General features: G+C 47.6%; 4 protein-coding genes across 4 annotated transcripts; 2 read left to right on the top strand and 2 right to left on the bottom strand.

Moving 5' to 3' along the window:
* Positions 1-12,805: 12,805 nt before the first annotated feature.
* On the top strand, positions 12,806-18,259 carry LOC142216838 (uncharacterized; the record flags this gene model as incomplete). Its single annotated transcript, XM_075284875.1, has 3 exons — positions 12,806-13,446; positions 16,902-16,970; positions 18,070-18,259. Coding segments are annotated over 3 exons (900 nt in total), but the record flags the coding sequence as incomplete, so codon positions are not given.
* A 1,275-nt stretch (positions 18,260-19,534) lies between these two features.
* Positions 19,535-27,240, bottom strand: ZP2 (zona pellucida glycoprotein 2). The gene is made up of 18 exons (XM_075284874.1): positions 27,179-27,240; positions 25,579-25,640; positions 24,842-24,928; positions 24,523-24,608; positions 23,401-23,538; positions 23,266-23,304; positions 22,972-23,142; positions 22,801-22,897; positions 22,444-22,625; positions 22,250-22,370; positions 21,990-22,168; positions 21,690-21,781; positions 20,962-21,089; positions 20,691-20,880; positions 20,050-20,185; positions 19,884-19,977; positions 19,722-19,811; positions 19,535-19,650 (listed from the first exon to the last, which is right to left on the bottom strand). Exons 1-18 carry the CDS (start codon positions 27,238-27,240, stop codon positions 19,535-19,537), a joined length of 2,070 nt encoding a protein of 689 aa, XP_075140975.1.
* Positions 27,241-27,753: 513 nt separating this feature from the next.
* Positions 27,754-39,832, top strand: ANKS4B (ankyrin repeat and sterile alpha motif domain containing 4B). The gene is made up of 2 exons (XM_075284841.1): positions 27,754-27,917; positions 38,779-39,832. The coding sequence occupies exons 1-2, from the start codon at positions 27,754-27,756 to the stop codon at positions 39,830-39,832; spliced, it is 1,218 nt and encodes a 405-aa protein (XP_075140942.1).
* An 8,415-nt stretch (positions 39,833-48,247) lies between these two features.
* On the bottom strand, positions 48,248-69,769 carry CRYM (crystallin mu). The gene is made up of 8 exons (XM_075285016.1): positions 69,543-69,769; positions 64,874-65,024; positions 61,859-61,921; positions 59,700-59,801; positions 54,814-54,997; positions 53,682-53,803; positions 51,874-51,958; positions 48,248-48,583 (listed from the first exon to the last, which is right to left on the bottom strand). Exons 1-8 carry the CDS (start codon positions 69,707-69,709, stop codon positions 48,510-48,512), a joined length of 948 nt encoding a protein of 315 aa, XP_075141117.1. The 5' UTR covers positions 69,710-69,769; the 3' UTR covers positions 48,248-48,509.
* Between the last annotated feature and the right edge of the window lie 2,149 nt (positions 69,770-71,918).

The following is a 71,918-nucleotide window of genomic DNA, read 5'->3' as shown; positions in this document are numbered from 1 at the left end:
GGAGGAGGAGAAAGCGGAGGAGAAGAAGGAAGAGAAGGAGGAAGAGAAGAAGAAGGAAGAGGAAGAGAAGGAGGGGGAGAAAGAGGAAGAGAAGGCGGAGGAGAAGGAGGGGGAGAAAGAGGAGAAGGAGGAGGAGAAGGAGGAAGAGAAGGCGGAGGAGAAGGAGAGGGGCCAGGTGAGGGAGAGCTGGAGGGCCGTGGGAGGGAAAGGGGAGCCGGTGCGCCGTGGGAGAGGGTGCAGGGAGAAGGGGGTTCCACAGGGGGTGCCCTGGGGGGGGGGGCAGGGGCGTCAGATAAAGAGGGGGGCCGGGAACAGGGAAGGCGTATGATCGTGAGGGAAGAAAGGAGAGGGGGGGGGGAGCCAGGGCGAGGCGGTAGGTGGAGAGGCTGCGGGGACAGGCGAAGGGTAAACAAGGTCAGGGCGCACAGGGGTGAACGTGGGGCCACACGGTGATTCCTAACCAAACATGAATGCTTAAATTTAAGCGGCACAGCGCCAACGCCAACCCGCAGACGAAGTCGCAGGCACATGCTAGTTCATTTATAAAGTGGAGGGACAAGAAACAAAGTGACAGCAGATATACAGTATATATATACACAGTACATGTCTCCGGATCCAGCCGTGGCATCTAAGATGTAAATACCTCTAAAACAAGAAAGGGTTAAGTCTACAATATTTTCAGCCCACGATTACCAGATTTATGAAATAGAAAGTTTGGATTTTGTATTATATTAAGCTGATTTTCCACCAGTAGTCCAGCAGACTGACACAAGCGCTCTATGAGGTCGGGACGTCTGCGGCAGTGGACGGTGGATTTCTGGACTTCACCTTCTGAAAACTTTACAAAGGAGACAATTCTATAAATGTTCCACTTTCCTTGCAGAGTCTCCGCACTGGTCGGTGGTGACTTGTCTGTAATTACCAAAGAGCCTGAATTATTAGCGGTGATGGCGGATTATTGTGGGGTCGGGATGAGATAACGTTTTCTTCTGAGCCATTAACTAGAGCTTTGCTTCTTATCAGGATGAAACACTTCCCGCATCTGTATCTTGTGGACCGGTGCGGGCGCCTCCTGCTCCTCTAATATACTGATCACTAGAAAATAGATCAAAGCAGTACAAGAAATCCAAGGAGCTGAAGGAATAACAGGAGTCGTCTTCATAGGTTCCTCTACAATGTCTCCAGATCAATAGAAGCAGCAGCAGCTTTACAATAAGACAGAATGGAATCGCTTTACATGACAATAACTTGAGACGATTTCTTTGCTCTTTTGTCTTTTGGAATGTAAAGGACAAGGTGAAATCTAGTGAGAGACGTTCACATGATAGCGAGATAATACGTAGCAAGGAGATAATGGGTTTACTAAGTGCAGAAGAATCCAAAGTGATTCATAGAGGAAAACATTGGCCAAACTTGTCATGTGTCTAATGTCGGCTGCCAGTGAGCACAGCGATGCAGAGATGCTAGAAATGGGGATAATCGAGTCGCTTTTCTTCTACAATTTCCAAGGTTACGTTCACACTCACATTTTTTCATCCTATAACCGGTTGGTGGAGAATCGATTGATATAAAGGACTGAATGATCTTGGGTTCTGTTCACATCTGCAGTAAAGGCTTCATTGCAAATGTTATTGGAGAGCAGATCCTTCTCCTCGTGAATGGAAGTCACAAATGTGGCTATTACCTTGGGCATGGAGGTGGCCCAATGCCAACCATACACATTAGGTCTCTGGTGTCCCCTGACATTCAGAACATATCCATAGCCTGTAATGGACATCATTATATTGAAACGTAAAATAAACTACCGCATGTTTACTTAATGGAAAAGGTCTTTCAAAAAAACTAAACAAAAATGTGTCATACACATAGTAAATAATTCTATAATGGAATTCAATAAGCCACATACAGGCGCCGCCTTCCCGACCTTTCCTTGGCTCAAAATATCTGAAGATGTGTTGGACGAGATGAGCAGCTTTTCTAAACAACATGACTACAGCACAACACTCCTATATATAATAGTCCTATACGTGGGGTCCACCCAGTGGTTGAGTTGGGAATTGCAGCCTGTCCAGGGTTTTGCTAGCATGATATAATATTCGGGCAAAGGAAAGTTCCAGCAGCAGATAAAAAGATTCCAACCTTATTCAATCGTACAAAATCCAGATAAAACATCACCAGAAACACTTGACACAGCAAGTCACCAAGTTGCATTGAATTCGTTTCACGAGAAATTTCAGTCCTCAACCAAATCTAAGCTAAGGGTGGACACAACAGTATATAAGGTTACTGGACGAGATACAGATACAGCCATCTAGGCTACACAACAGCAGGACATACACTCAGATCACTGTCGACCAAATGCTCCATTCCCCCATACACATGCACACTCGGCCTGGATAAGCGGGTAATACAGAACAGGAATGGAGAGACTTCTGTAGTGGACGCCCCATTGACATCTGCCCTGGACAGTCAGTTCTTGTGATCCATTGGAGAGCCTGCAGTATGGAAAAACTTCATCTGGTGACGGACACAAATGGATTACAAGGGACACCATTGACTGTAGCTGAAATGGTCTTAGGAATAAAGTCGGGCTTCCGTGACTTATGTGTTTCTGATGGATCTGAGCGGGCACAGAGGTTAATGTCGCTCGGTCCTTTATCTCCCAGATTGCGGCCTTCTCTTGTGATCCTCTCATACGCACTATATGGCAGGCAGCAATCCTTGACTTCCACCCTATATAGTGTCACTAGCCCGCCCTGGCATACAGTTAGGGCCAGAAATATTTGGACAGTGACACAAGTTTTGTTATTTTAGCTGTTTACTAAAACATGTTCAGAAATACAATGATATATATAATATGGGCTGAAAGTGCACACTCCCAGCTGCAATATGAGAGTTTCCACATCCAAATCGGAGAAAGGGTTTAGGAATCATAGCTCTGTAATGCATAGCCTCCTCTTTTTCAAGGGACCAAAAGTAATTGGACAATGGACTCTAAGGGCTGCAATTAACTCTGAAGACGTCTCCCTCGTAAACCTGTAATCAATGAAGTAGTTAAAAGGTCTGGGGTTGATTCCAGGTGTGTGGTTTTGCATTTGGAAGCTGTTGCTGTGACCAGACAACATGCGGTCAAAGGAACTCTCAATTGAGGTGAAGCAGAACATCCTGAGGCTGAAAAAAAAGAAAAAATCCATCAGAGAGATAGCAGACATGCTTGGAGTAGCAAAATCAACAGTCGGCTACATTCTAAGAAAAAAGGAATTGACTGGTAAGCTTGGGAACTCAAAAAGGCCTGGGCGTCCACGGATGACAACAGTGGTGGATGATCGCCACATACTTTCTTTGGTCAAGATGAACCCGTTCACAACATCAACTGAAGTCCAGAAGACTCTCAGTGAAGTAGGTGTATCTGTCTCTAAGTCAACAGTAAAGAGAAGACTCCATGAAAGTAAATACAAAGGGTTCACATCTAGACGCAAACCATTCATCAATTCCAAAAATAGACAGGCCAGAGTTACATTTGCTGAAAAACACCTCAAGAAGCCAGCTCAGTTCTGGAAAAGTATTCTATGGACAGATGAGACAAAGATCAACCTGTACCAGAATGATGGGAAGAAAAAAGTTTGGAGAAGAAAGGGAACAGCACATGATCCAAGGCACAGCACATCCTCTGTAAAACATGGTGGAGGCCACGTGATGGCATGGGCATGCATGGCTTTCAATGGCGGCACTGGCTCACTTGTGTTTATTGATGACATAACAGCAGACAAGAGTAGCCGGATGAATTCTGAAGTGTACCGGGATATACTTTCAGCCCAGATTCAGCCAAATGCTGCCAAGTTGATGGGACGGCGCTTCATAGTACAGATGGACAATGACCCCAAGCATACAGCCAAAGCTACCCAGGAGTTCATGAGTGCAAAAAAGTGGAACATTCTGCAATGGCCAAGTCACTCACCAGATCTTAACCCAATTGAGCATGCATTTCACTTGCTCAAATCCAGACTTAAGGCGGAAAGACCCACAAACAAGCAAGACCTGAAGGCTGCGGCTGTAAAGGCCTGGCAAAGCATTAAGAAGGAGGAAACCCAGCGTTTGGTGATGTCCATGGGTTCCAGACTTAAGGCAGTGATTGCCTCCAAAGGATTCGCAACAAAATATTGAAAATAAGAATATTTTGTTTGGGTTATGTTTATTTGTCCAATTACTTTTGAGCTCCTAAAATGTGGAGTGTTTGTAAAGAAATGTCTACAATTCCTACATTTTCTATCAGATATTTTTGTTCAACCCTTCAAATTAAACGTTACAATCTGCACTTGAATTCTGTTGTAGAGGTTTCATTTCAAAAGCAATGTGGTGGCATGCAGAGCCCAACTCGCCAAAATTGTGTCACTGTCCAAATATTTCTGGCCCTAACTGTATACTGTATGGAGCTGGTAAGATGTCAGCAGGTCCATAGTAGGACAAGTCCCGCTCATGTGATCATCCAATAACGGTGCGATACAGATACGGTGATGGATGGGATTGCGCTTCTTTCTACAAGCAGTATGTGTGTCGGCGCTTGTCGTAACCGTATTTCCTATCAGGCCGCCCTTGATGTCACTGTCGGCCTCATTTTTCTTTTGCCAATGCAGAACTATCCGAGCTCTTCATATTATGCTGACAAATTGACACGTTGCTTTGAGGACTAAGCCCCCGGACACACTGCGCTCACTCCGGCCTGCAGCAATTAGTCTGGTGACTACGCTGGAGAGAAGCGACCGCCGGAGACCGATCTGTGCACAAAGCTGCTAATGTCATTTCTCCTGGAAGGTTCCTCATTAATAGACTCGGGGATTCTGCGCCGCGCTGCTGACACTTTGTGTTCACGGCTTAGCAAACTATTGTACGTTAATGACATCGCCAAGCGTAAGTGACTCAGGGAGAGACGATAATGACTCTGTAAATGTCACCGAAACACAAGCTGGAACGTCCCCGGTAATAAAGCGCATGGAGACTGTACAGGAATATCTGATAGAAATAACACATCACATAATGGCTGCGCATTATCAGCTTTATCTTCTGTCACTATGGAGCGATGGAGGATTGTTTAGTGGTCACCTGACCAAAGGGCAGGACATAGAAAGCTCCGCCCCCCAAGCAAAACATGAATGAGTGGGAAATCCCAGTTATCAACTTACAAGTCACCATGCATTTATCAAGGCAGCCAGGTCATCTTAATTGGCCCTGCAGTGATTTCTAAGGCAGTGAAAGGGTCAATGATAACACTCCTGGTGGTCTAGGGCAGTGAAGGGGTCAATGATAACACCAATGGTGGTCAAGGGCAGTGAAGGGGTCAATGATAACACTCCTGGTGGTCTAGGGCAGTGAAGGGGTCAATGATAACATCTCTGGTGGTCTAGGGCAGTGAAGGGGTCAATGATAACATCTCTGGTGGTCTAGGGCAGTGAAAGGGTCAATGATAACACTCCTGGTGATCTAGGGCAGTGAAGGGGTCAATGATAACACTCCTGGTGGTCTAGGTCAGTGAAGGGGTCAATGATAACACCTCTGGTGGTCTAGGGCAGTGAAGGGGTCAATGATAACATCTCTGGTGGTCTAGGGCAGTGCAGGGGTCAATGATAACACCAATGGTGGTCTAGGTCAGTGAAGGGGACAATGATAACATCTCTGGTGGTCTAGGGCAGTGAAGGGGTCAATGATAACACCTCTGGTGGTCTAGGGCAGTGAAAGGGTCAATGATAACACTCCTGGTGATCTAGGGCAGTGAAGGGGTCAATGATAACACTCCTGGTGGTCTAGGTCAGTGAAGGGGTCAATGATAACACCTCTGGTGGTCTAGGGCAGTGAAGGGGTCAATGATAACATCTCTGGTGGTCTAGGGCAGTGCAGGGGTCAATGATAACACCAATGGTGGTCTAGGTCAGTGAAGGGGACAATGATAACATCTCTGGTGGTCTAGGGCAGTGAAGGGGTCAATGATAACACCTCTGATGGTCAAGAACAGTAAAAAGTTTAATGATAACATCACTTGTGGGATAGGGCAGTGGGGATGTTAAAGGGGTTGTCCAAGATAGAAGAGTAGCAGATACTAATGACTCCCTTTAACAAACATCCTTGGTGGTCTAGAGCAGTGAAGGGATTAATGAGGACAACCTTGGTGGACTTGAATAGTCTGAAGGCTGGAAGATTCCTGTTGCTAGATTTAATCTTCTGTTTGACTGTCCATATATACAAGTCCTACTCCACCAGTCATGGTCTGCAGGGTTAGCCACTGAGGTCTGTAGGGTTAGGCGGTGAGGTCTACAGGGTTAGGGGCTGAGGTCTACAGGGTTAGGCGGTGAGGTCTGCAGGGTTAGGCGGTGAGGTCTGCAGGGTTAGAGGGTGAGGTCTGCAGGGTTAGGCGGTGAGGTCTACAGGGTTAGGGGCTGAGGTCTACAGGGTTAGGCGGTGAGGTCTGCAGGGTTAGGCGGTGAGGTCTGTAGGGTTAGGCGGTGAGGTCTACAGGGTTAGGCGGTGAGGTCTGCAGGGTTAGGCGGTGAGGTCTGTAGGGTTAGGCGGTGAGGTCTGCAGGGTTAGGCGGTGAGGTCTGCAGGGTTAGGCGGTGAGGTCTGCAGGGTTAGGCGGTGAGGTCTGCAGGGTTAGGGGCTGAGGTCTGCAGGGTTAGCCGCTGAGGTCTGCAGGGTTAGGCGGTGAGGTCTGTAGGGTTAGGCAGTGAGGTCTGTAGGGTTAGGCGGTGAGGTCTGTAGGGTTAGGGGGTGAGGTCTGTAGGGTTAGGGGGTGAGGTCTGCAAGGTTAGGTAGTGAGGTCTGCAGGGTTAGGCGATGAGGTCTGCAGGGTTAGGGGCTGAGGTCTGCAGGGTTAGGCGCTGAGGTCTGCAGGGTTAGGCGGTGAGGTCTGTAGGGTTAGGCAGTGAGGTCTGTAGGGTTAGGCGGTGAGGTCTGTAGGGTTAGGGGGTGAGGTCTGCAGGGTTAGGCGGTGAGGTCTGCAGGGTTAGGCGATGAGGTCTGCAGGGTTAGGGGCTGAGGTCTGCAGGGTTAGGCGCTGAGGTCTGCAGGGTTAGGCGGTGAGGTCTGGAGGGTTAGGCAGTGAGGTCTGTAGGGTTAGGCGGTGAGGTCTGTAGGGTTAGGGGGTGAGGTCTGCAAGGTTAGGTAGTGAGGTCTGCAGGGTTAGGCGGTGAGGTCTGCAGGGTTAGGGGCTGAGGTCTGCAGGGTTAGGCGCTGAGGTCTGCAGGGTTAGGCGGTGAGGTCTGGAGGGTTAGCCACTGAGGTCTGCAGGGTTAGGCGCTGAGGTCTGCAGGGTTAGGTGGTTAGGTCTGCAGGGTTAGGCGGTGAGGTCTGCAGGGTTAGGCGGTATTTTTTATGTCTCTATATCCGTGTTTGATAATAGGGAGCTCTGGATAGTCAGTGTCTTGAAATAGTTTGATCTTCACCTGAGCTTATGGTAAGTGCGACAGCGACTTCTCCGTATTCTAAGAATATCAGATGAGGAGCCTCCGGGGGTTGACAGTAATGATACAAAATGAGGAGCCAATTCAGGCAGAGTCTGAACTAATTTGAATAATGATTAAATATTCAGGATTTGTTATTAGTTGCGGCCACTGCAATGTTGTGTTGCCCGAGAGCTGTGAAGAACATGACGGCGCGTCCAAGACTTCTCATGTCAAGGGCAAATCTTAAGTGAGAACCTGGCAACATACAGAATATATTACAAAAAGTGATCCCATATATGGTACTATATACGGAGAGTAGAATCCTAAAGAGCGGATACCGTCCCCCACTATTCACTACCAAGAGGTTTCTATAGGTGCCCTGTCCTGACATCAGTGGATTGAAGGGGCCGTGGTCTCTGCGTCTGATTGGTCACAGAACTTAGAATCACGCCCCCTTGTCAGATGTAACTCAAGACCATACACTTGACAGTACAGAAGCTTTATAGGACATCAAGTACCAAAACTAACTGCACTGATTGCTCAGGAAGGGAGACAGAAAACCCAACTGTGCTGGAATAAGTGATAAGCGGAGCAAAGTCCTGGCCGGAGAGATGGCGAGACGTTCTAACTGTAAACATAAGTCTTCTAGAACAATCCTTCTAAGTCTCCGTACAACACGCAGGTTTATTCGCCGCGTCACTGGATACGATTCTCCCCTTTCTGACGATTAATCCTTTAACATGTTCTGAATTTCTAACATCCAATTATATTTCTATAGAACGTTGCTGGAAGAAATCCTCGTGAATTAATTACTTAAAGCTTTAGAGTTTGTAATAAGAGGAAGTTCATTAGCGTTTGTTGTCGGCCAATCACATGGCGGATCTAAGGACGGTAATTGTCTGGAATAAGCGCATTGTAATTGTCGGTCACTTGCGATTCTTGCAGGGTGTTGTGTGACATGCCATGAATGTGTATAGACCACTTATGTAACGCACAACACTAATGGACTTATTAGGCGTGTTCTGCCTCGGAGGGTCCTCGAGGAGCCCCTGCCTCACATTCTGTATTCTTAAAGATGTCGCTATCCATCGGTCAGTGAGAGGCGACGTGAAGTGAGGTTATAATTGGAGTCACCTATAGATGTATGGTATACAGTATATACAATGTATCCATCAGGTAATCCTTCATATGTTGACAACTATTGTTTTGTTCTTTCCTTTAAGAAGAAAAGTTATTTGTCAGATAATATTGAATAATTTCGAGCGTTCCTGCCGCGGCGACGTTACAGACATGAAGCGCGCTCCTTCTTATACTCCATTTACTGGTGAGCGATCATCCCTAATATTCTGCGTCTTCTCATTAATCTCCAAGTCTCTCCAGATTATTACCAGTCTGTCGCCCACAGGGCGCTCATTGCACCGCGTGGCCGCGCTCACTTGTCTAATGGACCGGACAAAGCTTATTAGAAATTCTCAGCCAACATTTGCTGTGCTTGTGTACACAAGTCATGGGCTGAAGATCCCGGACGTTACTTTTACATTGTTCTTAAAGGAAGGGACAGGATTCACGGAGCTCAATACACACAAATGTATGAGGGATCCGTGATCCAGGGCGCCAATCGGTGCAAAGTCTACATTCATCACAGCTGTTTTGTACCTTGGTCTTGTGTCTTGGTTTGGGCTCTGTGCACACTGTGTATCTGTTCTGTTCCATGTCATTGCGTCCTATTGGCCTCTCTTGGGGTGTCCATTTGGGCTGCTTTACATTGACACGACCTTTCCTTTACTGTGCAGGAATCAGTGTCACATGTCAGAGCCGTCCTTATGTCTGTAATATATCCACAAATCCTCCGCCGATCCCCGGAATCCCAGAATTCAGGCTGCACCTAAATCACAGACAAAAAGCAACTTCTTACCGTTATTTTGGCGGAGGTAATTTATTTGCATTATAAAGAGAAACCTCCAGAGAGGCGGCAGAGTCCATTTATAACTCCTGCTTAAGATTCAGACGTGTTCCGAACACTAAGGGTTCACGTTGCAGATTGGGGAGAGAATGTCTTTGGCGTAGGCGGAAATATTTATACGGCCGGACGAGATTCATTTGTATTTAGAGTATATGTTTAGCAGGATTCAGCAGGCGCCATTGGTGTCCGCGTGTTGTCAGTCTTCTGCGGAGGAGCAATAATTCCCGGCTCCGGGTTCTGGACACATTGCGATTCCATCAGTCACATGAAATGAGATTTTTGGTTGGTAAATCAACTTAAAGGTAATCTGTAAATACATCAGGAATATTGGATGCAGTTCACAAACACCGGCAGATTATTAATGGAGTTTATTAGCATATTATACATATACACTAATACATGCAACGTATGTCCCCGGCCCAAGGCTGCGGCACCAGGAGGTGCAAACGTTACGTCTGCTTGTTGCAAATGTTACTCAAATGTTACTTTTAACCCAAAGCCAGGAGTGGATTTATCAGGATGCAGAAGTAGAAGAAGCTCGGGATAGGGTTAAAGAACATAGTTGAGTAAAATTTGCAGTAACAATCTAAGTTTGTACTTTGACCCAAGAAAGGAATGATCACTAATATCACTATCCGGCAAACAAATCTATGGTGTAAAATGGGCTTTGGTGGTGTTAGGGGGAGTTCACACGGAGTAACGTGCCGCGTGATGTGGCACATATACGGTGTGTGAGACTTTGAGCGCCGTAAACGCTCCCATTGATTTCAATGGGAGCCTGGATCGTATACGCCGCGTTATTTTGCGGCCGTGATTTTGCAGCCACAAAATAACGCGGCGTATACAATCCAGGCTCCTGATGAAATCAATGGGAGCGTATACGGCGCTCAAAGTCTCACACGCCGTATACGTGCCACATCACGCAGCACGTTACTCCGTGTGAACTCCCCCTTAGACTCCTTTTAAGACAAATTCTCACCAATGACCAATAGATGGGTTACTATCACCAGAACAAGCATATCACCCCAGCCCCACAGAGAGGTTACTGTCACCCCAGCCTTGCAGATAGATAGGTTAGCAATATTTTCAGGCTTTTAGGAGAATCAATCCCCTCTCTATACACTGAGTGATGAGTAAAAAGGACGGCCTACAGTCATTGAGATACACAAGATGGAATGTATCTAGGGACAGACTTCCTTAGTAACAAAGAGTGAGCAGTAAATTAACTAGAAAGGAGACAGCTGGAGGCAGAAACGTGTGAGGGGTATTTGGGTATTTTTAATAAAAGTTTATTACGTTTTGGTCCAGGATCACATGATCTATTAAATGAGGCAAATTGTCTGAAAAGTTAGTGACCATTTAAATATGCCAAGAAGTGCCAAAATTTATTCAGAAAATACAGTCAATTCCAATGAGATATAACCTTAGATTAGACAGTGTACAGACACACCTGATTTATCAGCCCGTATGATAACCCGAGAACATTTTCAGTGTCGGTCTAAATTTACATTCGACTTTTTCAGCTTAAATTTTTTTTCTGTTTCTGTCTCCCTGGTAACAGGCAACAAACACCCCGAGCGCCGTCTCATCCGGCGTGTATACTTCTGCACCTTCTTCACTTACTTTAGCAATCAGATCTATTTGGGGTATTTTCGGCTGCCTGTCTGAGTTTACGTTACCTATTAGTAAATCTGGGCCAAGTTTTCGCTCTCGTTCCATAGCCAAGTCAGTGATGCCGGAGGCCATTGTCTTCCTCCTCGTCTCCCTTCTCTTCTTCCTCCTCGTCTCCCTCCTCGTCTCCCTTCTCTTCTTCCTCATCGTCTCCCTCCTCGTCTCCCTCCTCGTCTCCCTCCTCGTCTCCCTCCTCGTCTCCCTCCTCGTCTCCCTCCTCGTCTCCCTCCTCGTCTCCCTTCTCTTCTTCCTCCTCGTCTCCCTTCTCTTCTTCCTCATCGTCTCCCTCCTCGTCTCCCTCCTCGTCTCCCTCCTCGTCTTCCTCCTCGTCTCCCTCCTCGTCTCCCTCCTCGTCTCCCTCCTCGTCTCCCTTCTCTTCTTCCTCCTCGTCTCCCTCCTCGTCTCCCTTCTCTTCTTCCTCATCGTCTCCCTCCTCATCTCCCTCCTCGTCTCCCTCCTCGTCTTCCTCCTCTTCTTCCTCCTCGTCTCCCTCCTCGTCTCCCTTCTCTTCTTCCTCCTCGTCTCCCTCCTCGTCTCCCTTCTCTTCTTCCTCCTCGTCTCTCTCCTCGTCTCCCTCCTCGTCTTCCTTCTCTTCTTCCTCCTCGTCTCCCTCCTCGTCTCCCTCCTCGTCTCCCTCCTCGTCTCCCTCCTCGTCTTCCTCCTCGTCTCCCTCCTCGTCTTCCTCCTCGCCTCCCTCCTCGTCTTCCTCCTCTTCTTCCTCCTCGTCTCCCTCCTCGTCTCCCTTCTCTTCTTCCTCCTCGTCTCCCTCCTCGTCTCCCTTCTCTTCTTCCTCCTCGTCTCTCTCCTCGTCTCCCTCCTCGTCTTCCTTCTCTTCTTCCTCCTCGTCTCCCTCCTCGTCTCCCTCATCGTCTCCCTCCTCGTCTTCCTCCTCGTCTTCCTCCTCTTCTTCCTCCTCGTCTCCCTCCTCGTCTTCCTCCTCGTCTCCCTCCTCGTCTTCCTCCTCGCCTCCCTCCTCGTCTTCCTCCTCTTCTTCCTCCTCGTCTCTCTCCTCGTCTCCCTCCTCGTCTTCCTTCTCTTCTTCCTCCTCGTCTCCCTCCTCGTCTCCCTCCTCGTCTCCCTCCTCGTCTCCCTCCTCGTCTTCCTCCGCGTCTCCCTCCTCGTCTCCCTCCTCGTCTCCCTCCTCGTCTCCCTCCTCGTCTTCCTCCTCGTCTCCCTCCTCGTCTCCCTCCTCGTCTCCCTCCTCGTCTTCCTCCTCGCCTCCCTCCTCGTCTCCCTCCTCGTCTCCCTCCTCGCCTCCCTCCTCGCCTCCCTCCTCGTCTCCCTCCTCGTCTTCCTCCTCGCCTCCCTCCTCGTCTCCCTCCTCGCCTCCCTCCTCGCCTCCCTCCTCGTCTTCCTTCTCTTCTTCCTCCTCGTCTCCCTCCTCGTCTCCCTCATCGTCTCCCTCCTCGTCTTCCTCCTCGTCTTCCTCCTCTTCTTCCTCCTCGTCTCCCTCCTCGTCTTCCTCCTCGTCTCCCTCCTCGTCTTCCTCCTCGCCTCCCTCCTCGTCTTCCTCCTCTTCTTCCTCCTCGTCTCTCTCCTCGTCTCCCTCCTCGTCTTCCTTCTCTTCTTCCTCCTCGTCTCCCTCCTCGTCTCCCTCCTCGTCTCCCTCCTCGTCTCCCTCCTCGTCTTCCTCCTCGCCTCCCTCCTCGTCTTCCTCCTCGTCTCCCTCCTCGTCTCCCTCCTCATCTCCCTCCTCGTCTCCCTTCTCTTCTTCCTCCTCGTCTCCCTCCTCGTCTCCCTCCTCGTCTCCCTCCTCGTCTCCCTCCTCGTCTTCCTCCTCGCCTCCCTCCTCGTCTTCCTCCTCGTCTCCCTCCTCGTCTCCCTCCTCGTCTCCCTCCTCGTCTCCCTCCTCGTCTTCCTCCTCGCCTCCCTCCTCGTCTCCCTCCTCGTCTCCCTCCTCGCCTCCCTCCTCGCCTCCCTCCTCGTCTCCCTCCTCGTCTCCCTCCTCGCCTCCCTCCTCGCCTCCCTCCTCGCCTTCCTCCTCGTCTCCCTCCTCGTCTCGCTCCTCGCCTCCCTCCTCGTCTCCCTCCTCGTCTCCCTCCTCGTCTCCCTCCTCGTCTCCCTCCTCGTCTCCCTCCTCGCCTCCCTCCTCGTCTCCCTCCTCGTCTCCCTCCTCGCCTCCCTCCTCGCCTCCCTCCTCGTCTTCCTCCTCGCCTCCCTCCTCGTCTCCCTCCTCGCCTCCCTCCTCGCCTCCCTCCTCGCCTCCCTCCTCGCCTTCCTCCTCGCCTCCCTCCTCGTCTCCCTCCTCGCCTCCCTCCTCGCCTCCCTCCTCGTCTCCCTCCTCGTCTCCCTCCTCGTCTCCCTCCTCGTCTTCCTCCTCGCCTCCCTCCTCGTCTCCCTCCTCGTCTCCCTCCTCGCCTCCCTCCTCGCCTCCCTCCTCGTCTCCCTCCTCGTCTCCCTCCTCGCCTCCCTCCTCGTCTCCCTCCTCGCCTCCCTCCTCGCCTCCCTCCTCGCCTTCCTCCTCGTCTCCCTCCTCGTCTCCCTCCTCGTCTCCCTCCTCGTCTCCCTCCTCGTCTTCCTCCTCTTCTTCCTCCTCGTCTCCCTCCTCGTCTCCCTTCTCTTCTTCCTCCTCGTCTCCCTCCTCGTCTCCCTCCTCGCCTCCCTCCTCGTCTTCCTCCTCGTCTCCCTCCTCGTCTCCCTCCTCGTCTCCCTCCTCGCCTCCCTCCTCGTCTTCCTCCTCGTCTCCCTTCTCTTCTTCCTCCTCGTCTCTCTCCTCGTCTCCCTCCTCGCCTCCCTCCTCGCCTCCCTCCTCGCCTTCCTCCTCGTCTCCCTCCTCGTCTCCCTCCTCGCCTCCCTCCTCGCCTCCCTCCTCGTCTCCCTCCTCGTCTCCCTCCTCGTCTCCCTCCTCGTCTCCCTCCTCGTCTCCCTCCTCGTCTTCCTCCTCGCCTCCCTCCTCGTCTCCCTCCTCGTCTCCCTCCTCGCCTCCCTCCTCGCCTCCCTCCTCGTCTCCCTCCTCGTCTTCCTCCTCGCCTCCCTCCTCGTCTCCCTCCTCGCCTCCCTCCTCGCCTCCCTCCTCGCCTTCCTCCTCGTCTCCCTCCTCGTCTCCCTCCTCGTCTCCCTCCTCGTCCTACTCCTCGTCTCCCTCCTCGTCTTCCTCCTCTTCTTCCTCCTCGTCTCCCTCCTCGTCTCCCTTCTCTTCTTCCTCCTCGTCTCCCTCCTCGTCTCCCTCCTCGCCTCCCTCCTCGTCTTCCTCCTCTTCTTCCTCCTCGTCTCCCTCCTCGTCTCCCTTCTCTTCTTCCTCCTCGTCTCCCTCCTCGTCTCCCTCCTCGCCTCCCTCCTCGTCTTCCTCCTCTTCTTCCTCCTCGTCTCCCTCCTCGTCTCCCTTCTCTTCTTCCTCCTCGTCTCCCTCCTCGTCTCCCTCCTCGTCTCCCTCCTCGCCTCCCTCCTCGTCTTCCTCCTCGTCTCCCTTCTCTTCTTCCTCCTCGTCTCTCTCCTCGTCTCCCTCCTCGCCTCCCTCCTCGCCTCCCTCCTCGTCTCCCTCCTCGCCTCCCTCCTCGTCTCCCTCCTCGTCTCCCTCCTCGTCTCCCTCCTCTTCTTCCTCCTCGCCTCCCTCCTCGTCTCCCTCCTCGTCTCTCTCCTCGTCTCTCTCCTCGTCTCCCTCCTCGTCTCCCTCCTCGCCTCCCTCCTCGTCTCCCTCCTCGTCTCTCTCCTCGTCTCCCTCCTCGTCTCCCTCCTCGTCTCCCTCCTCGCCTCCCTCCTCGTCTCCCTCCTCGTCTCTCTCCTCGTCTCCCTCCTCGTCTCCCTCCTCGTCTCCCTCCTCGTCTCCCTCCTCGTCTCCCTCCTCGTCTCCCTCCTCGTCTCCCTCCTCGTCTCCCTCCTCGTCTCCCTCCTCGTCTCCCTCCTCGTCTCTCTCCTCGTCTCCCTCCTCGTCTCCCTCCTCGTCTCCCTGCTCGTCTCCCTCCTCGTCTCCCTCCTCGTCTCCCTCCTCGTCTCCCTCCTCGTCTTCCTCCTCGTCTTCCTCCTCGTCTTCCTCCTCGTCTCCCTCCTCGTCTTCCTCCTCGTCTCCCTCCTCGTCTCCCTCCTCGTCTCCCTGCTCCGGCTGATGTGTTTACTGGGACGTCTAACAGAAGTACAATATGGAAGTTGGTAAGACTGAGGATTAAAGGCGATGTTCACCTGCCGGAGTTTACTCTTACAGTTTCAGTGTCTCTAAATAAAAAAAATCCTGTCTCCATGGTAACAGACTACAAATATCCCCGTGCAGTCTGATCCCGCAACGTCACTGAAATAGAAGCTACAAGTAGAGAAGATGTGGCCAGGACGGAACGGTCGCACAACATGGCCGAGCCACACACGGGAGGAGACGTTACTGACAAGACTATTTTATACTACAGTATCGCCTCATGTTTAGATATATTGGAGCAATAAGTAATGAATAGTCGTGTGTGTACAGGCCCTTATAGTAATAGTCGCCCTCCTATATTACCCGCTGTTGTATCAGACCAATTCCAGAACGTGAGCCATAATATCACCACCGACCGCTGATAGGAGGCGAGGAGCGATGTAATGCTGGTTATACAAGCAGACTGCGGCCCAGTGTCCACCATTATCACATCTGTATTATTATATAGCAAAGGTTTTTAGGGAGTAAAGCAAATAAGACTGGATTTTAGTATTCCTCTTTATTTCAGGGCTCTTGAATTTTACAATGGGTCAATGTGAGGGGTCAGTGCAAGGGGATTAGTGCCAGGGGTCAGTGCGAAGGATTAGTGCAAGGGATTAGTGCAAGGGATTAGTGCAAGGGGTTAGTGCGGTGGGACAGTGCGAGGGATTAGTGCGCGAGGTCAGTACAAGGGGTTAGTGCGATGGGACAGTGTGAGGGGTCAGTTAGAGTGGTCAGTACAAGGGGTTAGTGCGGTGGGACAGTGCGAGGGATTAGTGCGAGGGGTCAGTGTGATGGGACAGTGTGAGGGGTCAGTTAGAGTGGTCAGTACATGGGGTCAGTGCACGAGGTCAGTACAAGGGGTCAGTGTGAGGGGTCAGTAATTTATACAGGAGAGCATTTACTGAACAGCAAGCTATAAACAGTAATAAGAGAAATCTGCCGAGGAAGCCGAATGGACTTTTTGTACTCGCTGCATTTCCGAAACAGAATTTCCCAGTAGATTAAGTGAGTGAGGGGAAGATTGTTACCTCCTGGCTGTTCCCAGTCTGTAACCTTCTCTGTGAATCAGAACATTTCCCCACATAGAGGCGCCGTGCGTTTCGCGTCCTAATGTATCTGAAAGATGACAAAGGTCAATAACAGAATATAAAGCCGAGGCCATCATTCCCTCCGCGTCGGGATCTGCTTTAAATTTGGCCCCAAATTTTTGTCCAGAAAACATTTTCTCGTCTTTCCACAGCAGAATATTGTCAGATCTAAGATATCGCCATCACCCCGGCATATATAACCTATATACAATGCAGAACATCACCCTGTGCGGGCTCCAGTGCCGGGTCCTCGCAGGTCACCCCCTTATACATAGGATGCCTGGACATACATGGACTCTTGTTCTGGTCACAGCGATTCCGCATTGTGCAGGAACTTCTTTGGATCGATCCCTCATTATATTCAAGGATCAACAAAGAAGAGATTTGGGAACTTCCCCGGTGATACAGGAACAGTTAGAGGTCATTCTCCAAAGGCAAAGTGACTTTCACAGCCAGCTCTAACTTTCTGGGGTCAATCCAATTCAGCAATTGCGAGCAGCACGGTTTTCCCGCTCAGCATCTTGCCACAGGCTCCCCGCTATCCCAATGGCAGGCTTTCATAGATTTGCAATAGACCTGTCAATCAGACGCAGATTGGGATTGTGTTTTATCCTGATTTCTGATCTTCATGTTGTGGAGCAGAAAAAGAACGTTTGTGAAACTTCAGCAAAGTCTTGAAGGACGGCGCGAGGTTTGTGGGGACATTGTCAGGTCTGCTCTATCTATAGGATTCCCTTCAATTACCAAGTCTACAGATGTAATTGTGTGTAAAGGAGGAGCCTTGTAAGAAAGGACATGGAGGATCTGATAGTGCACAGAGGGAATGTTACCAATGTCAAGTGTCTCAAAAATATTACACACCTACTACTGTGCAAGCAAGACGTCCCGCAGCCTGTGAGAGCAAGACATGGACTGACCCTAAGGAGCGACATCGCTCAGCCTCCCGCCACGTGTTGGAGGATTTGTGGCTCCATCCTATTTGTGGCTATTCAGGCATATGTAGATCTAAAAACCAGAAAATCTAATGCTAGAGCCCCTTTAATACACACAGTCATCGCTGCAGCTCTTCCACATCACTTTACTATGCAGGGCTGGAGCGTCATCACCACGAGGCCTCCAGCTGGAAGAGGGAATTCATGAGCTCAGGGCGGGCGGGACGCCGGGTGCAAAACTTTACACAATCTGTTTGCCTTAGGGCAAATTATATTCGAGTCCCAGAGGTCGTCCTTGTAAAAGAACAGGCCGCGCTCTCCATTACCAGCCCATTATGTATTACAAACCTGTTTAGGCTTAGTCTTATTTTCCACTTTGTTACCCGACTTCATAGACTCTCATGTAATATGTATTATGGGAAGTCAGAAGCTCAGAATACCACAGTGATCTCCGGCTTCAGGCTGAAACTAGAAATCAGGTCACAGAATATTTCAGATTTGTTTTTTTACGCAAATCCACTGTATTCTCAGACCAAGTGAGAGCTAGACGGGACCCCCAGGCCGATTACAGGAGTCTACCAGGAATAACTGAGCAAAGCTGAAACCGGCACCAAATAGTCCAGCGACATCAGATAACCGGGCATGAACATTATAAGAACCTCTGACGTTCGGGAGCATGTGACGTGTATACGGATATGACCGCATGAGAGTGTATTGGTATAACCATATAACATGTAGATTGTATGAGGTTTGTCATATGAAAGCAGAGAATCTGATCGGTATAGATAAAGTCTGTTTTAGGTGACCTCAGGCTACAGACATGGTTGTAGTTCTGCACTCCATACAGCCCAACATACTTGTCTTACACATTTGGGCAGGAATAGATTCCATCTTCCCACATCAGAACACAACGGTCTGCGCCGTCTCTTCCAGTATAACTGGGGGCTCCATCTCCGCACATCCCTTAGCTTGGAGAACAAGCCAACCCCACCAGTTCCTCCACTAACGGAAGAGAAGAACCTGCTTATTCTTCCCAGGACTGGAAGGAAGACCCGAGTCCTCGCCTAGAATTCCCCAAACCAGGATTGTACCCGTGACCACTCGCCAATGGTTTATGGCGCAGAGACACAACATAAATGCTGGGGCTTCAATGACACCTGCAAACCTTCTGTAACAGAACAGATCACACTCCACAACTCTTCTGGAAGGACAAGGAGACTCAAGACCAACCAAGTATCCTGAGAGCCATCTTATGCTTCCTCAATCTGCCCATTCCCTATAGCCCAGGCAGCTCTGCAAAGCTGCTAGAACACCGGCAGCAATGCAGAGACTGGGGGGGGGGGGTGTCTGCAAATATCTAGACTGATTGTATTCTAGAGATACGGGCAGGGCTGGCTGGGACTTGAACAGACATTACTTTACCATCTTTAGACTGTTCCTATAACAGCAACGGTTAATACAGGCAGATACCCCGAGTCTTCATGCATATCGGGGCATTGACTGAATCTCTACAAGACAGCTGGGAACAAGGCTCCCCACCCCAAAGAATTGGACTCCTTTAAGGCAATACATCAGGACAAGGGACTCTCTGCGCACAGGTCCTTATACTGGGGGAAGTTGTCAAGGAACTGATCTGAGTCCATTAGTTCCTGCAGATTGCAGCCTGAGGAATAAGTCCTTTGTATTCCTATAGAATATAAAATTCTGGGAGAGGGTTTAATCCCTTCATTCTGTTTGCACCAGATTAGAGTATAGTCTACGGGTGACATCTGACGGTAAGGTCTGTAGACCAGCGAGTCCTCGGCACACTAGTACAGACTCCATACAGCATAGACGGTATCTGGACCCCAACCCCCTTACCAAGAGGAGACGCTACAGGGTCCAGGCCATAGAGTAGTGCACAGTCTATAGAGTAGGTGAGCAAACTGGTTCATAGCATTGGTAGGTCCCATATGGCTCCAGCCTGTAGGATGTCAACAAGGAGCCTGGAAGACAACCCCAAGGGATCCATTTCTGCCACAACTATGGGGTGCCTGCACTCACTATGGGGCGTCTCAGACTATAGTGTAACATGTGGTTGATGCTGACCAAGACAGGCTGATAGACCCACGATTAACCCTATGATGATGTTCAGCCATTTCTAACTAGAGATCTGACAATGGCGGCATCTGCTGTAACATTAAGGTGGAGTTGTCAGACACCTGAGCCGCTAGACCTTCTGCTTTACTGGAGGGAGAGGCTGGTTTGGATTTACATTGAGAATCCCAATAAAGAGGCAGAAGAGAAAATTGTCATTACAACATTTATTACAAAAAAAAAAAAAAAAAAAAAAGGGCTTTGACGTTAAGACTTTGATTTTTGCTTGAAACTTGTCAGTACAGCTATAAGGATGACGAGAGCCACCAGGGCGAAGGCCGGCAGGACGCCAAGAGTCACTTGCTTTATAACATCTTGCTCATCTAGAAAGAACAGAGCGTCACCATTTGCTGTAATTTATTGGCTTGTGCCAGACTGCAGGCCGAGCTCTTACCTGTGAGAGACCGTGAGGGCTCAGCATCGAGCAGCTGGACGGGACCTGGAAGACTGGCCAAGGTGGAATGTCTTTGCAGGAAGAGTTCATCTAAAGAAAGGGTTTGTCAGTACAGATATAGGGACGACGTGCGGGACACGAGTGAGTAAATAAGACTATTACCCCTTTTTTTCCGGCCTTGGAGACAGCTCTGCGTACATAGACGAGAGTCTGGAGAAGTGATGTCACAGATCATGGCACTGCAGTGAAAGTAGACCTAGGAGCAAAGTCTCAGGTTAAGAGGCCGGCCATACGCCATTATATCACAAGCTTTAGATGGGAGCCTTACCATGTTGGTGGAGAGTTCCCCTCCCTGCATAAAAGCAAAGGCCTTTACTTCAAACCGTTTCCGGTACGTGGCTAGAGGAACTCGGAGGTCCACCGCATGGAAGACTGTAAGGTAGTTGTCTTGAGGTTCTTTACAGCTGAAATGAATTGAGTATTTTCCTCCATAAGTCATTTATGGAACAATCCACAAAGGGTTAACAGGCTGGGATTAATACCTGGATGCAAATGCCAAGGCTACAGGTGCACCCACCATGGCAGAGGCCACCATTTCCATCAAGGCTTTGGCTCTGCTATTACTTACATCTTATTGCACAGCGTCCCGTCTACAACCCCGAGTTACATAAAGAACCTGTCAGAACAGTTTGACACCAAGTCCCGGGAGTACTGAAGAGCTGAACATGTACCAGGAGCTCGAGAGAGTCCAAGGATCCTCATCTCTAGAACCTTATGTAGTTGCAGACAAGACGTTACCAAAACTTGTAAGTTACAGGCCCAAGTCAACCTGACAGGTCAATAAAGAGTGACCCAAGACTTGGACAGGGTTAGATCTCTAGACATCCAGAACCAACCCCTTGATATTTATGGCCCATCCTAAGGTCACATCATATAATCCTGATATCTCCTCTATGACCATGTACATACCCATCAACTACTACGTTCCACTGGGGCAAAGCATTTGGGTCCTTAGACATCGTCGCCCAGCAGTCATCTAGAACCAGCTCCAGGTTTGGATCGTTGCGATTCAGAATCTGAACTTCTAGAAAGATCGGATCACGCAGGGTCTTCACAATCGGATATTGATTGACACTGTATGGAGCCTGGTAAGAGACATCTTTGGAAGGAAGAAACCAGAGAAAGGTTACCATGTACTCTACAAGCAAAATCCAAGACACGTCCTTGTGTAACACCATACCTGGGTAGAGATTTAACACAATGGAGAGAGGACCATCACTCCTGGGGGAGATTGGGGGAGGTAGTGTGCTCACACTCCCATTAATAGTTTGTAGACCAGAGCCATCATAGAGACACCAGACAGTCTCCCTGAAGAGTATATAGTATATAGTGAATACACAAGACATCACTGCACATGTTCAATGGCAGAGACTGCCCAACATCAGTATAAGAGGAAAGAGTGGCCACAATATAAGCGGGGTACCCTAAACTATAAAGAATGGGGAGAGCTGTGTAAGCCTACATCATACAGAACTAACAGATCCACATATTAGTGTCCCTAGAGGTGAGACAAATGCCCTGGAGGGGGCCCATTCATGTGCAATACCCAAGGCTCTGCACCCAATGCCAACAGCTCTATATCCATCACTAGAGTCAGCATAGAGATCCCAGGGCACTACATATCAGGAGCTGCCTCCGGGGCACTTGTGATCAGAGCTGGGGTATTCAATGGGCTTCATAGTAACCAATGTGCATGGTCAGTCCGGACACTGCGCTCCCCATCCTTCATCCAGTGCGACATGGGCCACCATTTCCCAGCAGGTGATCCCATCCACCAATGATCTGTTATCCATTACACTAGTTTCATTGACAAACATTGAAGGTGGCCAAACCATCACTGGCAGAAACTAGTCAGTGACCCTGCAGACATTGCACAAGGACAAGGTGGAGAGGACCATTACTCCATACCTCAGCTCACTGTCTCTGGAGATCATCCTCGGTGACAGATTCTTCCAGAGGGCGCTGATCTCGTTCTCATACATTATCTGGTCACCTATGTACTGGATGTAAAAGCAGAAAAGGGTCATTTTACTTTTACAAGGTTCTAGTTCTCAAGGATATTCCCACAAGTGTAAGAAAGTTCTTGGGGTCAAGACTCATCTAAGATGTGCAGAATCCCAGTCTATGGGACAAGACTCAGTAATAAGATTTAGGCAGTGGGAGAGTTTTAGGCCCCCAAATCAAACAAGTCTTGTAGCCACAACGTACCCGTTTGGTAGTTCCACAGCTATTTAGGGGGATTCTAAAATAAATGGCTTTGTCTGTCTTTTCTTGGGGTAGACATGTGCGATCTCTTACAGTCACTGTGTCCAGATCCAGGCTAGGCTTGGTGCTCGATGCAAAGACTTGAACCATCATAAAACCATCTGTTGTACATGAGGCCAAGGCTGGTGAAGAGATAGATGGTTAAGATTCAGTCCATAGCAATAGTCTGAAGACTTCCGGGGCAGATCACTTACAATTAATACCAGAATCCGTCACAAGGCACTTGAGACGAGTTAGTTCCATTGGCACACTCATCCGGTCAACCAGGAAGACCAGTGTGAGAGATGGTAAGTAATAAGATGTCTTGCCAGAGACTGTTGAGACCTGCAGAAAGATATAAGGGCTTAGCCTACCATAGCGAGGATCACCATTGGGAAGAGTCTTGTATTTTCTGTACCTGCAGTTTAGTCTTTGCAATGCTCAGCAGGACTCCATTGCTAGAAACCAATGTCAACCCTTGTTGTTGAAGGGTTAAAGGAGTCAATGGAATGGCTTGGTTACCTATATAAATATACTGGAGAGCGCCGGCCTCGCTAGGAACTGACAGAGTCATGTGTGATTCATTGCATGCTGGCGGTCCTAGGGCAGAAGTGTAGAGGGTTAGTCACTTAGCCCTGGAGAAACCCAAGGCGAAGATCCATGTGGTGTCCAGAGTAAATAACCTTTAATATAAAGGATTCCACCTACACATTAAGAGACTCAAGGCCTTGAATTCGCACTAGTCAGGTCTTAGTTGCAGTAATGCAGACCTTACCCTTAGCACAGATCATGACGATATCAATGGTGATCCTTGGGGATTTCCTTTCATGGATCAGTGAGATGTCTCCGCGGTAAAACATCTGACCTCGAGACTACGAGTAAGAACAGACAGTGGAAGAAGAAGACAACGACTCATCATCATCATCGAACTTGCAGAGAGACTTACACTGTAGCTTCTGATTCCAAAGGCATTGAAGTCTGCCCGGATCTCTAGTGAGTTTATATCACTTGTCATGGTGTAGCCAAGTCCTCTGGCAGCTGCCATATTAACTCTTACAAGGGAGCCATTATTAATGGTAAGAGACCACTCTGATGGAGGAGGCGGTGTACTGATGACCTATGGAGGAGAAGTAAAGAGTCACCTATAGACTGGAGGCTGTTATATAACCAAACTACATCCAGCTTTAGATTATGGAGACCCCGAGAGACAAACGAGCGTGTCCATATCCACAATCCCTACCTCATCGTCAAAGCCGGACAGTTGTCTCAGTATAGTTGCCTAGAAAGTTAGAAGAGTCGTGTTCAGAGTCAGAGAACTTACAGTAAGATACAACATGGCCGGCGCCCTGGCCGGATACTACACGAGAACGCTTACCATCATGTATTGCTGGTGACATTGGATGGTTGTTTCTGAGTATTCGGCATCTGCCTGTTCCTCCGAACAAGATATGTGGTAGATCACACTACTGTTCATGGAATCCACCAAGGATATGTGGGCGACCCGTCTGCCAGTCTAGAAAGATTATTCAGGTTACTTTGCAAGATGGCAACAGAAAGACTAGAAGGGCTGGTCAGAGGGAAGACCGTTTGGCTTTTCTTGCAACATGTGCACTACAAAGATCAGCAAAAACCAAGGCTCCAGCCTGCAGTGATCTGTATTACAGCTGCAGATCAAGCCCAGGTAGGAGCCATTTAAAGGCTTCCCATGACCAGATACAAGTTTGCACTAAAGTCTCTTAATTGTTTGCCGTTTTATAGATTTCCTCTAAACATCTCAGCGGTGGCATCTGACATCTTGATCAATTGTAAGGATATAACCATGAATATGGGATCTCTCCAAGGTCCAGGGCATGTCAGACCCAACAATATGGTCATTTACATGGATAAACCATTTAAGGGAAGGTATCAGAGTGGTCCCATTGTTGTAACCTGGCTACGGGAACATGTGAAGGACCTAGAAGTGTAAGATCAGACATCATCCTCCTCCATAGAATCCTACACCAACCCCCATGCCCAAGGAATTATTCACAGTCTTGAGTGACCTGGCTGTGCAAGGTGAAGATTTATCATGTCCAGGTCTATGGGGCTTTTCACTTAGGCTTGTACTAGTCTGAGGGATCCTTAGACAGTTCCAGCCATTTTTCGTGGTTGCTTTCACCACAATTGAGATATTATAGCTTAGTGATCTCTCATGTGCTGTGAGGAGCCGACAGCTGAATAGGGAGCAGATCACTTACTGTGAATGGCAGATCTTATAGAGGTCCGGTCACAGGCAAGGACACCCCCAAAGAAGGTCAATGAAGAGGGGCCATTAATAATGAGCAGTCCACTGACCCCACAGCAGCCACCACACATGTAACTACAGAATCCTACAGGCCACAATATGGGATCTCAGCCCAGAGAACAAGATTATACCAGGTAAGTTGTATTACAATGGAGATTAATGTAGGAAGGTCCCATAACTTAGGCCAGCGCCGTACAAGACGTTGTACAATACCTCATGACTGATACACTTCTCAGGGATGGTCAACAAGCTGCCACGGGGAAGGATCTGACAGGCGGCCACTTCTGAGCCCAAGGAATCTGTTCAGGGATAAAGTTAAGTCAGTTGTGAAATCCAAGTCCTAGCACAATATAAGGAAGGCTCGATCTCTTACTGGCCATTGTGATACCAGAACAAGTCATGGCCTACCAAGAAGCCATAGCCTGCCGATTGGTGGGGTCCAGTGAGGATCCCCCTCCATGATCACAAGACAAACGCACATGACCTATGGCCTCCCCGGTGGACACATGACAAGGAGTTGGGTCACACCTACCTACAACTTGGAGATGCTGCCATTCTGTCTGAGGAACATCTTTAGGTTTCTTTATTACAATCTCATCATCTAGACAAAAAGTAGATCCTGGAACAAGAAGACGCCGTCAGATCACATGTGCCCCGGTTTATTAGTTCACCTTGTTATACCGTATGAGATACCAGCAGTTATTACAGGGGCTCGTACACACCGGGCAGTTAGAAAGGAGTACACGGGGCAGCCACAGTGACCGCCGGACCATGGACCGGCCAGAGGAAGCCATTCAGATCCCCTGACAGCAGCAACACAAGGGAAATAAGTGGCCACATACTCCGCAATGTCTAAGGACAGACACAGGGGAGACTCAGCAAGAACAGACCCTTAGTATTGGGGTCCCCTGCACTGGCGGAAGATGACCAGACGCTCCTCAGGAGTCAATACACACCTGGTGTACCAGCCATAAGACAGCAGCCCCTGGGTTTAGAATGGGACCTTTCCAATTAAGTTATTACAAGGTGTGGTAAGGTGTATGCAGATCTCGCAGGGGTCTGGCTTCATGTTGCGCTTGGGTCCCTGGCATTTATAGCGTCAAAACTTTGTGGGGTTTTGTTATAATAGGTTTGAGATTAAAATGCAGCAGGAGATTAGGAGAAAATACACACACGATAGATAGGCCACGCATTACACAGACATTGAACAGGTTTCCTATAGAAAGTGGCAGGAACGTCGGTGCATTTCTTTAAGACTCCACCACTTACCTGGGAAATCCATCAGCTGTGCAGCCAGAGACGAGGCAAAGAGAAGACTCACCAGTAAGAACCTGGAAGATTAAACCAGTAAGAAAACAAGATCCTATAGGAAACCTCACAGAGCCAAGCGATCAGTCCTCATACACCGTTACCTCATATCCAAACCCTTCAGCGCCCCTGTCAGCCAGCACCCCATCAGGACACGCCAACCCTGCCCAGCACTAGCCAGAGAGGAAAGAACCCAGACATGAGCTAGCGCCCTCCACAGGCCATTATATATACTGCACCAGCCCTGCCCAGGTGTCTACAAATAACCAGAGCCCGCCCCAAGACACAAAATGACTTTATCATCTCCACACTTGTGTCTTGTGGTAGATTCACATGGAGCAATAAAGCTACAAGCGACGTGATGTCACACGATTAATAACACGACGTGATGTCACACGATTAATAACACGACGTGATGTCACACGATTATTAACACGACGTGATGACACAAATATTATCACGACGTGATGTCACACAATGCGATTTTGCTGTGACGTGTATTTGTCCGAGTAGCAGAAAAGCAGCTTTTGCGTTGCAGATTTTGATGTGTTTTTTGAGCTAAAGCCGGGACTGGACCGAGCAGAAAGAGAAGTAGAAGAAGGTTCCTGGAGATCTCCGATTCCTTCCACAGTCATTATCAGGTTTGACTCAAAATCTGCAACAAAAATCCCAAGATGGGGCCTGAGATTGTGCTGAAGACCTGCACAAAGACACATGAAGATTAAAAACTAAATCTGGACATCAATAACGTCCAGCAGAGATGGCGCACGGCTTACTTTTTACTATTTTCGTGCAGTTTTGGCTGGAACAACCTCTGATTTTACAGGGGATAAATAAATGTGCAGCAAAACAGCGCAGATCATCTCTGATTCAGTTTTAGCTGCACCAGCCTCATAGTGTGAACACGCGCTTGTGTCATGAGTCTAGCTATGAGGCCGGGACCTGCAGCCTGTGCACTATATGGCGATATAACCCATCACATGGAGCAGGGATACAAATGTCAGAGCCCCAAGGTGGTATAAGGGAACATTCACAGACAAAACTCGTACGAGAGAAGTGTGGGGTCACCTTATTACATGGCCGAACATTACATCAAACCCATAAACATACCCAGGAAAGCCGCAGACACATTTTACTACATTTTTGACTATGTATGGGTTAATATAGAGAATAGATCCAAGAATTGATCATGTGATTTGTCCGAGGCCCCACGTTGCAGAAACGCAGCTTTTTTGTTGCAGATTTTGCTGCAGTTTTTTGAGCCAAAGCCAAGAAAGGCCCCAAAAGGAACAGAAAATATCTAGGAAGTTCTCATACTCCTCTTATACTTTTCCATTCCTGCAGCAAAATCTGCAACAAAAATAAAGCAAAACGCATTCTACAACATGTGTAGGGGGTCATATAGGAGCCATGATTGCCGATGATACAATGATGTCATGAGGACATGTGTTTATATGAATTGTGGATCAGTATTTGGGGAGCGTCATGTGCAGGAGACTTCATGTGGAGATGCTGAACAGCTCAGACTCTTTAGTTCTATATAGTCTGTCTAGATACTCACCTCACACAGAAGTCTATGGAGAGAAGGGGGGGGGGGACGCTGTCAGTTGATTTATTCCTCATTCTGTGCCCTGGTAGAGTCTTATCTTGAAGGCCTCTGACTCACAATGTGTTTCCAGCATTCCCCTCCCTTCTCCATAGACGTCTATAAAAGAATAAGTCTGATAAGTTTAGAAGGAAAGAGATTTCCTTAATAAGACCTATTACAAGGTTTCTTATATTCATCTGCGCTCTTCATTTCTGAAATGTTCTTTTATAATTGGAGATTAAACATGAAGTCGTCTCCTGACAATGCCCTTTATAGTTCATAGGATGGCGGAGTCTTGTCCAGGTCTTGGTGCCAAGCGGGGACTTTGATCGGTTATATGAAGCCGATGATTCAGCTGGAGCCGGCGTTGGTGTCTGTACATTTCATGCAGATGGTTCCTAAGGTTTCTTCCTTGTGCTAGAGTAATTACAAGGGACTTTGACCCCGATCCTACAGCAGTAAAGGAGTCAATGTAATAATTAATCAGATGTGTGAACTCCTGCCAAGCCCTGCAGACTGCACAGGACACTTACCGAGGGCACAGAAGAATGTCCACCAGGTATCACCAATCGGCCATAGATGGCTACTTGGATATCTTGAAGGAAGCCACTAAAAAGGATGTGAACACAGCAGACGGTGATGGAATGACCCCAACCCTACTGGCTGCCTATCATGGGCATCTGGATGTGCTGGAGCTGGTGTGTAACAGAGGGTAAGTAGGGAGCGCGGGGCTAATAATGCAGGGATAGTAATACTGGGCTAGTAATACTGGGCTAGTAATGTGGGGCCAGTAATGTGGGGCCAGTAATGTGTTGTAAGTAGGGAGCGCGGGGCTAATAATGCAGGGATAGTAATGTGGGGCCAGTAATGCGGGGCCAGTAATGTGGGGCCAGTAATGCGGGGCTAATAATGCGGGGCTAGCAATGAAGGGCCAGGAATGCGGGGCTAGTAACGCAGGGCTAGTAATGAGGGACTAGTAATGCGGGGTCAGTAATGCGGGGCTAGTAACGTGGGGCCAGTAATGCGGGGCTAGTAATGCGGGGCTATTAATGAAGGGCCAGGAATGCGGGACTAGTAATGCGGGGTCAGTAATGCGGGGCCAGTAATGCGGGACTAGTAATGCGGGGCTAGTAATGCGGGGTCAGTAATGCAGGGCTAGTAATGCGGGGCTAGTAATGCGGGGTCAGTAATGCGGGGCCAGTAATGCGGGGCTAGTAATGCGGGGCTAGTAATGCGGGGCCAGTAATGCGGGACTAGTAATGCGGGGCCAGTAATGCAGGGCTAGTAATGTGGGGTCAGTAATGCAGGGCTAGTAATGCAGGGCCAGTAATGCGGGGCCAGTAATGCGGGGCTAGTAATGCGGGGCTAGTAATGCAGGGCCAGTAATGCGGGACTAGTAATGCGGGGCTAGTAATGCAGGGCTAGGGCTAGTAATGCAGGGCCAGTAATGCGGGGCCAGTAATGCGGGGCTAGTAATGCGGGGCCAGTAATGCGGGGCTAGTAATGCGGGGCCAGTAATGCGGGGCTAGTAATGCGGGGCCAGTAATGTAGGGCTAGTAATGCGGGGCTAGTAATGCGGGGCTAGTAATGTGGGGCCAGTAATATGGGGTTAGTAATGCGGGGCCAGTAATGCGGGACTAGTAATGCGGGGCCAGTAATGCGGGACTAGTAATGCGGGGCCAGTAATGCGGGACTAGTAATGCAGGGCCAGTAATGCAGGGCCAGTATTGGAGGGCCAGTAATGCGGGACTAGTAATGTGGGGCCAGTAATGTGGGGCTAGTAATGCGGGGCCAGTAATGTAGGGCTAGTAATGCGGGGCTAGTAATGCGGGGCTAGTAATGTGGGGCCAGTAATATGGGGTTAGTAATGCGGGGCCAGTAATGCGGGACTAGTAATGCGGGGCCAGTAATGCGGGACTAGTAATGCAGGGCCAGTAATGCAGGGCCAGTATTGGAGGGCCAGTAATGCGGGACTAGTAATGTGGGGCCAGTAATGTGGGGCTAGTAATGCGGGGCCAGTAATGTAGGGCTAGTAATGCGGGGCTAGTAATGCGGGGCTAGTAATGTGGGGCCAGTAATATGGGGTTAGTAATGCGGGGCCAGTAATGCGGGGCTAGTAATGCGGGGCTAGTAATGCAGGGCCAGTATTGGAGGGCCAGTAATGCGGGACTAGTAATGTGGGGCTAGTAATGCGGGGCCAGTAATGCGGGGCCAGTAATGCGGGGCTAGTAATTCAGGGCCAGTAATGCGGGACTAGTAATGCAGGGCCAGTATTGGAGGGCCAGTAATGCGGGACTAGTAATGTGGGGCTAGTAATGCGGGGCCAGTAATGCGGGGCCAGTAATGCGGGGCTAGTAATTCAGGGCCAGTAATGCGGGGCTAGTAATGCGGGGCTAGTAATGCAGGGCTAGGGCTAGTAATGCAGGGCCAGTAATGCAGGGCCAGTAATGCGGGGCCAGTAATGTGGGGCTAGTAATGCGGGGCCAGTAATGCAGGGCTAGTAATGTGGGGCCAGTAATGTAGGGCTAGTAATGCGGGGCTAGTAATGCGGGGCCAGTAATGTGGGGCCAGTAATGTGGGGTTAGTAATGCGGGGCCAGTAATGCGGGGCCAGTAATGTAGGGCTAGTAATGCGGGGCCAGTAATGCAGGTCCAGTAATGCGGGGCTAGTAATGCAGGGCCAGTAATGCGGGGCTAGTAATGCAGGGCCAGTAATGTGGGGCCAGTAATGCGGGGCCAGTAATGCAGGGCTAGTAATGTGGGGCTAGTAATGTGGGGCCAGTAATGTGGGGCGAGTAATGTAGGGCCAGTAATGCGGGGCCAGTAATGTAGGGCTAGTAATGCGGGGCTAGTAATGCGGGGCCAGTAATGCGGGGCTAGTAATGCGGGGCCAGTAATGCGGGGCTAGTAATGCGGGGCCAGTAATGTAGGGCTAGTAATGCGGGGCTAGTAATGCAGGGCTAGTAATGTGGGGCGAGTAATGTAGGGCCAGTAATGCGGGGCCAGTAATGCGGAGCTAGTAATGCGGGGCCAGTAATGCGGAGCTAGTAATGCAGGGCTAGTAATGTAGGGCCAGTAATGTAGGGCCAGTAATGTGGGGCCAGTAATGCAGGGCTAGTAATGCAGGGCTAGTAATGCAGGGCTAGTAATGCGGGGCCAGTAATGTGGGACCAGTAATGCGGGGCTAGTAATGTGGGGCCAGTAATGCGGGGCTAGTAATGCGGGGTCAGTAATGCGGGGCTAGTAATGCGGGGCTAGTAATGCGGGGCCAGTAATGTAGGACCAGTAATGCGGGGCTAGTAATGTGGGGTCAGTAATGTTGGGCCAGTAATGCGGGGCTAGTAATGTGGGGCTAGTAATGCGGGGCTAGTAATGCGGGGCTAGTAATGTGGGGCCAGTAATGTTGGGCCAGTAATGCGGGGCTAATAATGCGGGGCCAGTAATGCGGGGCCAGTAATGTGGGGCCAGTAATGTGGGGCCAGTAATGTGGGGCCAGTAATGTGGGGCCAGTAATGTGGGGTTAGTAATGTGGGGCCAGTAATGTGGGGCCAGTAATGTGGGGCCAGTAATGTGGGGCCAGTAATGTGGGGTTAGTAATGTGGGGCCAGTAATGTGGGGCCAGTAATGTGGGGCCAGTAATGTGGGGTTAGTAATGCGGGGCCAGTAATGTGGGGCCAGTAATGTGGGGCCAGTAATGTAGGGCCAGTAATGTGGGGCCAGTAATGTGGGGTTAGTAATGTGGGGCCAGTAATGTGGGGCCAGTAATGTGGGGCCAGTAATGTGGGGTTAGTAATGCGGGGCCAGTAATGTGGGGCCAGTAATGTGGGGTTAGTAATGCGGGGCCAGTAATGCGGGGCCAGTAATGTGGGGCGAGTAATGTAGGGCCAGTAATGCGGGGCCAGTAATGCGGGGCCAGTAATGCAGGGCTAGTAATGTGGGGCCAGTAATGTGGGGCCAGTAATGTGGGGTTAGTAATGTGGGGCCAGTAATGCGGGGCTAATAATGCGGGGCCAGTAATGCGGGGCCAGTAATGTGGGGCCAGTAATGTGGGGCCAGTAATGTGGGGCCAGTAATGTGGGGTTAGTAATGTGGGGCCAGTAATGTGGGGCCAGTAATGTGGGGCCAGTAATGTGGGGTTAGTAATGCGGGGCCAGTAATGTGGGGCCAGTAATGTGGGGCCAGTAATGTAGGGCCAGTAATGTGGGGCCAGTAATGTGGGGTTAGTAATGTGGGGCCAGTAATGTGGGGCCAGTAATGTGGGGCCAGTAATGTAGGGTTAGTAATGCGGGGCCAGTAATGTGGGGCCAGTAATGTGGGGTTAGTAATGCGGGGCCAGTAATGTGGGGCGAGTAATGTAGGGCCAGTAATGCGGGGCCAGTAATGCGGGGCCAGTAATGCAGGGCTAGTAATGTGGGGCCAGTAATGTGGGGCCAGTAATGTGGGGTTAGTAATGTGGGGCCAGTAATGTGGGGCCAGTAATGTGGGGCCAGTAATGTGGGGTTAGTAATGCGGGGCTAGTAATGCGGGGCCAGTAATGTGGGGCCAGTAATGTAGGGTTAGTAATGCGGGGCCAGTAATGTGGGGTTAGTAATGCGGGGCTAGTAATGTGGGGCCAGTAATGTGGGGCCAGTAATGCGGGGCTAGTAATGTGGGGCCAGTAATGTGGGGCCAGTAATGCGGGGCTAGTAATGCGGGGCTAGTAATGCGGGGCTAGTAATGCGGGGCCAGTAATGTGGGGTTAGTAATGCGGGGCTAGTAATGCGGGGCCAGTAATGTGGGGTTAGTAATGCGGGGCCAGTAATGTGGGGCCAGTAATGTGGGGCCAGTAATGTAGGGCCAGTAATGTGGGGCCAGTAATGTGGGGTTAGTAATGTGGGGCCAGTAATGTGGGGCCAGTAATGTGGGGCCAGTAATGTGGGGTTAGTAATGCGGGGCCAGTAATGTGGGGCCAGTAATGTGGGGTTAGTAATGCGGGGCCAGTAATGCGGGGCCAGTAATGTGGGGCGAGTAATGTAGGGCCAGTAATGCGGGGCCAGTAATGCGGGGCCAGTAATGCAGGGCTAGTAATGTGGGGCCAGTAATGTGGGGCCAGTAATGTGGGGTTAGTAATGTGGGGCCAGTAATGCGGGGCTAATAATGCGGGGCCAGTAATGCGGGGCCAGTAATGTGGGGCCAGTAATGTGGGGCCAGTAATGTGGGGCCAGTAATGTGGGGTTAGTAATGTGGGGCCAGTAATGTGGGGCCAGTAATGTGGGGCCAGTAATGTGGGGTTAGTAATGCGGGGCCAGTAATGTGGGGCCAGTAATGTGGGGCCAGTAATGTAGGGCCAGTAATGTGGGGCCAGTAATGTGGGGTTAGTAATGTGGGGCCAGTAATGTGGGGCCAGTAATGTGGGGCCAGTAATGTGGGGTTAGTAATGCGGGGCCAGTAATGTGGGGCCAGTAATGTGGGGTTAGTAATGCGGGGCCAGTAATGTGGGGCGAGTAATGTAGGGCCAGTAATGCGGGGCCAGTAATGCGGGGCCAGTAATGCAGGGCTAGTAATGTGGGGCCAGTAATGTGGGGCCAGTAATGTGGGGTTAGTAATGTGGGGCCAGTAATGTGGGGCCAGTAATGTGGGGCCAGTAATGTGGGGTTAGTAATGCGGGGCTAGTAATGCGGGGCCAGTAATGTGGGGCCAGTAATGTAGGGTTAGTAATGCGGGGCCAGTAATGTGGGGTTAGTAATGCGGGGCTAGTAATGTGGGGCCAGTAATGTGGGGCCAGTAATGCGGGACTAGTAATGCGGGGCCAGTAATGCAGGGCCAGTAATGTGGGGCCAGTAATGTGGGGCCAGTAATGCGGGGCTAGTAATGCGGGGCCAGTAATGTGGGGCCAGTAATGTGGGGTTAGTAATGCGAGGCTAGTAATGCGGGGCCAGTAATGCAGGGCTAGTAATGTGGGGCCAGTAATGTGGGGCCAGTAATGTGGGGTTAGTAATGCGGGGCCAGTAATGTGGGGTTAGTAATGCGGGGCTAGTAATGCGGGGCCAGTAATGCGGGGCTAGTAATGCGGGGCCAGTAATGTGGGGTTAGTAATGCGGGGCTAGTAATGTGGGGCCAGTAATGTGGGGCCAGTAATGTGGGGTTAGTAATGCGGGGCCAGTAATGCGGGGCCAGTAATGTAGGTCTCGTTTTCTGGCCCGATCATCCTACTGGACATCTCTGGTATAAAGAAAACTACAAGAGGTTCCAAAAATAGAAACAGATTTTATCACCATATACACAATGACAAAAGTCTAAAATCAGATCACAACAGCGGGGATAGAGGAGGCAGATCACACACTGCGCCAGATGATCAGGAAACTGTATGTATATAACCAAATAATACCAGTTGTTACCCCGCCATACAGTACTGCTTGTATCGTATAATGTGGAGCAGACAACAGCAATAGGAACCTGCAGGATATGGCGCTTATAGTCAGTAACTCACATGTATGAGCTTGGGCTGTCACTCCCAGACACACTGTATACTGTGACACTGTCAGGGTGCATTCACACGATGTAACGTGCTGCGTGATGTGGCACGTATACGGCGTGTGAGAGTTTGCGCACCGTATATGCTCCCATTGATTCCAATGGGAGTTAGGATCGTATACGACGCGTTATTTTGCGCCTGTGATTTTGCTGCTGCAAATGGAAACTCTGACACGCCGTATACGTGCCACATCACGCAGCACGTTACATCGTGTGAACACACCCTCAAGACTCCTAGGACTATATATATCTATAATACATAGTGTATGACACTGTCAGGGCTCCTAGGACTATATATATCTATAATACATAGTGTATGACACTGTCAGGGCTCCTAGAACTATATATCTATAATACATAGTGAATGACACTGTCAGGGCTCCTGGGACTATATATATCTATAATACATAGTGTATGACACTGTCAGGACTCCTGGGACTATATATATATCTATAATACATAATGTATGACACTGTCAGGGCTCCTAGAACTATATATATCTATAATACATAGTGTATGACACTGTCAGGGCTCCTAGGACTATATATATCTATAATACATAGTGTATGACACTGTCAGGGCTCCTAGGACTATATATATCTATAATACATAGTGTATGACACTGTCAGGGCTCCTAGGACTATATATATATCTATAATACATAGTGTATGACACTGTCAGGGCTCCTAGGACTATATATATATCTATAATACATAGTGTATGACACTGTCAGGGCTCCTAGGACTATATATATCTATAATACATAGTGTATGACACTGTCAGGGCTCCTAGGACTATATATATCTATAATACATAGTGTATGACACTGTCAGGGCTCCTAGGACTATATATATCTATAATACATAGTGTATGACACTGTCAGGGCTCCTAGGACTATATATATCTATAATACATAGTGTATGACACTGTCAGGGCTCCTAGGACTATATATATCTATAATACATAGTGTATGACACTGTCAGGGCTCCTAGGACTATATATATCTATAATACATAGTGTATGACACTGTCAGGGCTCCTAGGACTATATATATCTATAATACATAGTGTATGACACTGTCAGGGCTCCTAGGACTATATATCTATAATACATAGTGTATGACACTGTCAGGACTCCTAGGACTATATACACTCACCGGCCACTTTATTAGGTACACCTATCCAACTGCTCGTTAACACTTAATTTCTAATCAGCCAATCACATGGCGGCAACTCAGTGCATTTCGGCATGTAGACATGGTCAAGACAATCTCCTGCAGTTCAAACCGAGCATCAGTATGGGGGGGAAGAAAGGTGATTTGAGTGCCTTTGAACGTGGCATGGTTGTTGGTGCCAGAAGGGCTGGTCTGAGTATTTCAGAAACTGCTGATCTACTGGGATTTTCACGCACAACCATCTCTAGGGTTTACAGAGAATGGTCCGAAAAAGAAAAAACATCCAGTGAGCGGCAGTTCTGTGGGGGGCGGAAATGCGTTGTTGATGCCAGAGGTCAGAGGAGAATGGCCAGACTGGTTCCAGCTGATAGAAAGGCAACAGTGACTCAAATAGCCCCCCGTTACAACCAAGGTAGCCAGAAGAGCATCTCTGAACGCCGCACAGGACGTCCAACTTTGAGGCTACAGATGGGCTACAGCAGCAGAAGACCACACCGGGTGCCACTCCTTTCAGCTAAGAACAGGAAACTGAGGCTACAATTTGCACAAGCTCATCGAAATTGGACAATTGAAGATTGGAAAAACGTTGCCTGGTCTGATGAGTCTCGATTTCTGCTGCGACATTCGGATGGTAGGGTCAGAATTTGGCGTCAACAACATGAAAGCATGGATCCATCCTGCCTTGTATCGGTAACGGTTCAGGCTGGTGGTGGTGGTGTCATGGTGTGGGGAATATTTTCTTGGCACTCTTTGGGCCCCTTGGTACCAATTGTGCATCGTTGCAACGCCAAAGCCTACCTGAGTATTGTTGCTGACCATGTCCATCCCTTTATGACCACAATGTACCCAACATCTGATGGCTACTTTCAGCAGGATAATGCAATGCCATGTCATAAAGCTGGAATCATCTCAGACTGGTTTCTTGAACATGACAATGAGTTCACTGTACTCCAATGGCCTCCACAGTCACCAGATCTCAATCCAATAGAGGAGCATCTTTGGGATGTGGTGGAACGGGAGATTCGCATCATGGATGTGCAGCCGACAAATCTGCGACTGCAACTGTGTGATGCCGCCATCATGTCAATATGGAGCAAAATCTCTGAGGAATGCTTCCAGCACCTTGTTGTATCTATGCCACCAAGAATTGAGGCAGTTCTGAAGGCAAAAGGGGGTCCAACCCGTTACTAGCATGGTGGACCTAATAAAGTGGCCGGTGAGTGTATATCTATAATACATAGTGTATGACACTGTCAGGGCTCCTAGGACTATATATATCTATAATACATAGTGTATGACACTGTCAGGGCTCCTAGGACTATATATATCTATAATACATAGTGTATGACACTGTCAGGGCTCCTAGGACTATATATCTATAATACATAGTGTATGACACTGTCAGGGCTCCTAGGACTATATATATCTATAATACATAGTGTATGACACTGTCAGGGCTCCTAGGACTATATATATCTATAATACATAGTGTATAACACTGTCAGGACTCCTAGGACTATACATATAATATATAGTGTATGATACTGCCATGTATATGGGTTTTCCAGGATTTTCATGCCGTCCATGTCCCGCCACTTATGGGCTCCATGTAATGCTGGATATATAAATCTTCTTCCCGTGGAATTATTTTCTATCCCAGTAATGTCAGTCTCATGTGCATGCGACTCTTCCAGATATGATCTCTATTACTAATATGAATGAAAATTAAACTATTGGCCAAACTCAATGTGAGGAGTAAAGCTGGAGATACAGAAGCTGTAAATGTGGGACAAGGGTAATTTCATTTTGGCTTGCGGCATTCTGCGATAATACACGTCAGGAAATCTGCGTGTCAGTAATTGCGGCTCATAAATCACGGGCAGATCTGTGACGTCATCTCTTCCATTCTGAGCGCTGGAGAAGGAAATGAATTGTTGCTGACATTTGTCACATGCGGCGGCCGCCTCGCTGCAGATTCTCACTTGTCTGATCGTTCTTGTTGACCACAATGGAAATAGTAAATGAAATGTAAATGATTGTATTATTGATATTTGTTATTTATGAATATGAGCCCCCTCATTACTGGAGCCCGGGATTCTGCATCTCATTATAATCTCCCAGTATGGACTATTCTAATGCTGATGGTTTCGCCTTGGGATCGGCCATTAATATGAATTTGTGGGGTCTGATACCCCGGACGTCCACAGATCTCTACATGCTGTAGGTGCGGCTTACCTGGTCCATTGTCGTACATTTGCACAGTGACCGTCCTTGGTACCGCTGCTCAGCCCATTCACTTGATTGGGACTGACCTGTGATCATGTCATGTGACCGGTGAATGTGATGTCACATGGCATCAGAACGGAAGCGACGCTGAAGTAGAAATGATCCACAGGGGCCACGGGTGTCGTACCCCCAAGGACCTTCAATCATCGATGAATAAATCCTAGAAAAGCCCCTTAATCCAAATCTTCTGTTATCAGGGAATCTGCTCTGACTGTGTAAGGAACAGGGGACCCCTCCTCCATTAACTTACAATCCCACAATAGGGGGTGTCAAAATGGGATTGAAACTTGTGACAGCTGAAGAGATTCATAACAGCCCTGAAATCTCATCATAAAAGATTCATTTCACGATTCATTGCTTAAAAGGATCATAAAAGTGATTAGTTTCCCCCAAAGAATACAAATCTAAGATGTCAGATGTTAGGAAATAGAAGACAGGTGAGATGGCAGCAGCACAGAGGATGTAAGGAAAGATAAATTACACAGGGAAATACATTGTGTCGCTCTCCTGCAGCTTTATTAGCCATGAAATATACAACGTTACAGGAATCTGCATCATTGTCACAACGTGGAAGAATTTATGACAGATCATACATGTCGGGTGCGGCGGATGATGACACGGGCTAATATGTACCCGGTGACGTATGTATAGATTAGGACACGCCAGTCCTCATAAATCTGCCCCTACAATATTAGTAACAGGCGTCAGTGACTGCAGCGTCTACAATATCAGAACAGATAAGACCCCCATATGAGGGGACATATGATCTTATACCGAGACCCCAAGACTATGAGCAGAGGAAGAAGATCAGACATGTTGAATGCAATATGTCTGATTGTCGGATTCCTTCCTTGTAGATGGATGACATTAATCTAATGTATATAGGTGGTATTATTGGGACTGTAACCCCCCACCCCTACCCCAGCCAGTCCTGACAGTTTTGTATCTCGGATGTGCCTCTAGTGTAAATGCCCCCCCATATCCCAGATCATTTAGTTATAAACCCCTCCAATACTTGCAGATGGATGTGGGATAAGATGTTACATATAAGAGAAATGCTAATCCGCCAACCTCAGCAGGATAAGCCGATCTGCCTAATGTTGGAGACAGGACATATTGTTGTACATCTGATTCCTTGTGGAAGGTAAGGAGCAGCCGGAGGTGTCAGCCAACTCCTGTCCCTTCTCCCTACTGGTGTCACTGGTCAAGCCGGGCATTCATGTATATAGGAGAGTAGAGAGGAATAGCTGTGACTAATAATTCACACCAGCATTCAGGTTTGGGACGGAGTCCTCGATCACTGGTGTGAACCTGCTGTAAATAGGGTCGTCTCTTTGGGCTACTTTTTGCACATTGGGTCTTCTTCCTTTACAGGCAGTTGCAAAGAAATTCTTCTCATTAGAGCCCCCTGACCAGCTGATAATGTCGCTCACAAGTCCTGGGCATCTCCTTGGCACTCACTTATAGGGATAGGGTGTATGTGTTGTTCGTGGATCCCTCTAGCGCTAGTCTTTCCTTTAGTACCGGCCTCCAGCCATCACGTTCTCTAGACTCACTTTCAAGGGTAAATTCTGATCCTTTTTTGCTTATTTTTCTTTCAGTGGTGATCCAAACAAAAGTGACATATGGGGTAACACACCGCTCCACCACGCAGCGGAGAAGGGCCACGCTAACTGTGTGGCATTCCTAATTAACTTTGGAGCCAATATTTTTGCTCTGGATAACCAGTTGCGTTCACCATTGGATGTGGCCGTCCTGAAAGACCATAAAGATTGTGTCAAAATCTTGGATGGAGCCGCCAGTAAGCAAACGTCCCTGAATCCTAAGAAGGTGGCTCGGTTAAAAGAACAAGCCATGAAAGATGCAGAACGTAAGATGAAAGAGTGCGAGAAACTCCAAGAGAAACATCAAAGCCAGATGAACAAAAACTTCAGCAGGAACCAAACTGGCACAGTAACGTCATCGAAAGGAACTTGGTCAGGTTCTGTTGGTGCCAAGTTCTCAACACCATCGACCAGGAGCACATTATCCAAGAGTCTGAAGGACACATTGCAGCTCAAATTGAGAAGGAAAGATAAAAACACAATGGACAGAGACACGATGAGCAACGTCATGTTCGCCAATGATGAAAGCTCTAGTGGCCAACGTACTAAGGTCACCGATGTCTTCAATGAACACGAAGAAGAAGAGACGACCTCGGAGGAAAAGCTATCCATTTTTCACCGGCCTGGCTTTGGGAACATAGTCTTCCGGAACAACCAGACGACAGGGATTAACACTGATTTTGGTGAAATTTCTACACCTGAAGATGACACGGGCTTTAAAGTCAACAGTGAATTGTTTACAACAGAAGCCAACGATGGAAATGACAATGACACCGACATCAACGAGACCTGGAATGTAGATGACATGGACCTAGATATGGAAGAAGAAAGTTCCCCTCTTCAGGTCTTCTTGGCATCTCATGGCTTACTTGAATTGCATGTCACTCTTTTAAGAGAGAAAATTGATTTAGAATCTCTTCTGATGTGTTGTAATGAAGATCTGCAGAGTATTCACATCCAACTCGGACCAAGAAAGAAACTCCTTAATGCAGTAGAAAAAAGGAAAGACGTTCTGCACAAGCCGGGAAAGATCACAGACACAAAGTTATGAGACTATTCTAGACATGTCCCAGCTCATATACTGTAACTCTCTGAGACGTCCTCCCAAAATTACACAAAAAATGTTGTTTGTGGGGATAGAAAGTGCAGAGACTGCAGGTAAAATGTGTGATGCAACAGCAACCTATACAAGTCATCATTAACCTAAATAGAAAAACTCCCCAAAATCAGGCCCCAGTCTCCCTCCCCTATCCTCAGTCCCCAGTCTCGCTCCTCTGTCCTCAGTCCCCAGTCTCCCTCCCCTACCCTCAGTCTCGCTCCCCTATCCTCAGTCTCCAGTCTCCCTCCCCTATCCTCAGTCCCCAGTCTCGCTCCTCTGTCCTCAGTCTCGCTCCCCTATCCTCAGTCCCCAGTCTCGCTCCTCTGTCCTCAGTCTCGCTCCCCTATCCTCAGTCCCCAGTCTCGCTCCTCTGTCCTCAGTCTCGCTCCTCTGTCCTCAGTCCCCAGTCTCGCTCCTCTGTCCTCAGTCTCGCTCCCCTATCCTCAGTCCCCAGTCTCGCTCCTCTGTCCCCAGTCTCGCTCCCCTATCCTCAGTCCCCAGTCTCGCTCCTCTGTCCTCAGTCTCGCTCCTCTGTCCTCAGTCCCCAGTCTCGCTCCTCTGTCCTCAGTCTCGCTCCCCTATCCTCAGTCCCCAGTCTCGCTCCTCTGTCCTCAGTCCCCAGTCTCGCTCCTCTGTCCTCAGTCTCGCTCCCCTATCCTCAGTCCCCAGTCTCGCTCCTCTGTCCCCAGTCTCGCTCCCCTATCCTCAGTCCCCAGTCTCGCTCCTCTGTCCTCAGTCTCGCTCCTCTGTCCTCAGTCCCCAGTCTCGCTCCTCTGTCCCCAGTCCCCAGTCTCGCTCCCCTATCCTCAGTCCCCAGTCTCGCTCCTCTGTCCTCAGTCTCGCTCCTTTGTCCTGAGTGCCCAGCCTCTATTGATTGTAGTCTGTTACCGCAGCAATACATGTATCTGTACGGGCGCTGTAGGCACAAGATGAGTGGGAGGTTTTTTATCAGCTCTGAAAAGTTTCTTAATTTTGTAAATTTTACAGGCAGTGGAGGAAAATGAAATAAAGATGGTGTGAAAGCCAATATCCCCTCTGTAAAGAGAGTGGTAGGGGTCTCTCAGCAGGTTATAAGTGGGAGAATTAACATTGAAGAGCCGCGCACATCGCCGGAGGAGCCGGGGCAGGACTGCTGCTCATCTATAGGCTTTACCTCTGTATTTATATGTAGAAGTAATCTGACTCCATTATTGGTGCTAATGAGATTCCCGACCCGCAGAATAAAGGCCATTATGTACATAACGTATAACCGCAGGCGCCGACTCATCAATGGCATGTATACAGATATATACGGATACCGCAGGTGGTAGGAAACTGAATAAATAAAATGTATACGGTGATTAATAATGTATCACAAGGAATATGGAGGCGGCAAAACTGTCAGGAGTTCAGCACAAAGATCTGCACTTGGTGGAAATTATGCATAAGTAATAATAGGGAAATCCAGAAAGATAGAAGGTAGGAAGGAGAATGTGGGGGTGCGGGGAGGTGGGAAGGGGTGATGGGGGTGGGAAAGGGGTGGGGGGAGGAGGCGGGAAGGGGTGACGGGAGGAGGCGGGAAGGGAGGAGGTGGGAAGGGGTGACGGGAGGAGGCGGGAAGGGAGGAGGTGGGAAGGGAGGAGGCGGGAAGGGGTGACGGGAGGAGGTGGGGAGGGGTGATGGGGGTGGGAAAGGGGTGGGGGGAGGAGGCGGGAAGGGGTGACGGGAGGAGGCGGGAAGGGAGGAGGTGGGAAGGGGTGACGGGAGGAGGCGGGAAGGGAGGAGGTGGGAAGGGAGGAGGCGGGAAGGGGTGACGGGAGGAGGTGGGGAGGGGTGACGGGAGGAGGTGGGAAGGGGTGATGGGAGGAGGCGGGAAGGGGTGCAGGGAGGAGGCGGGAAGGGGTGATGGGGGAGGCGGGAAGGGATGATGGGGGAGGCGGGAAAGGGCGACGGGAGGAGGTGGGAAGGGGTGACGGGCTGCGGGAAGGGATGATGAGGAGGTGGGAAAGGGCGACGGGAGGAGGTGGGAAGGGGTGACGGGCTGCGGGAGTTTATTTACAGACACTATATAATGCACCCCACTACTCTGCACACACTATAATGTTCCCTATTCGTCCCAGACACTTTATAACGCACCCCACTACTCTGCACACAGTATAATGTTCCCTATTCGTCCCAGACACTTTATAACGCACCCCACTACTCTGCACACAGTATAATGCTCTACCATAGCCCCAGACACTTTATATCGCACCCTAGTGGCCGCCAGATACTTTACAATGCTCCTAATTCACTTTCAATGCTCCCTAGTGGCCCCAAACAGTAGTGGTGCCATACAAATAACATGTACTGCTTGCCGCGCCGTTCCTCTAGATCTCTTTGTAATGCTCCTCCACTTGTCTCTGGCTCGATGTAGCAGGAATGAAGACATTCGGCCGTCTTCCCCTCAGAGGATTGCTGCACCCCTGGCAGGTATCCATAGCACCCCTGAGAGCCAGGGTACCCCAGCTTGGAATCGGCTGAATTTGCTCTATAAACTGCCCCTCCAGATTGGACATTTTAGTTGTTTCTGGGTCAGTTTGTATGAACAATCCCACCACTGACCAGCGGCAGAATATCAGAAGATTTGTATCTGATGTGTAGGACCCGCCTTAGATTATCAAATACTGAATTAAAGGGATTGTTCCAGGACAAGAAAAACATGGCTGCGTCCTCCAAACCCAGCATCACCCCAGTCCTTGCAGCTCAGCTATAGTGAAGTTACTTGCAGTACCTGACATAGCCCGTGGACAGGTGTGGCGCTATTTCCATTTGAAAGCATCTTTTGTACATCTTTCTTATCACAAGACATCTTCTTTATGGCTGAGGCCTCATGTTGCGAGAAGCGCAGCTCTTTTGTTGCAGATTGTGCTGCAATTTTTTGAGCTAAAGCTACAAAAGTAATGGAAATTTCTCGGAAGTTTCTTCTGCTTCTCCTTCTGCTCAATCCCCTCCTGGCTTTAGCTCAAAAACTGCAGCAAAATCTGCAACAACAGAATCGTTGTGTTCCCGCAACGTGGGGCCTACACCGGATATCAATGACACGGCTAGAACGTGAGCCATAAATGTAACAAACAGCACAGATTGTATCTGTCACCAGTTGTTATACGTTGGAGGGCGGAGAATGATCCTGCGGACACCGGAGCTCTGCTTGATACAGGAGACAGATTACTGCTGCGTGTGAATTAGCGCATAGAATAGTTGTGTGATTGCTGCAGACGATTCATTAGCCAGTGTCGATCTCTTCGCCTCTCGCTGTTCTCGCCCATAAGCCCGGCGCGCCAGCACTTACATTGACAGGAAGGTGATTCTGATTTATGGGCGACCGATTACATGGATAAGAGAGGGATGGCAGCTGCTAATGGAATCTGCATGGGAACGGCGACGCGGTGACATCATAGAGAGTGCGAGGAAATAAAAGCCCCCCCCAATCAGAAGAAATTACTGTAATGAACTTATGTGCAGAGATTGTGATAGACAAAAATACCACCGCACCAACCCCACAAACTCCAGGAGATATCACCCCCTATATATGGCTTATATACAAGTGTGACCAGGAGAATGGACAAGAGCGAGCTCAAGCCGCAGCAGATCTATACACCGGGCTGACAATGATCTGCACATGGATCCCAGGCAGGGAGAGGCGTCATTTACTAATGTACAGTCTATAGAGGAGAAGGCTCCATAAACCAGTCTCATATACAGTCTCATATACAGTCACATGTACAGTCACATGTACAGTCACATATACACATACAGTCACATCACCTGCACAGCCTGGACCCTCATCTACTGACTCCATCCCCTTCCTCATAGACTGTGAGCCCTTGTGGGCACAGCCCTCTACCTCATCTATACCATGGGATTAATATAATAATGTACAGAGCACCATGGGAATAATATAATAATGTACAGAGCACCATGGGATTAATATAATAATGTACAGAGCACCATGGAATTAATATAATAATGTACAGAGCACCATGGGATTAATATAATAATGTACAGAGCACCATGGGATTAATATAATAATGTACAGAGCAGCATGGGATTAATATAATCATGTACAGAGCAACATGGGAGTAATATAATAATGTACAGAGCACCATGGGATTAATATAATCATGTACAGAGCACCATGGGATTAATATAATAATGTACAGAGCACCATGGGATTAATATAATCATGTACAGAGCACCATGGGATTAATATAATCATGTACAGAGCACCATGGGATTAATATAATAATGTACAGAGCACCATGGAATTAATATAATAATGTACAGAGCACCATGGGATTAATATAATAATGTACAGAGCACCATGGGAGTAATATAATAATGTACAAAGCACCATGGGAGTAATATAATAATGTACAGAGCACCATGGGATTAATATAATAATGTACAGAGCACCATGGGATTAATATAATCATGTACAGAGCACCATGGGATTAATATAATCATGTACAGAGCACCATGGAATTAATATAATAATGTACAGAGCACCATGGGATTAATATAATAATGTACAGAGCACCATGGGATTAATATAATAATGTACAGAGCACCATGGGATTAATATAATAATGTACAGAGCACCATGGAATTAATATAATAATGTACAGAGCACCATGGGATTAATATAATAATGTACAGAGCACCATGGGAGTAATATAATAATGTACAGAACACCATGGGAGTAATATAATAATGTACAGAGCACCATGGGATTAATATAATAATGTACAGAGCACCATGGGATTAATATAATAATGTACAGAGCACCATGGGAGTAATATAATAATGTACAGAACACCATGGGATTAATATAATAATGTACAGAACACCATGGGATTAATATAATAATGTACAGCACCATGGGATTAATATAATAATGTACAGAGCACCATGGGATTAATATAATAATGTACAGCACCATGGGATTAATATAATAATGTACAGCACCATGGGATTAATATAATAATGTACAGCACCATGGGATTAATATAATAATGTACAGAGCACCATGGGATTAATATAATAATGTACAGAGCACCATGGGAGTAATATAATAATGTACAGAACACCATGGGAGTAATATAATAATGTACAGAGCACCATGGGATTAATATAATAATGTACAGAGCACCATGGGATTAATATAATAATGTACAGAGCACCATGGGAGTAATATAATAATGTACAGAACACCATGGGATTAATATAATAATGTACAGAACACCATGGGATTAATATAATAATGTACAGCACCATGGGATTAATATAATAATGTACAGAGCACCATGGGATTAATATAATAATGTACAGCACCATGGGATTAATATAATAATGTACAGCACCATGGGATTAATATAATAATGTACAGCACCATGGGATTAATATAATAATGTACAGAGCACCATGGGATTAATATAATAATGTACAGCACCATGGGATTAATATAATAATGTACGGAGCACCATGGGATTAATATAATAATGTACAGAGCACCATGGGATTAATATAATAATGTACAGCACCATGGGAGTAATATAATAATGTACAGCACCATGGGATTAATACAATAATGTACAGAGCACCATGGGATTAATATAATAATGTACAGCACCATGGGATTAATATAATAATGTACAGAGCACCATGGGAATAATATAATAATGCACAGCACCATGGGATTAATATAATAATGTACAGCACCATGGGATTAATATAATAATGTACAGCACCATGGGATTAATATAATAATGTACAGCACCATGGGATTAATATAATAATGTACAGCACCATGGGATTAATATAATAATGTACAGCACCATGGGATTAATATAATAATGTACAGAGCACCATGGGATTAATATAATAATGTACAGCACCATGGGATTAATATAATAATGTACAGCACCATGGGAGTAATATAATAATGTACAGCACCATGGGATTAATACAATAATGTACAGAGCACCATGGGATTAATACAATAATGTACAGCACAATGGGATTAATATAATAATGTACAGCACCATGGGATTAATATAATAATGTACAGAGCACCATGAGATTAATATAATAATGTACAGAGCACCATGGGATTAATATAATAATGTACAGCACCATGGGATTAATATAATAATGTACAGCACCATGGGATTAATATAATAATGTACAGCACCATGGGATTAATATAATAATGTACAGCACCATGGGATTAATATAATAATGTACAGCACCATGGGATTAATATAATAATGTACAGAGCACCATGGGAATAATATAATAATGTACAGCACCATGGGATTAATATAATAATGTACAGAGCACCATGGGATTCATATAATAATGTACAGAGCACCATGGGATTAATATAATAATGTACAGAGCACCAGGGGATTCATATAATAATGTACAGAGCACCATGGGATTAATATAATAATGTACAGAGCACCATGGGATTAATATAATAATGTACAGCAACATGGGATTCATATAATAATGTACAGAGCACCATGGGATTAATATAATAATGTACAGAGCACCATGGGATTAATATAATAATGTACAGAGCACCATGGGATTAATATAATAATGTACAGCACCATGGGATTCATATAATAATGTACAGAGCACCATGGGATTAATATAATAATGTACAGAGCACCATGGGATTAATATAATAATGTACAGCACCATGGGATTAATATAATCATGTACAGAGCACCATGGGATTCATATAATAATGTACAGAGCACCATGGGATTAATATAATAATGTACAGAGCACCATGGGACTAATATAATAATGTACAGAGCACCATGGGATTAATATAATAATGTACAGAGCACCCAAAACCACATGTAACAGTGGTCTGCTATGGGGGAGGAGCTCTTTGGGTTTGGTCTTCTCAAAGAGGATGGTTAGATTAGAAACCTGGAAATCCATCACAGAAATATGATCTTATCTTGTCTTCCCTTCCTTTCTCTTCTTCCTCTGGAGGTTTCTCTAGATTTTATTTTCTTCTTCTGTCATTTCCATTTATCGGCCTTTGCACATATTGTAATTATAACGTGAAGCCTCCTATGGTAGACACCGCTCATCTCCCGTCATCTCCCCCTTGGCCACCATATTCAGGATTGTTCCAGGTTTGCACATGCATTTGCTAATGAGTTTTAATCTGATTAGTTTTAGCAGGAAATTGCAACAATGTCAACAATAAATATTCAGGTGTAATGTAGCATCAGTCAGATCATTAATAAACACTGGGCATGAGACGCGGCATTAATACACTATTATATAGATGAAGTCTATGGCTTACTGAAGACACGGACATGAACAAAACCCTGTAAAAGGAAGTCTGAGTGCTAAGTAGGTGCAGAAGTCCCAAGTGCAGAGCTATAGCACATATAGATCTAGCACATACACGTGCACTGCTATAGCACATATAGATCTAGCACATACACAGCTCTAGCACATATAGATCTAGCACATACACAGCTATAGCACATATAGATCTAGCACATACACAGCTCTAGCACATATAGATCTAGCACATACACAGCTCTAGCACATATAGATCTAGCACATACACAGCTCTAGCACATATAGATCTAGCACATACACAGCTCTAGCACACATAGATCTAGCACATACACAGCTCTAGCACATATAGATCTAGCACATACACAGCTATAGCACATATAGATCTAGCACATACACAGCTATAGCACATATAGATCTAGCACATACACAGCTCTAGCACATATAGATCTAGCACATACACAGCTCTAGCACATATAGATCTAGCACATACACAGCTCTAGCACATATAGATCTAGCACATACACAGCTCTAGCACATATAGATCTTTTTGATACATGGTGTCATTTATAGTGCAGATAATCTTATACAATGGCTGTATCTGTGTGATATGTGTGATATCCAGTCTCTTCTTGTCCTTAGCTGTGTCATGTGACCAGCAATAAGACTCTCTACCTGGCACAGCCTTATGTGTAGACAGTCTATTACTTTGCGGTGTCTCTTGCAGTCTTATTTCTAGTCACATGAGACAGCTAAGGATCAGACAGGAGATAATAACTCACATATACAGCCCAAAGATAAAACTCCCTTCACTATAACTCGTATAATGTCCCTATAACAGACCAGACAATAAGAAGAAGTTTGTGGGAAGAGGAGGAAGAAGGGAAGTGTCTGTATATACCTATATACCTATGTACTTATATACAAACTGGGCGACTGGACAGAGAAAATAATCCACAGGATTTACATTCACCGACAACCATTATGTAACAGAGGACGTCTAGTTTATTGCTCAGAGATACAGAGATACGGACATATATTTAGTGTATTCGCGCTGTTGGCACATTAGTATTATAAAGGGTTTTTCTTAAAAACTAAGATAAGATGTTGCTGTAAGATTTACCCTCAGAATTCAGCTATTCAGTAACAGAAGATCAATGATGTGGAAAAGCTGAAGTAGAATAAGAGGAGTCAGTGATAAGAACCATAAGAAATAGTAAAAACTGCTGATAGGAAACGGATCACAAAGACCCCGAGAACCGAGGAACATTAACGCTCATTTACTTCCTTTACTTGATATCCAGGAGTCGTAGACGAGTTTTGCTGAGACGGTGTCTTCAATGGCCATGCCTGGAATGAGATGTGAGAAGGAACCATCATAAGACGTCTAGTAATACAGTAATATGGTAATATAATAATATCGCAACATAGTAATATACAGACCAATAATATAGTAATCTAATAATATCGCAACATTATTATTGTTTATTTATATAGCACCATTAATTCCATGGTGCTTTACATTTGGGGGTTACATACAATACACAGAATATACAGGTAGATATAATACTAACAGTGACCGACTGGCACAGTGGGGTAGACGGCCCTGCCCGCGACATAGTAATATACAGATCAATGATATAGTAATATAATAATATCGCAGCATAGTAATATACAGCCTAGAATATAGTAATATACATTCAGGATAGTATTGGTTTATCTTCCTCCTGACCTCGGCCCTGGATCCTCCTGTACTCTGGTGGGCTCATGACTCTGTGGGGGGGGTCTCGTTTACCAGACATATTTCTAATTAGTTGTCTGCACAGAGATCACGACCCTCCTGAATGTCGGGGACCCAAACACGCCGGCGCTCACAGCTTAAGTGTTGGTGGGACGGCCGGGCACAAAGCAGAAGGAAAGATGATCCGACCTCACCGGGCGTTACTGCTCAGGTGTCAGTTTGGGGTCATGTAATAAAATGTCTTCTGAATGTCAGCGCTTTTTATCTGAGAACGTTTTCCACTTTGGATACATGAAAATGTCACGAGATGTTTCACGAATGTGTCTCCTCCTAGAGCGTGGGGCTCAGCCTGACCTTATAGGAACCAAAGAGACAACCTCCTTGTGCTGTAGCTCACCCCTCCAGAGTCGCCCCCATTTATAACATCACCATGACCATGCTGGCAGCACCCTGCCCCGCTCCTTCCTATAGCGCCCCCCGGAATTGTAACAAAACTCTCGGCTTTGTATTGAGGGGAACAACAGAAGAAACATCACACAAGTGTGCGGAAAACCGACTGTAACAGATAAGCACAAAACACAAGTGTGACCAGAGTCCACCACGGGGGTCTACACAGCAGCGTTTGCTTTCTGCTCTGACTCATAGAGGGTCCCAAGCAGGAGTCTCTCCCTCACCTTATGATGTACAAGACTGTGCAAAAGTTTTAGGCAGAAAAATGCTACAAAGTAAGAATACTTTCACAAATAGAAGGGTTAATAGTTTATATTTGCCAATGGACAGAACTAGTGACTGAAGAAAATAGAAACGTAAATCTCATCAATATTTGGTGTGACCTTTGCCCTCTTCTCAGCACTTGCAGACAGTTTTTGGCAGAGCTGGGCGGGGAGGTTGTTTCCGCCGCCATCTTGGAGGAGATCAGGGCTGGGTCATCACTCCCAGGACTCCTCCTCCACAGGGCAAAGGTGACACCAAAAATTAACGTTTCTATTTTCCTAATTTACTTCATTTTTTTTATTGACAAACAAACTATTAACCCTTCTATTTCTGAAAGCATTCTTACTGCGCAGCATCCCCCCCCCCCCATACTGGCCTAAAACTTTTGCACCCCACTGCACATATATGTAATAGAGGAGATAAGCATGTCAGTAAGCATCATGGGGTGGTAGACGGGTCAGAGGAGGCTTTTCTGTCTTACAGTTTTATTGTAGGGTCAGGTCCGATCTCTCTACAATGTACAGACTTCTATTACTAACGTCTTCTGCTTTATGGTAAGTTCCCCCCTGCGGCCATTTTCACTCCTCTGTAATGTCATTGTCCTGAGATGTTAGTAACCTGGGGTGATGGTTTATTTAGCCTCCCCGTGTGCTTAAGAACACCTGAACACTTTCATCCATCTTAAGGAAAGTGCGGAGCCAACTATTTCCCGACATTCAGTGACACTGTGGCCTAGAAATCCATTACTGCGGGTGGAGCGCAAGGCGCCGCGCACTGGAATCGGTTTAGCCAAGCAGTAGAATAAAAGGGGAAGTCGCTGATGTGTATTTCAGGGGCTGCTAATGTGCAATATGCTTAATGCAGAATCTGAAAGACTTTACTAAATTCCTGCAAAGCTAATGGAAGGGGAAGAGAACGATGCGCGACATTACAGGGCGGCGTCTGGCGGATCTCACCACAACGTGATGAAACTTTCACTTATGTAGCAGCGTTGTATTACCTGGTCATACTGACCCAAGACAGTGGTAAGACAGGAGAGAACAATGGAACGGAGGCACAAAGCAATAATCTTACATAAAAACCAGTCCGATCCGAACACAAAGAACGTTCCCAGAATCATCAGTCACAGACAGAAGTGACAGGACCACAGAACAGCAACCAAAGAAAGAAGAAAGGATCCGCACTTACCCCAAGACTCCAAGAAGTGATCCTTACTGGAATCCACACACAACGCATTTTGGGGTGAAGGTTCCCCTTTATCTAGCGTAAGCTCCATGTGATACAGACCCATCAGATCTATCTAGGAGTGTTGGATCCTGCAGCTTTAATCCCACACTGACACCATAAATCCTTTTCCTTTGTCTGTGTTATATGTAACATTCACCTTATGATGCAATAGGAACTTATCTAGGGAGACCTACCACAATGATCCTAAAATTATACATGTGTTTATAAGGAGAATAGTTATAGTGGGTGCGCAGGGCGACTCTGACCCCCAAGGCTGACACATCAGACACCATTACTCTAAATGGCAGAGGGTAGCTAGAGGGGCCCCTTACAGTTCTTACATTAGGGCCACGTCGGTTATTCATCCAGTGAATCGAGCAGCCTGAGCCTTGCTGATGTGTAGTCTGCAGTTTGTGTAGTGATCTGGTTGCAGGTTTGTTACCTATTAGCGCCCCCTCAGTACATGGGCTTTGTTAGTATTACAGTTCAGCTTCAGTTGAATGGGGATATACAGCCAATGCCGATGAATAGCAGACTGATGGGATATTATAATGCAGATGAAGCTCATCGTACTGGCCTGGCCCATAAATAAATGTGTATGATCCGAATATCGCTGTACACGGATGTAGCAGAGATAACCGCACCTTCTGCCATTGCTTACACTGGTGTAGCCTGAGATGTGATCAGACAAGTCAGAAACCAATGAAAAGTCATCCAGACATTTATTACCAATGACTTTTCATTGTCTTCTGTGACAACATCCGGCTGCAGCAGCTTAACCAAGTGCAGGCGTTCTGGATACCTCGGCTACATCCTTAAGGAAGATACAAAGTAGTAACACGCCCAGTGAGATACTAAATATTCGATACATCATGTGTAACATTCTGGTTAGTTTGTTGCAATTTGCTCAATTTTCGGCATTTCTGACACCTTTCTTCTCCCCGTATTAGTTTCTTACCTACTGACTTAAATACGGTGGTCTTATCTGCAAGAGCCGGTTTTGTTCCCTTCAGAATTTCTCCAATTTCACCAAAAATAGACGCCTAAATGACAAAAGAGGGAAAACATTACAAAAAATACAAGAAGAAGAATTTTTATGTCATCGATAGAAAACTGCAGATGTCTTTGGGGTGCGCCCTGTCCGGAGGGGCCACATGTGCTGTAAATCGTGGCCTTGTTACCCGCTGTGACTGCCATGGTTTGCTCCGGTGGCCTATATACCTTCACTCCCTTATATACAGCTGCAGATTTGTATAAATCCTGAGTCTACGCTCTCCATAGCTTATTCATAAACTCCGACACTCGCGACACAATAACGTCAGAAACCGCAGCGCGGAGATGGAAATCAGCAGACAAATCCTACAAAGCAATGAGCGGGATCAAGTACAAAGCTGCTCTTCTCTGCCAAAGGCAACGTCTTACTAGGAATAAGATTATTTCTGATGGATTTCCCATAGAACTGTGAAATCTGGAAATAAAGAGCTTCAGCATTAGAGGAATTTCTCCTAATTTGGAAATTACATCTAGAAATAGAGCAAAATATCATCTTTTAAAAGCACAACCCTATATAACCTGCCTATCTCTTAAAGGGATGGTCTGCAAGGGCCTGCTGCCTATACAAACAGCGCCACTCTTGACCACAGGCTGTGTCTGTTATTGCAGGTTAGTTCCATAGGTGTGATACTTGACATAACCCAAGGACTAGAGTGATGCAGTTTAGGTGGGGAGGAGGCTACTTGCAGATGCTTAGGTGGCCTTTGCAGTTGCCAGCTAGCCCAAATATCTGGAATATTATAATAATGTGTCTGGTAATCAGACAGTAAGTCTAAAGGTTTCATTAAAGGGTTTGTCCAGGTCCGTCACCCCTTTGTTTGTCCTGGTCCCCTTTCCCTCCCATGCCGGGGCTCACTGTGCTGTAAGCGGAGAGGGTCACAGGACTGCTGAGACCAATCCATGGACAGGGACCAGTGACATCACTGACATACGTTACGTTACGTGATACGTTACCAATTCAGCTGATCAGAGAGATGATATCCAGTACGGCCATATGTACATTACTGAGCGGTCAGGACAGGACGCCTTATGAGAGTCACCGGGGGCGCACACATCACAGACCCTTTCCTCCACGGATTTTCTTTATTACTGTAATTTTTTATTCCTGGAATTTTTTGGATAAAATCCTCGCTCTCCACATTTGGTAACTCCTCTGTTGCTTTATAAAAATGGCGTCTGGCGCTCAAGTTATATTACACGATGTATGTACATAAATGCCATAGATACCCTGACTATTCTCTACACGAGCGCCAGGAACTCCCTGCTTTTCTTACCATTGTCACCACTAGGTTGAGCTCAGGACAAGGTGGCAGCAAACACAAGGACCTCATCTACCCCTAGTGTAAGAATATATGGTGGATCTATGTTGGAGGTCTCAGGACGTATTTACTACCAGGCCCCCTCCCCAGCACAGGCCCCGGAGTATTGTGCGGTCTGCCTACATCTTAGGTATGTCACATATGGTGCACTGCTGAGTGTTGTATGCCGCACAGATTCTCCTCCAGAACCTTTACAATACCTGACCTATGTAATATACCGTGTTCTAGAACATACTACATATAAAACCTAGTGAAGCCGAATTCACCTCTATGACCCTGTACACACAGAACCATCATCCAGCTGTATACATGAGACTAGTGTGGTAGAAAAGCTGCCTGCCATGTAAGCTGCAGACTAATACATACTGACAGATCTCTCTGCAGATCATCTCACCCCAGATAAGACAATATCCCCAGACTCCTTCTCGCTGGCCTCCCTGGTGTCCACATACAGCACACAATTCTTCATGATTGTATCATCCAGTTCCCTCCAGTCCGGCCGACAAGCCCCGAGCGCTGCAACAGAAGGTTTTCTTATTACAGCCACCAATAGGACAGGACAATGATAAAAAACATCGAATTCTCCCGTAACCCCGGTGCCATGGACTCGCCTGCAGGCTCCGGCTATAATGAAGTCTGCAGCACATCGCTCTAGAGGTAGAACCGCACCAATCTCATCATCCGGCAGGTCACACACAAGTGATCTTACATCGCTTCCACATTCACTAACTCACAAACATAAGAACCTGCACGAGCACATTACTATTGATAGGGACATCAATGGATCCCTCCGTATGTTGTAGAGGTCCTAATTAGAGATTAGATCGCAGGCCTGCAGAAGACACACGCACACAGCTGATGGTGTACCAAGTGAATTCTAATTTTATTGTAAGAAAAAGGTAGTTTAAATACATTACAGACAAAGAGCTGGCTTGGCTATTCTAATTAGTATAACATGATTGGTCATAGAGATATAAGATAAGCCTGGCACATGACTATTGGCTGAGGCTCATTATAATCTGCATCTCATTATAGCTTCCACACTGGGATGGACTTTCCCATGAAACAAAAAAGGATTCAAAATACTTATGTGTGAGCTAACATCCCAGACTGTCTATATGTATATATCATGGCAAAAGAGATAAGATGACATGTTCCAACTTAATTAACAATGAGCTACATAGATTCTGTGTCTGTACACACTCTAAGTGACCTTAATAAACCATAAAATATGACAGAGTGCCCAGATACCATAAGATTAATACTTTTGTTGGTTATGTGTCCATACATCATGTAAAGGAGGTAAGAGATATACAAAGTCAGCTGCATCTTCTCAAAATGAGGCCCTTGAGAGATAAGGATTAGCAACCTATGCATTAACGTTCATTATCACATTCCTTAAAGTCTAACAAGGGGCCTCCTTGACTTAAGCAGAAAAATACATACTTATACAGTTTATATGTGAAAGAGTACAAGATGGCTGCCAAAATACAAAGATGGAGGACTTAACTCTAACACTATAGTACCGTTTATATGTGCGCCCGGCCTGACCCAATCCCCAAATAGGACGGGCTCCGTGGACATGGTCGCGGTGATAATGACGTCGGCATCAGTCACTGCTTCTCTGGCTGTAGAACAAACACGAACATTTCCTTCCACGGCTTTAGCAAATTTTTCAGCGTTTTCCCTTGTGCGGCTCCAGATCCGGATCTATAAGGGGAAGAAATATACCATAGGCAGCAAATGTAAGGAAAGGAAAAGGATCCTGGGAGAAGATTCTTATCACTACAGAAGCAAAGATAGATAGGTTAGGCTAGTATTACCAGAAACAGCGTATCACCCCAGCACTGCAGATAGATAGGTTACTGTCACCAGAACCAGCATATCACCCCAGTCCTGCAGATAGATAGGTTACTGTCACCAGACCCAGCATATCACCCCAGCCCTGCAGATAGATAGGTTACTGTCACCAGAACCAGCATATCACCCCAGTCCTGCAGATAGATAGGTTACTGTCACCAGACCCAGCATATCACCCCAGCCCTGCAGATAGATAGGTTACTGTCACCAGACCCAGCATATCACCCCAGCCCTGCAGATAGATAGGTTACTGTCACCAGACCCAGCATATCACCCCAGCCCTGCAGATAGATAGGTTACTGTCACCAGAACCAGCATATCACCCCAGTCCTGCAGATAGATAGGTTACTGTCACCAGAACCAGCACATCACCCCAGCCCTGCAGATAGATAGGTTACTGTCACCAGAACCAGCATATCACCCCAGCCCTGCAGATAGATAGGTTACTGTCACCAGAACCAGCATATCACATCAGCCCTACAGATAGATAGGTTACTGTCACCAGAACCAGCATATCACCCCAGCCCTGCAGATAGATAGGTTACTGTCACCAGAACCAGCATATCACCCCAGCCCTGCAGATAGATAGGTTACTGTCACCAGACCAAGCATATCACCCCAGCCCTGCAGATAGATAGGTTACTGTCACCAGAACCAGCATATCACCCCAGCCCTGCAGATAGATAGGTTACTGTCACCAGACCAAGCATATCACCCCAGCCCTGCAGATAGATAGGTTACTGTCACCAGAACCAGCATATCACCCCAGCCCTGCAGATAGGTTACTGTCACCAGAACCAGCATATCACATCAGCCCTACAGATAGATAGGTTACTGTCACCAGAACCAGCATATCACCCCAGCCCTGCAGATAGATAGGTTACTGTCACCAGAACCAGCATATCACCCCAGCCCTGCAGATAGATAGGTTACTGTCACCAGACCAAGCATATCACCCCAGCCCTGCAGATAGATAGGTTACTGTCACCAGAACCAGCATATCACCCCAGTCCTGCAGATAGATAGGTTACTGTCAGCAGTACCAGCATATCACCCCAGCCCTGCAGATAGATAGGTTACTGTCACCAGACCCAGCATATCACCCCAGCCCTGCAGATAGATAGGTTACTGTCACCAGAACCAGCATATCACCCCAGCCCTGCAGATAGATAGGTTACTGTCACCAGAACCAGCATATCACCCCAGCCCTGCAGATAGATAGGTTACTGTCACCAGAACCAGCATATCACCGCAGTCCTGCAGATAGATAGGTTACTGTCAGCAGTACCAGCATATCACCCCAGCCCTGCAGATAGATAGGTTACTGTCACCAGACCCAGCATATCACCCCAGTCCTGCAGATAGATAGGTTACTGTCACCAGAACCAGCATATCACCCCAGCCCTGCAGATAGATAGGTTACTGACACCAGTACCAGTATATCACCCCAGCCCTGCAGATAGATAGGTTACTGTCACCAGAACCAGCATATCACCCCAGCGCTGCAGATAGATAGGTTACTGTCACCAGACCCAGCATATCACCCCAGTCCTGCAGATAGATAGGTTACTGTCACCAGACCCAGCATATCATCCCAGCCCTGCAGATAGATAGGTTACTGTCACCAGAACCAGCATATCACCCCAGTCCTGCAGATAGATAGGTTACTGTCACCAGACCCAGTATATCACCCCAGCTCTGCAGATAGATAGGTTACTGTCACCAGTACCAGCATATCACCCCAGCGCTGCAGATAGATAGGTTACTGTCACCAGAACCAGCATATCACCCCAGCCCTGCAGATAGATAGGTTACTGTCACCAGAACCAGCATATCACCCCAGCCCTGCAGATAGATAGGTTACTGTCACCAGACCCAGCATATCACCCCAGTCCTGCAGATAGATAGGTTACTGTCACCAGAACCAGCATATCACCCCAGCCCTGCAGATAGATAGGTTACTGACACCAGTACCAGTATATCACCCCAGCCCTGCAGATAGATAGGTTACTGTCACCAGAACCAGCATATCACCCCAGCGCTGCAGATAGATAGGTTACTGTCACCAGACCCAGCATATCACCCCAGTCCTGCAGATAGATAGGTTACTGTCACCAGACCCAGCATATCATCCCAGCCCTGTAGATAGATAGGTTACTGTCACCAGAACCAGCATATCACCCCAGTCCTGCAGATAGATAGGTTACTGTCACCAGACCCAGTATATCACCCCAGCTCTGCAGATAGATAGGTTACTGTCACCAGTACCAGCATATCACCCCAGCGCTGCAGATAGATAGGTTACTGTCACCAGACCCAGTATATCACCCCAGCCCTGCAGATAGATAGGTTACTGTCACCAGACCCAGCATATCACCCCAGCGCTGCAGATAGATAGGTTACTGTCACCAGACCCAGTATATCACCCCAGCCCTGCAGATAGATAGGTTACTGTCACCAGAACCAGCATATCACCCCAGCCCTGCAGATAGATAGGTTACTGTCACCAGACCCAGCATATCACCCCAGCCCTGCAGATAGATAGGTTACTGTCACCAGTACCAGCATATCACCCCAGCCCTGCAGATAGATAGGTTACTGTCACCAGAACCAGCATATCACCCCAGCCCTGCAGATAGATAGGTTACTGTCACCAGACCCAGCATATCACCCCAGTCCTGCAGATAGATAGGTTACTGTCACCAGAACCAGCATATCACCCCAGCCCTGCAGATAGATAGGTTACTGTCACCAGACCCAGCATATCACCCCAGCCCTGCAGATAGATAGGTTACTGTCACCAGTACCAGCATATCACCCCAGCCCTGCAGATAGATAGGTTACTGTCACCAGAACCAGCATATCACCCCAGCCCTGCAGATAGATAGGTTACTGTCACCAGAGTACAGAGCAGCATGGGATTAATGATACTCTCTATATAAATAACAATAATAAATGAAACATTATAACATAATAATCCTTCTTTACAATTTCCAGTATTATTTTTCCCTATATTACAATCTTAGAGGTGACGCTGCCATTAGCTGTTGTAACGTAGAAACTTTACTGTGACACTCATAGGAGGAGCTGAAAGGCTTCACAATCTGAATAGAAGGAGATTATAAACATGGCAGATATATAACTACTTGTATCTCCCTCACTAGAATGAATGAAATAATCCTTCAGCAGTTTAAGAATTTTACAGCATTTTGTCAAGGTTGTTGATAACATCGCTGTCAAGATGTCAGAACTAATTGAGAATACAAGCAAGGAGACAGGTGAGGAAGACATTCGTAAGAGAGCGGCACGTCCATGGTTGGGGTGAAGGTGAGGAGTTATGGAGGATCATTACACCTGACTCTATGGGACTCACTACACAGACCCATCCCCTACCCCAGCATAGTCTTATGGGCCATTCATTGGGTGGAATGTGAAGTGGATTTTCAGGTTTAATCTCAGACTCCTCTCCATTTTTCGGCCCTGTGCTCCCCATGGATGGAAGTCCCAGCTGAGCTTTAGGTTTCGCCTGTGGCTTTTACCTGCTAATTGTCCTCTAACCATCGGGCTGGTCCCTAGAGCGTCTCATGTCGTGGGTTTTACAGCTGGACCAGCCACAGAATCCACAGCAAGGTTCAGGAAGACGCTTATTTTTTCAGCATTGCCTCATATTGAAAACAATCTGCCTGAAAATCAGCGTGAGGTGTGAACATGCACTTAACCGCCCTGACTCCATCTGGCAGCAGGGAACCTGTCCAATAAGGATATTACAGAGAACCTTTCACCACCTCCAACAATACTATTTTTTACTAGCCCCCTCCAATTCCAGCACATTTGGGATTTTCTCTCTCGCCCCTGCCTTTCCTGAGCAATAAGTGCTGTTAGTTTTGGTGCCTGATGTGCTATTTAATCTCTGTACTGTCAGGTGGGTGGGGTCAGACAGGGGGTGTGATTCAGAGCTCCAATCAGAGGCAGCCAATGTCATAGCTCAGAATCACACCCCTTTGTCTGCTCCTGCCTGACCCCGCCCTCCTGACTTCAAATCCTTGGCCCCCGGAGGACTCAATCCACACTCGGCTGCCGGGGTCTTGTGGAATTCTTAGGTAAGATCTTGTGTCTGGTGCCCCTCCTTATATGTGTGCGGCTGCCGGTTTCCTCTCTTGTACCCCCCCCTCTATCCCCCCTCCCATTTTTGTGCCTTATGTACCTGGGATACTCTTTCCCCTCCAGGTTCTTACTCGTTATTTCTTTTCTCTCCCTGGAAGAGTCAATGCAGAAAGACTTTAACCCTTCGGCCTCTGACAGTCACTGCCATCACTATAGAGGTGTCTTAGCACCCCCTCCCCCCCAGCTCCTCGCTTGGCCCCATTTGGTTTTTACTTCATTATGACCTTTAGTGCACATTCTTTGCATTTGGTTTATTGAATCCTTGACTGTAATAGAAATGAATCTCGGAATCGTCTCCTTGGCATTGTTGTGCTTCCTATGAGCCGTTCTTATCGGAGTGAATGCATGTGCATCGCTTCATCCGGTTCTAAGGACGACGCTTATTTACCTCTTTGAATAAGAACTGCTGGGTGAAGGCTCGGTAATGACTGTGCGCCTGAGCGCCGGAGCCCAGAATGCAGAGCACTTCAGCAGGCGAGGGTTTCAGCAGCTGCAAGAGAAACAGATCAAAGCAAAGGCTGAACAATCCCTTTAATATGAACACATCTATGTATGGATCAGGAATTAACCTCGTCTGCAGTCTACGAGCCATGAATATACACACCACATGTTATATTATATACACACGACTGTGTCAGTATACCAGCCATGAATTGTACCTGATATATACACACCACATGTTATATTATATATACACGACTGTGTCAGTATACGGAGCCATGAATTGTACCTGATATATACACACCACATGTTATATTATATACACACGACTGTGTCAGTATACCAGCCATGAATTGTACCTGATATATACACACCACATGTTATATTATATACACACGACTGTGTCAGTATACCAGCCATGAATTGTACCTGATATATACACACCACATGTTATATTATATACACACGACTGTGTCAGTATACCAGCCATGAATTGTACCTGATATATACACACCACATGTTATATTATATACACACGACTGTGTCAGTATACCAGCCATGAATTGTACCTGATATATACACACCACATGTTATAAGATATACACACGACTGTGCCAGTATACCAGCCATGTTTCTCACATTCATTTCCATGGCCCCATACACTAGACCATATGTTATCACAGCCCTGTGTATGGGGTCACGAGCCCAGGACTAGACTCAGGCCCGGCCCTACTCATGTCTATTATGTGGCCGGTGCTCACTGACATCAGTGAATGGGACTGTGGAGGTACAGGCTGATATTCGGGATGTCATCCATGTGCCGTCCATACCATAAAATACACTCACATACATGTAGCCTTACTTGGTTTTGTAGTGTTGAGAATTGCCTTGTCCCCAAGACCACCAGTCCAGCTCCCAAGAATATTCGCCATCAACCTTGTAAGGAGACGGAGCTAACTCACTGTGATGGATCTGTATTAGACAGGTGTTGTCATGGTGTACATGTATCTATAGGACTCTGGGACCCTTATGGTGTACAAGCATCTATAGGACTCTGGGGCCCTTATGGTGTACATGTATCTATAGGACTCTGGGGCCCTTATGGTGTACATGTATCTATAGGACTCTGGGGCCCTTATGGTGTACATGTATCTATAGGACTCCAGGACCCTCATGGTGTACATGTATCTATAGGACTCTGGGGCCCTTATGGTGTACATGTATCTATAGGACTCTGGGGCCCTTATGGTGTACATGTATCTATAGGACTCTGGGACCCTTATGGTGTACATGTATCTATAGGACTCTGGGGCCCTTATGGTGTACATGCATCTATAGGACTCTGGGACCCTTATGGTGTACATGTATCTATAGGACTCTGGGACCCTTATGGTGTACATGTATCTATAGGACTCTGGGACCCTTATGGTGTACATGTATCTATAGGACTTTGGGACCCTTATGGTGTACATGTATCCATAGGACTCTGGGACCCTTATGGTGTACATGTATCTATAGGACTCTGGGACCCTTATGGTGTACATGCATCTATAGGACTCTGGGACCCTTATGGTGTACATGTATTCATAGGACTTTGGGACCCTTATGGTGTACATGCATCTATAGGACTCTGGGACCCTTATGGTGTACATGTATCCATAGGACTTTGGGACCCTTATGGTGTACATGTATCCATAGGACTCTGGGACCCTTATGGTGTACATGTATCCATAGGACTCTGGGACCCTTATGGTGTACATGTATCCATAGGACTCTGGGGCCCTTATGGTGTACATGTATCTATAGGACTCTGGGACCCTTATGGTGTACATGTATCCATAGGACTCTGGGACCCTTATGGTGTACATGCATCTATAGGACTCTGGGACCCTTATGGTGTACATGTATCTATAGGGCTCTGGGACCCTTATGGTATACATGTATCTATAGGACTCTGGGACCCTTATGGTGTACATGCATCTATAGGACTCTGGGATTTTTGCAAAATTTCTGTAAGATATAGGATGTAAGACCTTCCAAAGACCCTTCTAGTTACATAATTTTAGGATTCTTGGCAGATGGTACACTGAGACATTCAGCTCTCACCTTTGTTGCAATCACTGACACTGCCGCTGTCCGCTTATCTGTGATGACTTTGCCATCGATGACCTAAAATCAAAATAATGAGATATCAAAAGTACAATAGTGTAGAGACAGCACTGACAATAAAGAGACAGCACTGACCGTACAGTAAAGAGACAGGACTGACAGTAAAGAGACAGCACTGACCGTACAGTAAAGAGACAGCACTGACCGTACAGTAAAGAGACAGGACTGACCGTACAGTAAAGAGACAGGACTGACCGTACAGTAAAGAGACAGCACTGACCGTAGAGTAAAGAGACAGCACTGACCGTACAGTAAAGAGACAGCACTGACCGTACAGTAAAGAGACAGGACTGACCGTACAGTAAAGAGACAGCACTGACCGTACAGTAAAGAGACAGCACTGACCGTACAGTAAAGAGACAGCACTGACCGTACAGTAAAGAGACAGCACTGACCGTACAGTAAAGAGACAGGACTGACCGTACAGTAAAGAGACAGCACTGACCGTACAGTAAAGAGACAGCACTGACCGTACAGTAAAGAGACAGCACTGACCGTACAGTAAAGAGACAGCACTGACCGTACAGTAAAATCCATAATAATGAAGTAGATTGCTGTAAAGTCCCCCGGCTAATGGGGTTGAGCACAGACTGAGATTATCGGGCCAGGGACATTTATAGGACGTACACTGAGAGTTACACCGCTCGGCATTGGCACGGAGTCCGAGCAGGAGCAGCTTTCATGGCATTACATGGAGGTCGGAGAGTTGCTCGCTACTTTGCAGAGTGGTTGGGGTCCCATGTTATATAAAACCCCTACAATACACTGTCACTTGAGATGCAGATGAATCCCTTAGGGTGTCCATTGTTACAGCAGGTAAAACCTTGGACTTTAACCTTTGCAATGCAAATATGGAAAACCAAGGAGGCGACTGCAGAGAAATCTACATGTGAAGCTCAGCAAAGAGAAACCCAATTTGGGATGTTTTTTGCAGAGCGATTGCACAGATGAAAAGCCGCTGCATTTCCCTGCCGACCCTCTTACAGGCTGGCATATAATGGACGTGTATGACCAACTTTCCTAAAAAGTGTGACCCTTCTGCACAGCGGAGGTGACAGCTGTCAGATCCCAAATCACAAGAAAATTCCCTCCTGAATTACCATTCACTACAAGGAAATTATAGGGCAAGTGTCTGGACGAGACGCCGCCGCTCCGATCATCTAGAATATCATCACATCATCGGTGACACGGGAAGAGGCGAGGACGTGGCGGACACAGCCGCAGCCGAGGGGACATGAGATACTTTGTTACATCATTGCCTCATTAATAATATATAGATATTCACGGCTTGTATATGTGCATGTAGGGGAAAGGCGCTGACTCATAAATCTCCTAAGGACTCATGAAGAAAAGATCTATAAGCATTAAGAAATTATTTATATTGTAAAAAAAACTGCTTCAATAAAAGCTCCAAATGTAAGAAACAGAATCCAACATGTTGGGGATTATAAAGAAAGGAATTGGGAGACTTACGGTGATTATAGAGAAAGATGGAATTAAGTATCAAAAGTGAAGGATTGGAATATTACAGAACAGACACATTCACATTACCGATCCCCGGGCTCCAGGTCTGCCCTCTAGTGATGCCGTCCTGACATGACCGATGGCTATGGCACACAGCGGCCAACACTGGTCACTGGCCAGGAATAGGCGGCAGTGGTCACATGTCCGTGGTGGGATGTCATTACTGGGGGACAGTATGGTGGTGGATCGGGAAGCTGGATAGTGCTGGGGGGGATCAGCAGATAACAGTAGTGGGGGGAGGGGTCGGGAAGCTGGATAGTGCTGGGGGGGATCAGCAGATAACAGTAGTGGGGGGAGGGGTCGGGAAGCTGGATAGTGCTGGGGGGGGGTCAGCAGATAACAGTAGTGGGGGGAGGGGTCGGGAAGCTGGATAGTGCTGGGGGGGGGGTCAGCAGATAATAGTAGTGGTGGGGATCGGGAAGCTGGATAGTGCTGGGGGGGGGGTCAGCAGATAATAGTAGTGGTGGTGGGGGATCAGTAAATAATAGTAGTGGGGGGGGGGGGGGATCAGGAGATAATACCGTTTCCCCGAAAATAAGACCCCATGGACCACCTACAACCAGCAGGTAGTAGTGTGTGTGTGTGTGTGGGGGGGGGGGGGATCAGGAGATAATAGTAGTGTGTGTGTGTGTGTGTGTGTGTGTGGGGTGGGGGGGTCGGGGGAATCAGTTGATATTTTGGAGACAGGTGACACCCCAGAGGTTGCACCCCCATCTACTTATATCCTGTGGAATGCCATAAGTGTCTTCTGTGAGAAAAGCCGATTAATGGACGCCGGATCTCAGCTCAGGTTCCCCCGTTAACCCTCACAAGGCTCCAGATTTCCTCATCATCCTCCCTCCTCGGCTTCCCTTTCCCAACCAGACTCTGCTTTCCAATCTGAAGGGTCCCTTTCTCATGAGCTGATCTGCAGGGATCTCTGGTGATGGGTTATAACTTGTTCAGTTCTGCTGCAGCGCCCCCACAGCTAGAGTGAGGAATTACACAATCACTAGTGAGATTAATGGGATGTCTATGTAATATGCGGCCATGCGGGGTCCCCCAAAGCAAACATAACCTTTGTATCTGCGCCTCACACTGGGGGTCCCCGCTACTGAATGGCCTTAATAATAGGTAAATGCGGCTTCTTTATCCAAGTCCTAATTGTAGCAGAAAGGGCTGAAGATGAAGAAGATCTGTACAGACATTATGTGCTCATCTGCAGCCGTCAGTAAATTGCGATATCAGTAAAGCTATAAATGACTGTTATGGTAGTAGAATAAGGAAAGAAGATCCCAAACCCCAAATATTAACCATGTGACTGCCAGTAGCACATGAAATAAGATCAAATAGAAGATCTGCTGCCCCCTGCTGGAGACTGCACAAACACCACAAGGTCTGCCAAGTCTCTGTACAGCGGAGCAGTCACGGAGCGAGTCTTGTACTTACAGCTTTAAGGGTCCCATTAGACGGCTCAAATAAGAGGACGGTCGCCTGGTGCGAGGGGATGTCAGATGAAGCGTTGGTCTCATAAAACGTTACCAGCTTTGTTGTTAAGGCATCGTCCTCTGCGCTGTACGCCGGCATCACCCCTAAGAAACTGACAGCATATAATCATAGGTTACTGTCCCCAGACCCAGCATATCACCCCAGCCCTGCAGATAGATAGGTTACTGTCCCCAGACCCAGCATATCACCCCAGCCCTGCAGATAGATAGGTTACTGTCACCAGAACCAGCATATCACCCCAGTCCTGCAGATAGATAGCTTACTGTCACCAGCATATCACCCCAGTCCTGCAGATAGATAGGTTACTGTCACCAGAACCAGCATATCACCCCAGCCCTGCAGATAGATAGGTTACTGACACCAGAACCAGCATATCACCCCAGTCCTGCAGATAGATAGGTTACTGACACCAGAACCAGCATATCACCCCAGCCCTGCAGATAGATAGGTTACTGTCACCAGTACCAGCATATCACCCCAGCCCTGCAGATAGATAGGTTACTGTCACCAGAACCAGCATATCACCCCAGCCCTGCAGATAGATAGGTTACTGTCCCCAGACCCAGCATATCACCCCAGCCCTGCAGATAGATAGGTTACTGTCACCAGACCCAGCATATCACCCCAGCCCTGCAGATAGATAGGTTACTGTCACCAGAACCAGCATATCACCCCAGCCCAGCAGATAGATAGGTTACTGTCACCAGAACCAGCATATCACCCCAGCCCTGCAGATAGATAGGTTACTGTCACCAGACCCTGTATATCACCCCAGCCCTGCAGATAGATAGGTTACTGTCACCAGAACCAGCATATCACCCCAGTCCTGCAGATAGATAGGTTACTGTCACCAGCATATCACCCCAGCCCTGCAGATAGATAGGTTACTGTCACCAGACCCAGCATATCACCCCAGCCCTACAGATAGATAGGTTACTGTCACCAGAACCAGCATATCACCCCAGCCCTGCAGATAGATAGGTTACTGTCCCCAGACCCAGCATATCACCCCAGCCCTGCAGATAGATAGGTTACTGTCCCCAGACCCAGCATATCACCCCAGCCCTGCAGATAGAAAGGTTACTGTCACCAGACCCAGCATATCACCCCAGCCCTGCAGATAGATAGGTTACTGTCACCAGACCCAGCATATCACCACAGTCCTGCAGATAGATAGGTTACTGTCACCAGACCCAGCATATCACCCCAGCCCTGCAGATAGATAGGTTACTGTCACCAGACCCAGCATATCACCCCAGCCCTGCAGATAGATAGGTTACTGTCCCCAGACCCAGCATATCACCCCAGCCCTGCAGATAGATAGGTTACTGTCCCCAGACCCAGCATATCACCCCAGCCCTGCAGATAGATAGGTTACTGTCCCCAGACCCAGCATATCACCCCAGCCCTGCAGATAGATAGGTTACTGTCACCAGAACCAGCATATCACCCCAGCCCTGCAGATAGATAGGTTACTGTCCCCAGACCCAGCATATCACCCCAGCCCTGCAGATAGATAGGTTACTGTCACCAGAACCAGCATATCACCCCAGCCCTGCAGATAGATAGGTTACTGTCACCAGAACCAGCATATCACCCCAGCCCTGCAGATAGATAGGTTACTGTCACCAGACCCAGCATATCACCCCAGTCCTGCAGATAGATAGGTTACTGTCACCAGAACCAGCATATCACCCCAGCCCTGCAGATAGATAGGTTACTGTCACCAGACCCAGCATATCACCCCAGTCCTGCAGATAGATAGGTTACTCTCACCAGAACCAGCATATCACCCCAGCCCTGCAGATAGATAGGTTACTGTCACCAGAACCAGCATATCACCCCAGCCCTGCAGATAGATAGGTTACTGTCACCAGAACCAGCATATCACCCCAGCCCTGCAGATAGATAGGTTACTGTCACCAGAACCAGCATATCACCCCAGCCCTGTAGATAGATAGGTTACTGTCACCAGAACCAGCATATCCCCCCAGCCCTGCAGATAGATAGGTTACTGTCACCAGAACCAGCATATCCCCCCAGCCCTGCAGATAGATAGGTTACTGTCACCAGACCCAGCATATCCCCCCAGCCCTGCAGATAGATAGGTTACTGTCACCAGAACCAGCATATCACCCCAGCCCTGCAGATAGATAGGTTACTGTCACCAGAACCAGCATATCACCCCAGCCCTGCAGATAGATAGGTTACTGTCACCAGAACCAGCATATCACCCCAGCCCTGCAGATAGATAGGTTAGTGTCACCAGAACCAGCATATCACCCCAGCCCTGCAGATAGATAGGTTACTGTCACCAGAACCAGCATATCACCCCAATACTGCAGATAGATAGGTTACTGTCACCAGAACCAGTATATCACCCCAGCCCTGCAGATAGATAGGTTACTGTCACCAGAACCAGTATATCACTGGCTATGTACACTGTATATAGTTTCCAACAGTCAGATCAGCGGGATTATTCCCCTACAGTTCTGTATCTGATGACCAATCGTGTGGATAGGTCATTGGTGTCCAAACACTTGGGTTCTTGGACAACTCTTTTATATCTAATAAATAGAACTATAAATGATACATGAGACTTCTATTAAGTATCTACTGTATTTAGGTATATATGTAATTATATGTAATATTTATTGGCAAAATTGGGAGGCAAGGCCGTATCTCTGGGGAACTTAATTCAACACAGCCGCAATCGCTGTCTCTATAGCCCGGACATGAGCTCTTCCATCTGCCTGGAGAACCAAGACATGTTAATGATGAATTCCCTGGGGAATGGCTTCTGTACAAGCGCTTACAGCGTCCCCAAGGCAGTTCCTCTCTGCAGCTCCATGTTACACATCTGAGGGTTACAGGCCGGGAGCGACCCCATCGAGACGTCTTTCTCCATGTATCATACATGTGATGTAGAACGAAGTCTCAGATCATTGTCCTGATGGGGAAGCGGTTTGGGTAAAGGGCACGCCTGTCATTGTGCAGGTGATGTAATGGATTGCCTGCTATATACCTCTGTATCACATCCATGGTATCCAGTATATCTCCAGATTACACTGTATCTCATACCTACCAACATTTAAGTAGAACTCTCTGGGCAACTCCAAGGGTTGGAATTGACTGACAAATCGAACACAAGACCCCCCTTATAACACCCTAAAATGAATACACACCCGTTTCCCTAAACACATACAGACGTCAGATATGACCCTACAAGCCAAGATGAGGGCAGAGAATGGGGAGTTTGAACAGGTTAGTATATAGGTCATGACTAGAGATGGGTAAACAAATTCGGAACAAGTTGTGTTTGTTATGGATGCTGGAATAATTTCAGGTTTGTCCCCTTGGGTGACATCACCAGTCCCGGGTCACTGCTTAGGCCTTTCATTGGGCCTCAGCGATCATGTGGGGTGTGTTGACGTCATGATGCTTTGATGCCATGGATTTCGCGAGGTTCACCCATCTCTAGCCACGACTCTAAACATTCATGTACTTGCATCATATGATCCCGCTCTTCAGCCACAGAGGGATCCCAGGAAGCCCCAAGGCTACTGCCAGAGAAGGAAGGTGCAGAAATAATCCTGGTGCTGGCAGAACATGTGAGAGCTGCAGAGCTCCCCGAGGACCAAGCACAAAATCCTCCCTTATGTAGGAGTCTCCAGATATCCCAGAAATATTAGTAAGTATGAAGTACACTGAGATTCTGCACACAGCACTCAAAGCTAATATAGACAGGCAGTGACTCAGGGGAGTTTTATTACCTTATAGTTAATTATTGTAGGAAGTCGCCTCATATATTTTATATATTATATCCTCAGCCTTGCCAACTCTGCGGTCTGTGGAATGGGAAAAATAAGTCCTGCCCCCCCCCCCCCCCCCCAAGCAAACCAGAATCCTTGTTTTAGGTAGGGTTTTGCAAATGCCACCCCACTTTTGGGGGGAGTTGGGCTTGTAAACCATTCCCCCCTATAGGGGTCAGAATGTGCCCAAATTAGCCAGGATAGTTACAGAGTTCAGGTAAATTCAGATGGTTGGAAAGAATGTATTGTCATCAGTGTGTCATATATGGCGGAACGTAAAGAGGAACTTGGTAGAGAAGTCTGTCAGATATAATCACGTCGCCCCGCTGTACGCACCTCCACAATCCTGGATACAACAATGAATGGAGAACCAGTGACATCGCAGAGCCACAATACTGCTGGTCATGGCGGTGCGCGTGAAACCTAAGGGCTCAGTTACACTGTGCAGGCTGGATCACAAAGAAACACATGCAGTATTTGGGGCAATTTATTATTGTTACATTTAATGTTTTGTTACAGCTGGAAAACTAATAAACTTCCCCCAAACTTCATGTATTATTTTTTGATGCAGTTTTAACCAAACCCAACTGCACTATGTGAACGGTCCCTAAAGATACTGCAGCAATTATTCAAGTATTCCTGTAATATCATCCTGCATCGTGTCAGGAGCGCTAAAGTCCTCCTTAAACCCTAAATGTGAACGAGCCCTTATTGGTATTTATTAGCCTTCACGATTCTCACATTAGCGGTAATACAAAGAATGGAGGACCTGAGGATTGTACTAAGAACAGACTTACCCCCTGTACCTCGCCACAGGCACAATGGTGCGGATGGGCTGCACGACGCCTCCTTCTGCCCCTCTGGAATAATTCACCAGGGCTTTCTCCAGCGAGGGGATCAGAGTAGAATAGTCCAAGTACTTCTCCACTATCTCAGCCCCCAGGAGCGCCGGCCCCTCACTCATCCTGACACTGGGAAAGGGACAGTCACAGCAAAGCCTTCAGACCATGTGAAGTGGCCACAGCTGGGACCCACTGAGCAGCTCCTTAAAGTCCGGGGACGCCTCTCCCCCCAGACACGCCTCTGGCCCTGGTTGGGTGAACTTTTCTCAGGTTACTTTTTAATTCTTCAGCTGCCAGAACATTGTAAGGTCTGCGTGATATGGCGGGAGGGGGAAGGAACGTCTGGCCAAGATAAGTTATTAAAGTTACCTTGTAGTGAAGACTATTCACACTCTGCAAACATCCAACCTGCAGGGAGAAGCACAAGACTTTATTACATGCACTGATCAGCCATTACATTAAAACCAACCAAAGTTATCACACTAAAATAAGAAATGACAGCGTTACAGCAGCAGCGGCAGCGGCGGCGGAGGAAGAGGAGGAGGAAGATGCCGGGAGCACAAGAATAAGACAAAACATAAAGACACAACAAATAAAGTCCATAAACAGCAAAACTAAGACCTGTACCACTAAGCAGGTCCGTCCGGTCCCCCCCCCCCCCCGGGTGCTGGCGCCGCTGTTCTTGGGCATCATCAGACCTTACTCACTATAATGGGGTAATTTTAATACTAAATCCAGCAATCACTGTGACGGGGTCTCCAATGGAAACTGCAGCGCAGATGTGAACAGAGCCTAACAAGGATAAGACACATGTAATGATAAACATACATATAACCAACTCCAAGCAAACTACGGTCTACAGTAATACTGCGCAACCCCCCCCCCAGCACCCCAATAACAGTCCACACCTCTAAAGGTGACCTGTGCTATCTGGTACCAAGACATTAGCAGCCGATCCTTAAAGGGAACCTTTCCCCACCTCCACCAAGTCCAGCTCTTTGCATTATTTAATAGCCCCCTCCATGGATTCCAGCACAGTTGGGATTTCTCTCTCGTCCCCACCATTACTGAGCAACAAGTGCTGTTAGTTTTGGTGCCTGATGTGCTATTTAATCTCTGTACTGTCAGGTGGGCGTGGTCAGGCTGGGGTGTGATTCAGAGCACCAATCAGAGACAGCCAGTGTCATAGCTCAGTAACACACCCCCTTGTCTGCTCCTGCCTGACTCCGCCCTTCTGACAGTACAGAGACTAAATAGTATACCATCCACATGACTCATATGTGATTCTTCAGACCAGGCCGCTTCTTCTGGGGCTCCACTGGTTCTGGAAATCATTACTCATCCAAGCTGGCATAAATCATTATTACAATCTTCTCACATGGATCTTATAGGTCTTATGCCTAGTTATATTATATTGGATTATTCTAGTGAAATAGTTACAATATAACATTTATTATAGTAAAATATTGAGTGTTCCTCACAGCTATTCTAATGGAGACGACAATGTACGTGAGTAACTGCAGGTAGAAGGTTGGAAGTTGTCGGATTGGTTTACAGATGGTGACACCTAGTGGCCAAAGAGGCGAGAAATGGGACTATCTGTAGTCACCAAGGACAAGAACACACAATCATCTCTAGTGCCTGTCATCACCCAAAAGGAAAATATCAGACTTATACATCGATTTGGTGACCCTCGGACTGCACTGTATGAGGAGATAGAAAGCACAAGAATACAAGTGGCATGAAATGACGACCCTTCCCTCCCTAGAATCTGGATATAAGGCGACCTCCATGGCCCATGTATTTACACATCTTAGGGGGCGTTCACACTACCGTCGGTGTCCGACATGTAGTGTCCGCTTCTAGTGTCCGCTCAAAATCTGTCACGGACACTAGGAGCGGACACTAGATGTGTCCGTGACACCTGTCATTCACTTGAATGGGCATCGGGTGCGTTCTTTTGCACTCCGTGCCCGTCCTTTCCTGTCTGCAAGAGAAGATGTCCGACTTCTCAAGCGGACAGAAGAACCCTGCATGCAGGGACAGGGAAGGACGGGCACGGAGTGCAAAAGAACGCACCCGATGCCCATTCAAGTGAATGACAGGTGTCACGGACACATCTAGTGTCCGCTCCTAGTGTCCGTGACAGATTTTGAGCGGACACTACATGTCGGACACCGATGGTAGTGTGAACGCTCCCTTACATGTTTCCATCTTTAGTTCTCCACTGCTTCAGACTATGGGGCATGGAAGGGAGATTCGTACACATTATTTGCAATCCACTCTCCAACTCCCTTCTTTGTGCCATCTGTGTGACCAGTCTCCTCCACG

This window comes from Leptodactylus fuscus, chromosome 8 (assembly GCF_031893055.1).
Source record: "Leptodactylus fuscus isolate aLepFus1 chromosome 8, aLepFus1.hap2, whole genome shotgun sequence".
Lineage (NCBI taxonomy): Eukaryota > Metazoa > Chordata > Amphibia > Anura > Leptodactylidae > Leptodactylus > Leptodactylus fuscus.
Note: the sequence above shows the minus strand (reverse complement) of the source record. Positions and strands in the feature narration are given on the sequence as shown.

Excerpts from the sequence above, each read along its gene's own strand:
- CRYM (XM_075285016.1), bottom strand. The coding sequence starts at position 69,709 with ATGAGTGAGGGGCCGGCGCTCCTGGGGGCTGAGATAGTGGAGAAGTAC. Across the intron at positions 54,998-59,699 it reads AGCAGTTCTTATTCAAAGAG|ATCCGGATCTGGAGCCGCAC; the intron begins GTAAATAAGCGT and ends TTCCCCTTATAG. Across the intron at positions 53,804-54,813 it reads GCCGGGCGCACATATAAACG|CGCTCGGGGCTTGTCGGCCG; the intron begins GTACTATAGTGT and ends CTTCTGTTGCAG.
- ANKS4B (XM_075284841.1), top strand. The coding sequence starts at position 27,754 with ATGTCCACCAGGTATCACCAATCGGCCATAGATGGCTACTTGGATATC. Across the intron at positions 27,918-38,778 it reads GAGCTGGTGTGTAACAGAGG|TGGTGATCCAAACAAAAGTG; the intron begins GTAAGTAGGGAG and ends TTTTTCTTTCAG.
- ZP2 (XM_075284874.1), bottom strand. The coding sequence starts at position 27,240 with ATGAGGAATAAATCAACTGACAGCGTCCCCCCCCCCCTTCTCTCCATA. Across the intron at positions 24,929-25,578 it reads ACAGCTGATGGATTTCCCAG|GATCTACTTTTTGTCTAGAT; the intron begins GTAAGTGGTGGA and ends TTCTTGTTCCAG. Across the intron at positions 19,651-19,721 it reads GCCCTCACGGTCTCTCACAG|ATGAGCAAGATGTTATAAAG; the intron begins GTAAGAGCTCGG and ends TGTTCTTTCTAG.